Source organism: Equus caballus, chromosome 21 (assembly GCF_041296265.1).
Source record: "Equus caballus isolate H_3958 breed thoroughbred chromosome 21, TB-T2T, whole genome shotgun sequence".
In the NCBI taxonomy this organism is placed as follows: Eukaryota; Metazoa; Chordata; class Mammalia; order Perissodactyla; family Equidae; genus Equus; species Equus caballus.
In genome coordinates this window covers 13,696,649-13,768,737 of record NC_091704.1, presented here as the reverse complement: position 1 = coordinate 13,768,737, position 72,089 = coordinate 13,696,649, and the positions used below count along the sequence as shown (strand labels likewise).

At 35.8% G+C, this 72,089-nt stretch overlaps 2 pseudogenes; both read right to left on the bottom strand.

The window, feature by feature from the left end:
- Positions 43,483-44,413, bottom strand: OR2L5DP (olfactory receptor family 2 subfamily L member 5D, pseudogene; annotated as a pseudogene).
- Positions 51,554-52,156, bottom strand: OR2L66P (olfactory receptor family 2 subfamily L member 66, pseudogene; annotated as a pseudogene).

Below are 72,089 nucleotides of genomic sequence, written 5' to 3'. Positions count from 1 at the left end.
AGGCAACCATCACAAATTGGCAGCTCTCTATCAGATCAGGTTGGTAAACACTTGACTCTTATATCTAGGATAAAGAAAAGGAAAACATCAAAATAAAAATTGTGTCATCACCTTAACTACAAACTCACAACACAAGATGGAATAAGATGTGAAAAAAAAAATTAGAAGGGGAAGAGGAAAGGAACGGAATCAGTATAGTATAAGGAAATAAGAGGCTATCAGAAAATGGACTATCTCATCTTCTAGAATTTTATACGAACCTAATGGTAATCAGTAAACAAATAATTAGAACAGAGACATATATGATATAAAAGGCAAAATTGAAGAAAACCATATGGATAACTACCTAATCAAATTGGTAGCCAAATATACATGGGAGAAGAAACAAAGCACATGCAGAAGAACTGGAAAACGTGCAATAAGATGACAGTATTAAGCCTTCATCTATCAATAATCACTCTAAATGTAAATGGAATGAATTCTCCAATCACAAGACACAGAGTGGCAGGATGGATTAAAGAACAAGATTCAACAATATGCTACCTGAAGGAAACACATCTCAGCTCTAAAGACAACTATAGGCTAAGAGAAGGGATAAAAGTCCAAGCTAATGGCAAACAAAAGAAAGCAGGTGTTGCTATACTTATATCAGACAAAGTAGACTTCAAGATAAAACAGGTAAAGAGAGAAAGAGGGGCAGTATTTAATGATATAGGGACTTTCCAGCAAGAAGACATAACACTTATAGACATATATGCTTTCAACAGAGGAGCACCAAAGTACATAAAGCAGCTATTAACAAACCTAAAAGGAGATATTACCAACAATAAAATAATAGTAGGGGGCCTTAGTACCTCACTTACCTCAATGGATAGATCATCCAGACAAAAAGTCAGCAAGGAGATAGTGGAATTAAATGAAAATCTAGACCGGATGATCTTCATAGATATATAGAGAGTACTCTGTCAAAAAACAGCAGAGCATGCATTCTTCTCAAGTGTGCATGGAAGATTCTCAAGGACAGACCATATATTGGGAAACAAGGCAAACCTTAATGAATTTAAGAATATTGAAATCATTTCTAGTATCTTTTCCAACCACAATGCTGTGAAACTAGAAATCAACTACAAGAAAAATCAGGGAAAAGAACAAAAGTGTGGGAACTAATCAACATGCTACTGAACAATCGAAGAGTTATTGAAGAAATAAAAGGAGAAGTCAAAAAATATTTGGAGACAAATGAGCACAAAAACACACCATATCAACTCATATGGGATGCAGCAAAAGCAGTCGTAAGAGGGAAATTTATAACAATACAGGCCCATGTTAATAAACAATCTCAAGCTACACCTAACAGAAGTAGGAAAAGAACAAACAATGCCCAGACTCAGTAGAAGGAGGAAAATAATAAAAATCAGAGCAGAAATAAATGAAATTGAAACAAAAAAGACTATAAAAGGATAAATGAAACAAGTAGCTGGTTCTTTGAGAAGATAAGCAAAATTGACAAGCCATTAGCCAGACTCACTAAGAAAAATAGAGAAAAGACTCAAATAAATAAATTAGAAATTAAAGGGGAGAAATTACAATGGATAACACTGAAATGCAAAGGATTATAAGAGAATATTATGAAAAGCATTATGGCAGCAAACTGGACAATCTGGAAGAAATGGATAAATTCTTACACTGTTACAACCTACCAAGACTGAATGAAGAAGAAATAGAGAATCTGAATAGACCAATCTCAAGTAAAGAGATTGAAACAGTTATCAAATACCTTCCCCAAAATAAAAGTCCGGGACCAGATGGCTTCTCAGGAGAATTCTACCAAAGATTCAAAGAAGATTTATTACCCATTCTCCTCAAATTATTCCAAAAAATTTAGGAAGATGGAAATATTCCTAACACATTCTATGAGGTCAATATCACTGTGATACCAAAGCCAGATATGGACAACACAAAGAAGGAAAATTACAGGCCAATACCGCTGATGAATAAAGATGCAAAAATCCTGAAAAAATATTGGCAAACAGAATACAGCAATACATTAAAAAGATCATACACCATGATCAAGTGGGATTCATACCAGGGACACAAGGATTGTTCAACATCAGCAAATCCATCAACATTATTCACCACATTAACAAAATGAGGAACAAAAACCACATGATAATCTCCAAAGATGCAGGGAAAGCATTCGGGAAGATCCAACACCCATTCTTGATAAAAACCTCTCATAAAATGGGCATAGAAGGAAATTACCTCAACATGATAAAGGCCATATATGACAAACCCACAGTGAACATCATACTCAATGGGGAATACTGAAAGCCATCCCTTTGAGAACAGGGACAAGACAAGGATGCCCACTCTCACAACTTATTCAACATAGTACTGGAGATTTTGACCAGAGCAATTAGGCAAGAAAAACAAAAGGAGTCCAAATAGGCACTGAAGAAGTGAAACTCTCACTGTTTGCAGATGACATGATTTTATATACAGAAAACCTTAAAAAAATCCATCAGAAAACTATTACAAATAATAACAACTAAAGCAAAGATCCAGGGTACAAGGTCAACTTACAAAAATCAGTAGCATTTATATACTCAAGGAACTAACTGAACAATAACTCAAGAGTACAATTCCATGTACAATCACAACAAAAAGAGTAAAATGTCTAGGAATATATTTAACCAAGGAAGTGAAAGACCTATAAAATAAAACTATAAGACATTACTGAAAGAAATTGATAATAACTTAAGGAAATGGAAAGATAGTCCATGAACATGGATTGGAAGAATAAATGTAGTTAAAATGTGCATACTACCTAAAGCAATCTACAGATTCCATGCAATCCCAATTGGAATCCCAATGACATTCATCACAGAAATACAGCAAAGTTTCTGAAAATTCATATGGGGCAACAAAAGACCTCGAATAACCAAAGCAAGACTGAAACACAAGAACAAAGCTGGTGGCATTGCAATCCCTGACTTCAAAATATATTAAAAAGCTGTAGTAATCAAAACAGCATAGTACTGGTATGAAAACAGGCATACAGAACAATGGAACAGAATTGAAAGCCCAGAAATAAAAACACACATCTTTGGACAGCTAATCTTCAACAAAGGAGCTAAGAACATACACTGGAGTAAGGAAAGCCTCTTTAATAAATGGTGCTGGGAAAACTGGAGAGCCACATGCAAAAGAAAGAAAGTAGACCATTATTTTTCCCCCTGCACAAAAGTAGACTCAAGATGGACGAAAATGGTGGAGTGAGTAGTCTTTTTCTTTGTCTCTCCCCCTTCGAATCTACAACTAATTGGACATTCATCAGTTAACAAAGGATATCCATATAGCATCTCAGGACACCTGAGAGTCCCGTGCTGCTATACATCGGAAGGTGAGCAGACTTCCCCTCAGGAAGAGGTGGAGATAGGTGAAAACTCTCTGACCCTGAGCCCTGGACAGCCTACTACCTGAAAGTGGCTTTCCTCCAGCAGACACCCCCGTAGCATCACCACGCACCAAGGGCAGGCGTGTGCACTCACCGGTGGAGCGATGGTGGAAACAGGTGACTACAGCCCTACCTAAGCCCCCTGTGATTACACCTAAGCCCAGCGGGAAACTCCACAGTCCACACCAGCAGCAGGGAAAGCCTCTACTCGGTGTTAGCGGAGAGGCCCAGCCCAGCATTCAGAACACTGGGAGGCTCTGGGAGAGCAGGATCCCAGGCAGGGCAGCAGCCCATCAGCCACCTCTGACTCATAGACTCTGGCTGTGTCCTAGAGGGGGCAAGGGACACCCAGAGATACCATGGGAGTGGCCAGGGGCTGACTGGAACTTCAGCAGCCTGGCTGCATGGCCCAGGGGGAAAATCCATGGTCCCACAGCAGCCACAGCGAAAGCCTCTGCACAGCACTACTGGAGAGGCCCTGACTGGCAATCACAAGGCTGGAAGGACCTGGGGCAAAAGTAGCACAGCTAGGTGAGCTAGCCACAGACTGCAGAAGATGCCCATAGCTCTGCTGTGGCCTGTAGTGGACAAGTGAGCTCTTGTGGGCCCTGACAGTGACAGAGCTGTGAATATAGGTGATCTTGCTCCCGGCCACTGGGAAAACCCATAACACTGCTGCAGACCCTAAGGAGGCAGCACATCTAGGTGGGCTGCAACAGTAGGCACCAGCAGCCTGAGGCCCCCTTGCGATTGTGCTCACAGCTGACAAGGGACCCCACAGGACCACTGTGACTACGAGGAGGGGCCCAGGTCCAGTCAGCAACAGCTGACAGGGTTCCTGGTCAGTGCAGTCTAAACAGCTGTTTCCCCCACACACCAGTAGAAACAAGTGGAAGTAGTAACTAAACTATATCTCTATGCAGAGGCACAAATCCACGCCATCAAGCAGTATAGAAAAATATATTAAATCTCCAGAACAGAAGGAAAATGACAAGTATCCAGAAAACAATCCTAAAGACAATGAAATCTACAACCAAAATGACTATGAATTCAAAACAACCATTATTAAAAAACTCAATGTGTTAAAAGAGAATACAGATAGACAAGTCAACGAGTTCAGGAGCTATGTCACAAAAGAGCTTGATACTATAAAGAATAACCAATCAGAAATACTGGAGATGAAGAAAACAATGGAGGCAATTAAGAAAAATCTGGACTCTCTGAACAGTAGGGTTGATAATATGGAGGACAGAATTAGCAGTTTGCAGGGTAGGAATATAGAAACGCTGCAGACACAGGAGGAGAGAGAACTAAAACTAAAAAGAAATGAAGAAACTCTCTGAGAATTATCCAACTCAATTAGGAGATGCAACATAAGGATTGTAGTTATACTAGAGGGTGAAGGGAAGGAGAAGGGGTCAGAAAGCCTGTTTAAAGAAAAAATGGCTGAGAACTTTCTAAACCTGGGAAGAGAGATGGAGCTCCATGTGACAGAAGCCAATGGATTTCCAAACTTTATCAATGTAAGAAGAGCAACCCCAAGGCATACAGTAGTCAAGCTAGCAATAGTCAATGACAAAGAGAAAATACTAAGGGCAGCCAGGCAGAAGAAAATAACCTACAAAGGAACACCCATAAGGCTATCAGCAGGTTTCTCAGCAGATACCTTACAGGCTAGAAGAGAGTGGAATGATATATTCAAAACTCTGAAAGACAAAAGCTTGTATCCAAGAATACTCTACCCAGTGAAAATATCCTTCAAATATGATGGAGAAATGAAAACTTGCCCAGATAAGCAAAAGTTAAGGGAGTTCATTGCCACAAGACCTCCTCTTCAAGAAATGCTCATGAAGACTCTCATACCTGAAAAATCAAAAAAAGAAAGGGGTTACAAAACCCAAAGCAAAGGAGATAAGTAGAAGGACAATAACAGAAAGTAGCAGCTCTCCATCAGTACAGGTTAGCAAAAGTTAAATAAAACATTAAAGATAAAAGGAAGGGAAACACCAAGAATAAATATAATCCTGTCATTTTAACCACAAACTCACAATACAAGAAGGAAGAGGAAAGAACATCTGACAACAACAACCTAGAAGTGGAAGAGAAAAGGGTTGGAACGTTTTAATTTAGGGAAATAAGAGGATATCAGAAAAATGGACTATCTCATGTATGAGATGTTTTATACAAACCACCTGGTAACCACTAAACACATAACAAGAATAAAGACACAAACTACAAATAAGAAGAAAGCCAATACAAAAATTTACCTACCTGAATTAGTAGTCCAAAATTCAAGGGACAAGAAACAAAGGAAATGCAAGAGAACCAGAAAACTAGTGATAAAATGGCAGCAGTAGGCCCCTACATTTCAATAATCACTCTAAATGTAAATGGATTGAACTGTCCAATCAAAAGACACAGAGTGGCAGGACGGATCAAAGAACAAGACCCAACAATATGCTGCCTCCAAGAAACCGATCTCAGCCCCAAAGTCAAACACAAACTCAGAGTGAAGGGATGGAAGACAATACTCCAAGCTAATAATGACCAAAAGAAATCAGGTGCCACCATACTTATATCAGACAAACTACACTTCAAAGCAAAACAGATAAAGAAAGACAAAGAGGGGCAGTTTATAATGATAAAAGGGACTCTCCACCAAGATGACATAACACTTATCAATACATATGCACCCAACACAGCAGCACCAAAATTTGTAAAGCAACTCTTAACAAAACTAAAAGGAGACATCAACAACAATACAATAATAGTAGGGGACCTTAACACCCCATTAACACCAATGGATAGATCATCCAGACAGAAAATCAACAAGGAAATTATAGAATTAAATGAAAAATTAGACCAGATGGACTTAATAGATATGTATAGAACACTTTGTCCCAAAATAGCAGGTTACACATTCTTCTCAAGTGTGCATGGAACATTCTCAAGGATAGACCATATCTTGGGAAACAGCAAGCATCAATAAATTGAAGAGGGTTCAAATAATATCGAGTATCTTTTCTGATCATAATGCTATGAAACTCGAAATCAACTACAAGAATAAAGCTTGGAAAGGAGAAAAAATGTGGAGACTAAACAACATGCTACTGAACAAACAATGGCTTATTGAAGAAATTAAAGAAGAAATCAAATATTATCTGGAGACAAATGAAAATGAAAACATGCCATATCAACTCATTTGGGGCGCAGCAAAAGCAGTCCTAAGAGGGAAATTCATTGCAATGCAGGTGCACCTCAAAAAACAAGAAAAATCTCACATAAGCAACCTCAAGCGACACATAACAGAATTAGAAAACAAAGAACAAACAAAACCCAAAGTCAGTAGAAGGAGGGAAATAATAAAAATTAGAGCAGAAATAAACGATATTGAAACAAAAAAGTAGAAATGATCAATGAAACAAAGAGTCAGTTATTTTAAAAACTTAACAAAATTGACAAACCCTTAACCAGAGTCACTAAGAAAAAAAGAGAGAAGACTCAAATAAATAAAATTAGAAATGAGAGAGGAGAAATCACAACGGATACCAAAGAAATGCAAAGGACCGTAGGAGAATACTATGAAAAACTATATGTCAACAAATTGAACAACGTAGAAGAAATGAATAAATTCCTAGACTCTTACAAGCTCCCAAAACTGAAGCAGGAAGAAATACACAATCTGAATAGACCAATGACAAGCAAAGAAATCAAAATAGTAATCAAAACCTCCCAAAAAATAAAAGTCCAGTACTAGATGGCTTCTCTGGAGAATTCTACCAAACTTTCAAAGAAGACTTAATACCTATCCGTCTCAAATTACTCCAGAAAATTGAGGAAGATGGAGCACTCCCTAACACATTCTATGAAGCCAACATCACCCTGATCCCCAAACCTGACAAGGACAACACAAAGAAGGAAAACTACAGGCCAATATCATTGAACATAGATGCAAAAATCCTCAACAAAATTTTGGGAAACTGAATACAGCAATACATCTAAAAGATTATACACCATGATCAAGGGAAATTTATACCAGGGACACAGGGATGGTTCACCATCTGCAAGTCAAGTCAATCAATGTGATACACTACATTAACAGAATGAGAAACAAAAACCACATGATCATCTCAATAGATGCAGAGAATGCATTTGACAACATCCAACATCCATTTATGATAAAAACCCTCAATAAAATGGGTATAGAAGGAAAGTTTCTCAACATAATAAAGGCCATATATGACAAACCCACAGCCAACATCATACTCAATGGACAAAAACTGAAAGCCATCCCTCTGAAAACAGGAACAAGACAAGTGGCCCACTTTCACCATTCTAATTCAACATAGTACTGGAGGTGTTGGCCAGACCAATTTGGCAGGAAAAAGAAATAAAAGGAATCCAAATAGGCAACAAAGAAGTAAAACTCTCGCTGTTTGCAGATGACATGATCTTATATATAGAAAACCCCAAAGAATCCATAGGAAAACTATTAGAAATAATAAAGAGCTACAGCAAAGTTGCAGGGTATAAAATCAACATACATATATCAGTAGCATTTCTATACGCTAACAATGAACTAACAGAAAGAGAACTCAAGAACTCAATCCCATTCACAATTGCAACAAAAAGAATAAAATACCTTGGGATAAATTTAACCAAGGAAGTGAAAGATCTATACACAATGCAAACTACAAGACTTTCCTGAAAGAAATTGATGACGGCACAAAGAGATGGAAAGACATTCCACACACATGGATTGGAAGAATAAACATAGTTAAAATGTCCATACTACCCAAAGCAATCTACAGATTCAACACTATCCCAATCACAATCCCAATGACATTCTTTACAGAAATTGAACAGAGAATCCTAAAATTCATATGGAGAAACAAAAGACCACGAATTGCTAAAGCAATCCTGAGAAAGAAGAATAAAGCCAGAGGCATCACAATCTCTGACTTCAAAGCATACTACAAAGATACAGTAATCAAAACAGCATGGTAATAGAACAAAAACAGGGGCACAGATCAATGGAACAGAATTGAAAGCCCAGAAATAAAACCACACATCTAAGGACAGCTAATCTTCGACAAAGGAGCTGGGGGCCTACAATGGAGAAAAGAAAGTCTTTTCAACAAATGGTGCTGGGAAAACTGGACAGCCTCATGTTAAAGAATGAAAATTGACAATTCTTTTTCACCATTCACAAAAATAAACTCAAAATGGATCAAAGAACTAAAGATTAGGCCTGAAACAATAAGTCTTCTAGAAGAGAATACAGGCAGTATGCTCTTTGACGTCAGTTTGAAAAGAATCTTTTCAGACACCATAACTCCTCAGATGAGGGAAACAATAGAAAGAATACACAAATGGGACTTCATCAGACTAAAGAGCTTCTTCAAGGAAAGGGAAACAGGATTGAAACAAAAAAAACGGCCCACTAATTGGGAAAAAATATTTACAAGTTCTTTATCCGACAAAAGGTTAATCTTCCATAATATATAAAGAACTCATGCAGCTCAACAACAAAAAATCAAACAATCCGATCAAAAAATGGGCAGGGGACATGAACAGACATTTCTCCAAAGAAGATATAAGGATGGCCAATAGACACATGAAAAGATGCTCATCATCACTAATCATCAGGGAAATGCACATCAAAACTACACTAAGATATCACCTTATGCCTGTTAGAATGGAAAAATATCCAAAACCAAAAGTGACAAATGTTGGAGAGGTTATGGAGAAAAAGGAGCCCTTATACACTGTTGGTGGGAATGCAAACTGGTGCAGCCACTATGGAAAACAGTATGGAGATTTCTCAAAATATTAAAAATAGAAATACCTTATGACCCAGCCATCCCAGTACTGGGTATCTATTAACCTGAAATCAGCAATTCCAAAAGTCCCATGCACTCCTATGTTCATTGCAGCATTATTTACAAGAGCCAAGACGTGGAAGCAACGTAAGTTCCCAGCAACTGATGATTGGATAAAGAAGATATGGTATATATATATAATGGAGCACTACTCAGCCATAAAAAAGGACAAAATCGTCCCATTCACAACAACATGGATGGACCTTGAGGGTATTATGTTAAGTGAGATAAGCCAGTCAGAGAAAGACGAACTCTGTATGACTCCACTCATAGGTGGAAGTTAACATATAGACAAAGAGAACTGATTGGTGGTTACCAGGGAAAATGGGGCATAGAGGGAGGGCACAAAGGGTGAAGCGGTGCACCTACAACATGACTAGCAATTTTGTACAACTGACATTTCACAAGGTTGTAAACTATCATAATCTTAATAAAAAAAAATAGACTCAAAATGGACCAAAGACTTGAAGGTAAGACCTGAAACCATAAAACTTCTGGAAGAGAATATAAGCAGTACACTCCTTGATATCAGACTTAAAAGAATCTTTTTGAATACCATGTCTACTCATACAAAGGGGGAAAATAACCAAAATAAACAAGTGGGACTTTATCAGACTAAAGAGCTTCTGGAAGGCAAAGAAAACTAAGATCAAAATGAAAAAACAGCCCACCAACTGGGATAAAATATTTGCAAATCGTATATCTGATAAAAAGTTAATCTCCATAATATATAAAGAGCTCACATAAATGAAATACAAAAAAGGAATCAAAAAGTGGGCAGAAGAAATGAACAGACATTTGTCCAAAGAAGACATAGAGATGGCCAATAGGCACATGAAAAGATGCTCAACATCACTAATCATCAGGGAGATGCAAATCAAAACTACACTCACATACCATCTTACACCCATTAGAATGGCTATAATCACCAAGACGAAAAATAACAAATGTTTGAGAGGTTGTGGAGAAAAGGGAACTTTCATCCACTACTGGTGGGAATGCAAATTGGTGCATCCACTGTGGAAAACAGTATGGCGATTTCTCAAAAGATTAAAAGTAGAATTACCTTATGGCACAACTATCTCACTACTGGGTATTAACCCAAAGAACTGGAAATCAGCAATTCAAAGAGACTTATGCACCCCTATGTTCATTGCAGCATTATTTACAACAGCCAAGACATGGAAGCAACCCAAGTGCCCACTGGCTGATGACTGGCTAAAGAAGATGTGATATATATATATGATGGAATACTACTCAGCCATAAAATCGTCCCATTTGCAACCACATGGATGAAGCTTGAGGACATCATGTTAAGCGAAATAAACCAGAGAGAGAAATACAAACACAATACAATTTCACATATATGTAGAATATAAACAAACTTACGGACAAGGAGAATATATTAGTGCTTATCAGGGGAAGTGGGATGGAGGGTGGGCACAAGGGGTGAAGGGGCATACTTATATGATGTATGACAAACAATAATGTCCAATGGAAATCTCACTATGCTGTAAGATATTATGACCACAATAAAAAAAAAATCATTATTGTCTTTGGAAACATTGATTCACTTCAGTAAAACTAATTTACATTTTCTTCCAAATATGGACAATCTACCCTTCCAAGCGTGTATTGATACAATTGAATAATATATTCTCATACCTTCTTAAAAATGACAAATGTATTTTGGAAGCATGTTTAACTCTCTAAAATCATTGGATATCAAGCCATACATGGGTTCCACCACACCCAAACCAATTAGAACCACTTATGCTTTGCTGGGCCCCTGACAACCTGCAAAAATATTTCTTTTTCATGCTGTACATCTACTCATTAGAGCATGGAGGATTGGTGTCTGTCTCTAAAGGGGTTTATGGATAGGAGTGAAGAGTTTATTGGCTTTTTAAAACATTTTTATTGAATTAGCTTCCTGCTTCTGCTAGAAAACTTCCTGTGCCACAAATAGTATGACTCCTTGCATTGCTCTAAACAAAAAATCTCCCACTTCTAAATTTTTTCATAATCGCTAAAGCAGTGGTGAATGATCATTATCATCATCACCCACTATAGAGCTTCATTATGTTCAAGAATCTATTTACCTTTATGGTCAAAGAATGACTCAAGAAAAAGCTTTAATTCTTGTCCAATTTTGTGAACCAAGGTCATCAGTTTTTTCTACAGAAATATGCAAGTGCTTTCAACCTCTCCTGCTTACCTGGAGAGAACCCCAATGAAACACTTTTTAAAACAGTTGTCTGAAATAACAGAGTAACCATGAATGCTGTCTTCAAATACAAGAACTAATATCAAGAAGAAGTAACAACAGATTATTATAATTGTTCTCACTTCTGTTAGCTTTGGTCATGGCATCAACTAGCTATTGATGCATAATAAGCCATCCTAAAAGCAAATGAAGAGATTACGTGGTAGTGCTTTGTGCTCTGCTGGTCTTCTCATGAGTCTATAGTCAACTGTGAGTCTCTACATTGGGTTTCTAAGGCTCTTCCTTGATATGTGGTGATGGTGCTCTTCTCACTTGAACCAATATATGATCAGTTTACTATTTATGTATCAGTTTTTATCATCTATTTTACAAAAAATGAGTATCAGGCATAAATTGTTTTGATTTACTATTACTATTTTAATATAAGACACTCTTCTTTCTTCCAAGGTGGAAGAGATATCTCCTACCACTGCTCATTGTGAATCAGCTGTCTGTGTTCTTGATTCCATTTTGATCCATGCACTCTAGACTATTTACTTATAACTAACTTATTGAAGACAATCACATACTTCAAAAAAGGATACATTATACTTTAATGGCATTTTACGCAATTGTTAAAAATTTAATGTCTTTTGGCCTCATTTTCCTTGTTTATGAAGATAATGTGGGATAATACACGTAACTTTAGACGTATTTTGGAAGATATAAATGAAATGTGTGTACATATTTTGTTGAGTCTGAAAATATGTTCAAAGATAAAGTTGTATGTGTACATGTGTGTATGTATTTGTATACATTTTGTTTCAAAAAATATACTCACACACATATATGTACACAAACAGATTCATTTATAATCATATTTTATGTTGAAAGAAAATGAGACAAAGAGAAGATAGAAATAAAAAGAATGAATGCTTCAATTAACACGAAATTAAATGGATGTGGAAATGTAGACATAAAGATTTAAGGAAAATGCTATACATAAATTTAAATGATGAATTACTTTTCATATCTTAATGCCTCAAAGTCGTTAAAATCTTAATTACACTTTCTTTTAAGCAATGACAAAATTTCTACCAGATAGAGAGGCTGAATATATCCAAATTGATTTTAAATTTCTGCTTCAGCTTTAGGTAAGAGTACACAAAATACCTTTGCACAGGAGAAACTAAATGAATGCATTAAGAAGCTTAATCTCAGTTTCCTGAACAAAATTATTTGGCAAATGTTTGTATTTAATTCCTAATGCTAATATAAAATTTCCACACTTGTGATTTAAAACAAACATATTTATGCTCCTACAGTTCTGGAGGTCAGAAGCCTGAAATGGGTCTTGTTGGGCTAAAACCAAAATGCTGTCAGGGATAGATTCCTTCTGGATGCTTCTGTCTAATCCAGACAGAATCCTCAGTGTCAAATTCGTTGAAAATTTTAAATCATGGTTGGGACAAGGGTCTGGGAGGTTAGACCTCTGGAATCCAGCAGAGTTCGTGAGGAAGGACTAATAAAAACTGGCTTCTCTTGATTTTAACCTGATCTATTAGGAGCACAGAATCTCCAGGAAAACTTTTCCTTCCGTCCAGAATAGTGTCCCTCAGGGAAATTGTGTGCTTAGAGATTGTAGTAACAAGAGGGAAATGTGCCTAATGAGCAGACATAGGGAGCTGTAAATGTCTCCTCTGCTCAGTCCCTCGGCCTGTGCAAGCTCAGGCTGGATAGGGCATCGTTGCTGCTTCTGGAGTCCTAACTTTGGCTGAAATTAATGCTAGACTCCTCCCCGCTGTCTGGCATGGAGCTTCAGTCTCCATCATCAACCATCCAGGAGGAATTTGGACTTCCACTCGGTGACGTTCTTCTTAGAGCGTCCAACCAGGTGAGTCCGAGAGCCCAGCAGGTACTGCTAGAAAGGGTCAGAGAGAATCAAAGACAAGCATATACACCTGCGGTCACCTGAGAGCCACCAGCCTGAACCAAAGCCAAGAGACTGCACAGCTGTTTTCTTGCCTGATTAACTAATTAACCAATGCATTTATCACGCTGAAAAGAGAGGTGAACACTGAACTCAGCAACATGTGAGTGACTGTTGACAATTAAGTGATAGCAGCCCAATTAGAGAAGGGAATGGGAGGCATAAAATGCTTCCAGTAAAATGGAACATGTCCAAAGGGTTTTGCAGTTAGAGGGAGTAGAAAGATAGAGTATCACGCAAGGAAGGATGTCCAGTGAAGTGAGGGCATTTCCTTCTTTTAAATAGGAGGTTTTCAAGTGTGTCTTCATGTTGATGAGAAAGATCCAGACCAATGTGTTACTTGCAAATATCACCTTTCAACAACAGTTCATAAGACATTCACTTCATAGTATATTCTTTAATTCTGGGTATTCACATTAAAAAAAAAACACTTTGACTTGATAAATAAAAAGGGGTAGGCTAAATAGCTTTACCTTGCAATTATTTCATACCTGTGAGCTGAATATATTTGTGGGTTAATTATTCAGCTGTTTTCTATATTGTAAATTGTCTGTACAAGTTCTTTAGACATTTGTATAATGAGGTGAGAGTGGTTTTATTCTTGTTTTTGACTGCATTCTTCTAAACAGGGAACCAGAGATTTTTTCACTAATTTTGCTCTTTGTCATTGAATTCTTTTATGTATAGATGAATATGTTGGAAATTGTGAGTGTTTAATAATAGTGTGGGGTCAAATTTATAACTCAGTCATATTGTGTTCTCTCTATTGCTTTTTCAGATTTTATTTTTTTATTGAAAGTATTTAGCTGTCACTTTTTTATTCTTCATTTGTGAATCATTGCTATATACAAACATGAAAGTGAATGTTCTTTTGTATACTTAATGCTAATGTCATCATTTATACATATTACCAACTAGTGTTTACATCTCTTTTATTCCTTATTGTTCCCTTTGGCCTTTTTTCCGTTGTATCTAATTCTGAAAGTTGCATTATCTTTGACCGTCATCTCAAAGACATTCTTTTTTACATTTGAGTAAATGTTAACTTCAACTTCGGTAACTATATTTGAATCCACATATCTTTATATGAGAAGAAATATAATTTAGATACTGTTCTTCTCAAATTTTAAAAGCCATTCTATTATATTATTTTATTTCCAAGTCTTTGGAAATTTAATCTGGAATTATTTAACCTGTGTTGGTACTAGTAAATTATTATTATGTCTTTACATAAGTTATAGTTTCTTATTCAATTTTGCTTCATACGGCTGTTTTGAAACCACTATACTAAGCCGAATTTTATTCCTCTTGACAGTATTTATTCCATAAGTTCTTAGTTCCTTTTAAAATTATCTTTCTATGCTATGCACACACACATATTCATACTCTTTTATACACAATCATGAATAGTATCTTGTGCCCATAATAAATGATTTCTATGTGTTAGTGAAGTCTTGTTTTCTGTGTCCCCTCTTCCTTCTTACTCAGCAACACCTCATGGACCTATCTCCAATAATTAGTGCAAAGTGCATTAATTATTTCAATGGCTGCAAAATGCTTTATGTTATAGCTGTGTTATTCACACTTACATGTTCTTTCTCAATATATTGCTATTATAACAATTATACAAAAATATTTTAAGATTGTTAAATTAAAACTCTGCTTCTCCACCAAAGGCAATATGGCTCCCCGCAAAATCAGGAACACCCAGAGGAACGTTGAGGGACGTGCAGAGACGTTTTGGGCTCTCCCATGGGGAACTGTCATAGTGGCTGAGGATACTCTCGGCATCCAACAGGGCACTGGACAGACCCCACTGCCAGGACTGATCCAGTCCAGAAGGTACACAGTGCAGAGAAGGAGAAATCCCGAGTTAAAAATATCTATATTTTCATACTTATAGCTGTCTTCAGGTTGTCTCCCCAACGTGTAACACTTCACATTTCTGCCAGCAAAATTAGAGAATCCTCTTTTGCTACCTGTTTAGAAATTCCAACTCCAATCAAAGTGAGCGAACTTTAGTTATCTCACAGGTTGAGGAATGAGAAAGAGATTTCTTTTGAAGCTAATCCTCAATTTGAGCAAATATTCATATACTTGATCCCCATGGTCGTTATAATATACCTATTATTATTACATCTCCATGTATTATGCATCCATTATTCTACAGTTGGCAGCATTTCAAGTATTTTTTAACAGATTATTGTTTATTGACTTTTGGTTGGATTTACTGTCCATAAATAGTTTTAAATTTTATATAGTTAAACATCTCTATCTTCTTCCTTCAGATTTTATTGCCTTAATTATGGTGGATTTGCCTACCTGTAGTTTTTGTTTGTAGTTTATTTTACATGTTCATCTGTTTTTTACCTACATGTTCACCTAAAGTGTGCTATTTCCCTTTACATTGAGGTCTTTAATCCCTCTGATATTTGAAGATGTGTGAGACAGAGTATTACTTCATTTTGTCCAGATGGACACTGAAGTATGCCAGCTTTTATGAAATAATACACTTTTACTATCTAAATTGAAATACACCTTGCCATATATTAAATATCCATAAGTACTCAGAAATAATTTATGATTCATTCAATAAATAATAGCAGAGCATCTGCTACATACCAGAGTATTCCAGGTACCTTTATGTTATGTCAATGTCTTTGCTAAATTAATTATTGATCCATGCTGATATTGTCCAATTACTGTTATTTTATGTCATATTTAAATTTTTTTGATGTCCCCTTCTATTTTGTCTAATAGAGTTGTATGAAACAACTCTATTTAACTGGCTTCATTATCTCTGCAAATCCATTTATTTCACAACTCTTCACTTTCATAAATTTGTTTCTATATAAGTGCCCATATATTCATATACTATTTTGAAAAACTACAATGAGAAATGCAAGTGAAGGCCCTGCTCCTTTGGAATTTACATTAGAATGGTGAAGTCACAGTACAATGACATAAATTTGTGTATGACATAGGGTCCTCAGCCATAAATCTTATGAAGAAAGTTATTCAAAGTCAGAGGATGCATTGCCATGGTGTGTACAGAATTTCATAGAGTATGGTTTGAAGGGGCCTTAGCATGTTGTACAAAGACCAGAATCAGGACTAGAGTATGCCCATTGTATTTGTCAAAAAAGAGATTAAAACATAAAGTTGAGGAAAAATAAAGAAAAGATGCACATAAGAAAAGTGAAAGTGACTTGCCTCAACTCCCAAGAGATCATATAAATTCCAGTTGGTCAAATAAATATAGAAAAGGCACAGAAAAGCAGGTCTTTTACTGCTCCATATATAAGATGTTCAACTTTTGCTGTTATTTGCATATTTTCATTTGTGAAGTGTTGATTTATTCCCTTATCACTTGTTTCTTTTGGAGTACTCCATCTGTAAGGTGATTGACACCGTACAGATATCACTACTTTTGTCTTCTGGCCAAGAATATTTTTACTCTTTTGTTATTTTTCTGGGCATCAGGGAGATATAAGGAGAGTTTGCTTACTGCCACAACACCAAGGATGCTTTTTCTTCTTCATGAATTCTCAGGGACCATCTGAACTACTAGATCTTTTTTTCCCACCCATGCCCATTCCACCTCTGTCTATTGAATAGGCCGTTTATATTTCTTTAACTGCAGGGCAGAAAATGACCTTATCTAACTGGATTCTCAATGTCATTTCTCCATGGGACACTCACTAATTGGAATTTCAGATACCATTTCTATGGTAATGACAACTGATAATTGATATGGCGAGCTTGAGTTATATGTACTTCTAGCTTATTATTGGGGCTGCAGGTGAAAAAGTCATGGTAAGAACACAGCCCAGGAAACAATAGTCTGAGGTGTGTGTGTGTGCTTTGTGGAGTGTGAGCAATCCTCAGAACAGGGGTACATAGTCTCACATATTCCAAGTTGACACTTATAATACAGAGGCCAGAACTCAACAGATGGTATTAAGGAGGGGATCTATTTCAATTTACAGGATGACTTTGCAACCAGATTTATGAAGCACATGAGCATATACAGCATGGATGAGTGACTCCCTTTGTCTTGACGTTTAACCAGCAGAGAGGCCACCTGTTTCTTAAAATTGTCTGACACCATCTCTGGTCACACTCACTTTCTTATTCTCCTTCTCACACTTGCTTCCCTTTTTGGATGAGTAATGAAAATGGTAAAATCCTTGGGGCCTTTGCAGTAGTTGTTTCTTCTGCCAGGTGTGCTCTCAGCTCTTGTCTTCTTTTCCTTGAGGTCTCTGGTCAAAAGTAGCCTTATTTACTGGTGTTTATCGAACACCAATTAAAAAATAAAACTCCCATTAACTCTTTGCTTTATACTGGCTTTTCTTTTCTTCATAGTACTTGTAAATATCTGGCATATTATATACTATTTTTATTTGCTTATATTCTTTCACCATCGTTGATTGCAGTGGCTTTTATCTTTCAGCACTCTATACTCATGGCCTAGAAAGTGCTTGGAACATGTTCAAAACTTAGTACATATGTCTCAAATGCATGAAAAGTATACTCAGTAAGACAATATAATGCATGAACTCCTGGGGAAAATGCTGAGAATGGGTCAAAAATGCCTAATCAGAGATGAACAGGGAATCACTTAAAGATGGCAGATCCATGCATAAAATATGGAAATTGATTTCTTTGAAAGTAACATATATAAATTGTAGCATTCCAGCTATGTGAGTAATGCCATTTGTGTGAAATTAGTGATGGTGCCTCATAAATCTGTAATTAGCTGAGAATCTCTGTGCTGTGTTTCTAAGACTCACGAATCTCTGCATTGCTGTAGTGTTCTTCTTAAACCAAGTTATGATTAGTCCATTCATTTTTATATCTAGGTTAATCTAGTTTATAAAAAACATAATTATCAAATTAATTCTACAGCACTATATAACACTTTTCTTTCAATGTAACCAGTGTAGCCAAATGTAACACTTTTCTTTCTTCCCAGTTAGAAGATGTATCAAACGCACTTCTTCAGAGTGACTCAGCTCCCTGTGCTCTAGATCCTACCCTTAGTCACATGTCATTAGATATTTTCCTTTTACCTAATTTATGAGAGTGTAATGACTTAAACTAAACTGCATATATCTAAAAAGTTCAGACAATAGAGGGAGTAGAGAGACTGTCCAGGGTGACACCAACAAGACTCAATATAACATTTCTAGCACCAGTCCACTCCCAGAAACATCAAATTAAACAGCTATCCATCCACCAAAATGGCTTCGCAGGAGCCAAGGATTCCAGATAGTGACTACAGCACCTTGGTGGAGCAAAATAATAAAAAAAGACACATTGAAGAGAGTAAAAAGGACAATCGCACATTACCCCTGTCATGCCTGCCCCAAACCTGTGCATCCTAGTGTGGAGAGACTCAATCTAAGTGGGGACAGTAGACTGAGGTTAGCACCAGACTTAACCTCAGACTCCAGTGCCAGGCTGACACCTCTGAGCCTGGACTCAAGACCACATCCTGCACATCCAGTTCCTGGTCTGCTCCAGCACCAAGACAGAACTCAGGCCCCAGGCAGTCTCCACCAATCCAGGCTCCCAGCACACTCGAGCGCCAGACTGAACTCTGATGTCCAACTTTCTGGCTCCAACTGGCACCAGGCTGACATATGTGTCTCCAGCCTCTAACCAGCTCCCATGAACTGAAGATTCTGCCCCCAAGGTTCAGGCCATCCCCATGGACTGAATTGTCAAGTCCATCCCCAGCTTCCCTGGCACTTGGTTGGCTACTCTGGACTCAGGATCCAGGACTGACCACACAGATCAAGGTCCCATGCCCATCAGTGCAGACTCAAGAGCCAGAACTGCCCTAGAGACTCCAGGCTGTCAGGTGCCAGACTGGACCCCAGGAACCCAAGCATCAGGCCTGCCACTTCCTGATAAAGGCACCAAACCTGCCTACCAGAGCTCTCCAGAAACACCCTCGCCTGCACATAGCACCAGACAGCCCATGCAGCATCTTTGACAGGCTGAATGATGAAGGGCTTTGCCTGCCAAACCTAATCTGCCACAACTGGAAGAGATAACCTCACATGTGCAGACAGAAGTTCAAGGAGACAAGTATCATGAATATTCAAGAAATATGAAATCAAAATAAAATACGTCTAATGACTGACCCAAGAGAAATAGAGATCTATAAACAAACTAACATTACACTTCAAAGAATTAGAAAAATATAACAAAGTCCAAATTTTGCAGAAATAAGGAGACAAAGATCAGAGCAGAAATAAACAAAATAGAGAGCAGAAAAATAATACAAAATATCAACAAAACAAAGAGCTGGCTTTTGAAAAAGATAAAGTTGACTTTAGCTAGACTAACTAAGAAAAAAAGACATAACTCAAATACATAAAATTGGAAACGAAAGACACTACAATGGATACAACAGAAAAGCAAAGGATCAAAGAAACTACTATAAACAATTATACAAAATAAATTAGATAACCTAGAAAAATGGATAAAATTCATGAAAAAGGCAACTTACTAAGATTGAATCATAGAGATTAAAAACAACTGAGCAAACAAATGAAGAGTAAGGAGGTTGAATGAGTAACCTACAACTTCCAAACAAAGAAAACCTAAAGACCAGATGATTTCACTGGTGAATTTTACCAAAATTTTAAAAAATAATTAACACAAATCCTCTCAAACTCTGGCAAATAATTTAACAGAAGGGATCACTCCAAAATTTATTTTATGAGGCCAGCGTTACCCTGATTCCAAACCCAGATAAGGACACTGCAAGAAAAGGAAACTACATGCCAATTGTCCTGATTAATATATTTGCAAAAGTTAGCAACAGAATACTAGCAAACCAAAATTAACAGCACAATGAAAGGATCACACGTTATGTTCAGAGGAATTTATTTCTAGAATACAAAGACTTTTCCCTGTAAGCAAAGAGATCAATGTGATACATCACATTGATAGAATTAAAGGTAAAAACATATATACAATAATCTCAATAGATGCAGAAAATGCTTTTGAGAAGTTGAACATCCCTACATGATACAAACTCCCCCAAAATTTGATATACAAGGATGATACCTCAAAATAATAAAGAACATAGATGACGAGTCACAGGTAACTCAACAGTGAAAGCTTCAAAGCTTCTAATATCAGTAATGAAACAAGTATGCCACTCTTACCCCTCCCATTCAACATACTGTAAGTCCTAGCTGGACAAGTTAGATTTTAAAAAATGAAATAAAAGGCATGCAAAATGGAAAGGAAGAAGTAAAATTGTTTCTGCTTGAAGAGGAAATCATCTTATATATAGACGCCTAAAGATTCTACCAAAAACTGTTAGAAATAATAAATAAATTCACTTAAGTGTCAGGATAAAAAGTCAAAGTTCAAAAATCAGTTGAATTTCTATACACCAACAGTGAAATATATTTCTGAAAAAGATAAAGAAAAAATTCACATACAGTAGTATCAAAAGCAATAAAATACTTAAGCACAAATTTAACCAAGGAAGTGAAAGAGCTATACACAGAAAACTATAAGATGTTGATGAAAGGCATTGAAGCATACACAAGTAATAGAAAGATATGAAAACTGTTCCATGTTCGTCAATTTAAGATTTAATATTAGAATGCCTAGCTACTGAAAATCATCCATATTCTATGAAATCTATATAAAAATTCAAATGCCGTTTTTCACAGAAATATATATAACAATTCTAAAATTTGTATGCAGCCACAAAAGATCCTGGATGTCCTCGATAATCCTGAGAAAGAAGAACAAAGCTGTCTCAATTTTGAATTTTCTTACAAAGCTGATTAAAACAGTACAGTGCTGGCATAAAAAGAGCAACATGGACAAATAGAACAGAGTCATGAGCCCAGAAATAAACCCATGTGTATATGGGCAACTACATTTAACAGGAGAGCCAGAATACTCAATGGGGAAAGGATTGTCTCTTCAACGAATGGGGCTGAGAAAACTGGATAATCAAGTGCAAAAGAGCGAGATGGGACCCCTATCTTACACCTCTCCCAAACACTAACTCCAAGTAGATTTAAAACCTTAACATAACATCTGAAACCATAAAAGTTTTAGACCAAAATATAGGGAAAAAACCTCCTTGACATCGGTTCTAGCCATGGTGTTTTGGATATGACCCTGAAAGCACAAGCAACAGAAGTTAGTATAAACAAGTGGGACAAAATCAAACTAAAAATCTTTTCCACAGCAAAAGAAACAATCGACAAGATGAAAAGGTAAAGTACAGACTCGGGGAAAGTATTTTCAAACCCTGTATCTGATAAGGGGTTAATAACCAAAATATATAAGAAACTTAAACAGCTTAATAGTAAAATACAAATAATCCAAGGAGAAAATGGACAGAGGAGCTGAATGGACATTTTCAAATTACTTTTTCTATCTTAATGTCTCACAAACTTCAAAGGCAGAGCCACGGTTACATTTCTACAATATGAAATTCTCTGAATCAGATAATGAGGATCAATATCTCCAAATTGGCTTTAGATTTCTACTTCTCCTTAAAGAGGAATGCTAACATCAAATGATTTACCCAAAGGAGGCTGAATAAATTGAGAGGCTTAAATTCAGTTTCCTTAAACAAAATTTCATTGGATAAATGAGTGTATTAGATTTCTATTGCTGCTGTAACAAATTACCAAGTTAGTCAATTTAACAACAGCACCAGAATATCATTTTACAATCCTGGATGTCAGAGCCTGAAAGGAGTCTTATTGGGGTAAAATAACGAGGTTGCACATGCTGATTCCCTCTGCAGGCTGCAGGTGAGACTCAGATGACGCTCCTGTTCCAGTGCTAGAGCCACCTGCATGCCTCGGCTCAGGGCGCTTCCCTCAGCTTTAAAACGAGCAGCTTGACCATCTCAAATCTGTCTCTCCTTCAATTCTTCTGTCTCTCTCTTCCATATTTAAAGAACCATGTGACTAAGTTAGTCCTATCTGGATAAGAAACCCTAACATTTTCAAGGTCAGTTTATTAGCAACTTTATTTCACTTGCTACCTTAAACCCTCCTTACTTTAAAATAACATATTCAAAGGTCAAAAGGTCTTGGAAAGGACTTCTTTCTCCATTGCATATTCTTGGCTCCTTTGTTGAAAATTAGCTGTCCACAGATGTGTGGGTTAATTTCTGGGCTCTCAATTCTGTTCCACTGATCTGTGTGTCTGTTTTTGTGCCACTACCATGCTGGTTTGGTTACTTCAGCTTTGTAGCATATTTTTAAATCAGGGAGTATGATACCTCCAGCTTTGTTCTTTTTTCTTAGGATTTCTTTGGCTGTTCAGGATCTTTTGATGTTCCATAAAAATTTTAAGATTCTTTGTTTTATTTCCATGGGAAACATTGTTGGGTTTCTTATAGGGGTTGCATTGAATCTGTAGATTGCTTTAAGTAATATGGACATTTTAACTATGCTAATTCTTCCAATCCATGAGCATGGAACATATTTCCCTTTCTTTATGTCTTCTTCCATTTCACTCAACAATATCTTATAGTTTTCAATGTACAGGGCTTTCAGTTCATTGATTAACTTTTTTCCTAGATATTTTATTTTTGAATTGTAACTGTAAATGGGATTGTATTCATTTTTCCTCCTTACCCTGTCTCCTCCTTTGTGACCTTGGCACGTATCTGTGCAGCCCTGAGAGGCATGGCGAGGCCCCTCCTCTTGGGAAGTGTAATAGATACACTTCCCCAAACACACACATTCTGACAGTGAGACAGGCTTTGCTCAGGTAGAGGGTGCAGCTGCCACGGTGCTTTGTGGTGTGCAGAAAGCAGATGCCTCAATTTCCTGGCTCTGTTCTTCAACTTCTGTTCCAGTCACATGATGTCAAGTCCACCCACTGCTCTCCAAATTCAACACCTGGGAGTCAAGCCTCTCTCCTTGACCCTGAGATTACTGACCATGTGGGTGAACTTAACACTTACATGAACAGATCAACTGCTCTATTTCCCATGTAATGGGATTATATTCTTGATTTGCCTTCCTGCTATTTTCTTGTTAGTGTGTAGAAACACAACTTATTTTTGTATGTTGATTTTGTATCCTGAAACTTTATTCCTTAATTACTTCTAACAGTTTTTTTATGGATTCTTTAGAGTTTTCTACATATATAATAACGTCATCTGCAAATAGCAATAGATCTACTTCTTTTCCAATTTGGATCCTTTTGTTTTTTTTCTTGCTTAATTGCTCTGGCTAGAACTTTCAATGTTCTGTGGATAAGAATGGCAAGAGTGGGCATCCTTGTCTTGCTCCTGTTCTTAGGGAGATAGCTTTCAGTTTTTTCAGTTTTAAATACGATATTAGCTGTGAGTTTGTCATATATGATCTAGATTATTTTGAGATGCATTCCTTTGATACATATTTTCTTAAGAATTTTTTATCATAAATGGATGTTGTATCTTGCTAAAAGCTTTCTCTGCATCTATTGAGAGGATCGTGCCACTTTTTCTTCGCTTTGTTAATGTGGTATATCACACTGATTGACTTGCAAATGTATAGTGTCACTCATCCCTAGAATAAATCTCCCTTAACGGTGATGTAGGACCTCAAAGGATCTTGGGGTTAGAATGTAGGTGTCTTTTGGAGACTCTTATACTGCTTTCAGCAAAGTAATTTTCAGAAGAATATTATTTATTGTAATTCAAAGTTTCTTGTATAAAGAAACAAATACAGATTGTATCACAAACTCAGGAGTATGTGAATACATCTTTCTTTAAAAATTACTTGCAGAAATATTATTTTCAGGTGAAAGTCCTAAAACTACTTGCACCTTACTCTAATACAGCAATTTTCCTCAAAGACTGGTCCACAGATTAGGATCTGCAGCATCAACATCACCTAGAAGCTTGTTAGAAATCCAGAGTCTCTGGGACCACAGGAGACCTGTTAATCCAAATCTGCATTTGAACTAGAATCCCAGGTGAAGTTTGAGAAGTGCCGGTCTTGAATAGATTTTCTTACCTTCTCACCATCGGCATTTGGGACTGGATAAGTATTTATGTTTGTGTTGTCTTGTGCATTTTAGGTGATTAGCAGCATTCATTTAGATATTGCCAAGTGTCTCAGGGGAAAAATCATCTTTGATTTAAGCATCTCATGACAGCAGTAAAAGAGATATTCTTGTCATATGTGATGTATGCTCTTTGTTCCAAGAAGGTATATAAATTTCCTATACACCCCACACGTTTGGTGCTTTTCCTTTCTTAAGGAAGGAAGGCCCTGGCTACAGTCCTCAATTCTAGCTCATAGTAAACTCACCCAACTTTTGATTAATAAGTTGATTATGGATTATTTACATCAACACCTGGAAGCACTTTACACTTCCCATTTTATATTCAAACTGGGTTTTCATTAATATCATCTAACTGTCAACATGGCCACTTACATTGCACAGTGCTATGTTCACTTTTGTGTTAGCATCTTCAATAAATACATTAGTTGATGGACCAGCCAGCAAACATCCATGGAGCTCTCTGGTGTCTGGACTAATCTGGATTATCTCTCAGGTGACTTCAGGTAAACGTCCTTGGCTCCCATTTTCTTGAGCCCCTCATTCAGTGTCTGTTAGTTTATTAGACTCACCTGGATGGGAGCTCTGAGGGGGAGGTCTCCATGTGGAAGTCCAAATTCCTTCCTGGATTTGTGATAATTAATGAAGACTGAAGCTCTGATCCCAGACAAGACTAAATTCAGATTAAATTCAGACAAGACTGATTCAGCAAATGGTCCTAAAGACTTTGCATTTATAAAAAGCTCCCAGGTGGTGTTCATGCTGCAGACTCTGGTCTGTGGCTCCTACTTTGAGTAGCAAGGTGTGGCTCTGTGTTAGAGAGATGTATAGGTAGTTTTAGGTCTTCTCCACCAAAAATTGTTTTTGTATGTAACTTTGAAAGGCAAGTGTTTCACTCATTGTAGGCACTGTCATAACTTCTGTGTTTTGTTCTTTCCTATAAGGCCACTTAAGTCTCATCTACTAGTATGCATCTGAAAAAGACTTCATAGTAGGCAGAATAAGAGCCTTCAAAGAATGTCCACATCCGAATCCCAAGAAGATATGAAGATGGTAGTTTACAGAGGAAAGGGGCATTGAGCTACAGGTGAAATAAGATTACTAATCATTGGTCTTAAGGTTAGCCTGGATTATCCAGGTTGATGTAATATAATGACAATCCTCCTTTAAATGTGGAAAGAGAGGAAGTAAACTGGAGTCAGAGAGACCATTGAAAATACTATGCTGCTGGCTTTGAAGACAGAGGGAGGGGATGAGCCAAAGGATGCAGGTGGCCTCTAGAAAGTGATTTAAGAATGAAATGCTTTCTCCCCTGGAAAGTCCAGATAGACTGCAGCCCTGCAGATATGCTGATTTTCTCTTAACGAGACCCACTTTGACTGCAAATCCCTAGAAATTTAAGATAAAATTTGTGGTTTTTAAAGCCTAAAATGGTAAGTTGTTACAGTAATAATAGAAATCCAATTCAGAAAATTACCTAGTAACATTTTGTTTGTGATAACTGAGTTTAAACCTCTCAATAAATTCTTCTGGTTTCCCTAGGGTAAACATATTTTGCATTGAAATACCACCTTAATAGAAGAATAAAATTAGTGTCACTTTGGAGAGTTTTGGTTCCATCAACCAATACAGTGAATTCCTCATTCATAAGTGTAAATGTGGTTCTGAATTTGAAGCGTTAAGATAGGAAAAATAACATGAAAATTTAGGTCACCCATTCTACATTAAATCTGTTTGTCTAAATTTCTACATTCCTTTAATTTCATGCTAATTCAAGCGCTCATTCTTTTCATTTCTTTACCTTCCAACTTTCTCTAAACATTCTTTCTAGGTAATAGATGGGATAATAAATGATTCTATGTGCATGCACATATATGTGAAAGAATGTGATTCTTTGAAACAAAAAATGTATACAAATACACACACATACACATATACGAACCCGTTTTTTTATGTGGTAATAAATGATTTAATATTTTTCCTCATCATACATCAGGTCAACTCTGACTCTAACACAATATTATGTCAATCTACTTATTCATATTCATGCTTGTCTTTCCAAGTAACTTATAATTGGAGACTTTTATTTTGTTATGAATTTTTGCTAGTGGCTATGGTAGGCATGATGGACAGTGAGGTGAATAAAAAAAGAGGGTCCTAATGAGCAGAAAAAATACACGATCAGTTTAACAAGCAGTATGTTAAATCTGAACTATCAGGAAGGGCAGTTAAGGTAGTGATATACAAAGGAATGATGCTCACAAAAGTGAAAAACAGTTGTCACAGATTTTCCACTGTTTAAAATTATAGAAGTACCTGTGGTGCCAGGAGTAGTTTTTTCCACAGGAGTAGTAAAACTCATGACTATTCTTTTAGTTAAACAAAAGAAAAAATACTCACTATGACATATTTTATTTGAGAAGAAATTATCTTTAAGAGATTCATGTAGTCCCTTGCAATAACTAGAAATTTCCAAATATTTCACACCCAAGGTTAGGAATAACACTGAAAGAATAGGAAAATGACAAAAGGAAAAACTCTGGGATATCAGAGAGATCACAAGCCTTAATAAAGTAGTTAAATAAATTGTACAGGGAAATTGAAGTCAAATAAATAAAATTCCAGGAAACAATAAAAGTGGTATGTCCTACTTCCAAAATCAGATAGGAATTACAATTTTAGGCTTTGACCTTTGAACCCTGCAGTCACTGGCACTTCTTAAACACTAGGACAATTGGTCCTCATATACCTGCTATCCTAAAGAATGTTTTCTGAGCCCTCTTTATGTCTTTGTCATTTCATAGAATGAAAGAACACTCTACTGAACCCAGCTTGCAAGTAGCTGTTTAGGAACAATTTCATGTAAGTCTTTTCAAACATTTCAGTGGAAGCTGCACAAAATGTCCATCACTTTCACAAAATTAAATAACACTGTGTTGAACCCGTATTACAAGTAGCTGTTTAGGAACACCTTCATGTAACTGTTTTCCCACATTTCATTATAAGCAGCACAGAATGGCTATCACTTTCATGCTATGATAGAAGACTATGCTGAACATATTTTCCATGTAGCTGTTTAAAGACAACTTCATGTAACTCTTTTCCAACATTTCAATACATGCTGTAGAGAAAGGCTAATATAGCCATACAATGAAAGAACACTGTACTGAATTCAGCTTACATTAAGCTGTTTAGGAACACTTTTATAGAAGTGTTTTCAAACATATCACTACAGACATGCCAAAATATAATTTATTCACCTAAAGAGGTTTTTGCTGAACCCAGAAAACAAAAAGGTGTTTAAGAACTTCTTCCAAATCTTGGCTATTGTGAATAATGATGTGTCTATCAAAGGGCGAATGGATAAAGAAAATTTGGTGTATATACACAATTGGATACTACTTAGCCATAGGAAATGATGACCTCTGGCCATTTGTGATGACTTAGATGGACCTTGAGGGCATTAGGCTAAGTGAAATAAGTCAGAGGGAGGAAGTCAAATACTATATGATCTTACTCATAAAGTAGAAGATAAAAACAACTACAAACAAACACATAGCAACAGAGATTGGATTAGTGGTTACCAGAGGATAAGGCGGAGGGAGGAGGGTGAAAGAGGTGATTAGGCACATGTGTGTGGTGAAGGATTGTAATTAGTCTTTGGGTGGTGAACATAATGCAATCTACACAGAAATAAAAATATGTAACGATATACACCTGAATGATATACAGTGTTATAATCCAATGTTACTGCAATAGAAAAAAAACCAAACAACACTCTTGAAAGATATAAGATTTAGACTGAAAAAAAAGAACTTCATATAAGTCCTTTTGAACATTTCTGTATATGCTGTACATAACAGTATCAATTTCCCACCATGAAATGGACACTCAGATTCAAGAGGACCAATATCTCCCAAATAAGTTGAAACAAAAAATGCTACACTGAAATAGATTATACTTAAATTATCAATAGTCAAAGACAAGCAGGGTAATTTGAAAGCAGCAATGGAAAAGCAATGTGTCACAGTCAACAGATCTTCCATAAGACTATCAGTTTCTCAGGAGAAATTTTGCAGGTCAGAGAAGAGTATGATGATATATTCAAAATATTGAAAAAAAGAAATGTCAATAAAGAATAATATGTTCATGAATCTGACTTTGACTATATACTTATTTTTAGTGGTGAGTTTGACACATTCACATAGTTTTATATTGTTAATTAGGGCCTTTTCATTTTACTTTGAAGAATGCTCTTTAGCATTTCTTGTAAGGCAGGTCTACCAATAATGAACTCCCTCAGCTTTACTGCATTTAGGAATGCCTTTATGGCTCCTTTATCTCTGAAAGACAGCTTTGATAAGTATAATATTGGCTCAGAGTGAAGGGATGGAAGATTATACCTCAGGCAAATGGCAAGCAAAAGAAAGGGGGGTAGACATACTTATATCAGACAAAGTGGACTTCAAGATAAAAAGAAAAAGGGAGACAAACATGGCCATTATACAATGATAAAAGGTACAGTCCATCAAGAAGACATAATACTTATTAATACATATTAATGCATATGCACCAAACGCAGGAGCAACAAATTACGTGAAGGAAATATTAACAGACTTAAAGGGAGAAATAAACAGCAATGCACCATATGCCCCTCTTACACCAATGGATACATCATCTAGACAGAAAGCCAACAAATCAACAGTGGTTTTGAATGAAACACTAGATCAGATGGACTTAATAGACATATATAGAACATTCCATCCAAAAAGAGTAAAATACACATTCTTCTCAAGTGCACATGAAGTACTCTCAAAGATAGACCATATGCTGGGAAACAAAGCAAGACTCAATAAATTAAAGAAGATTCAAATCATATAACGTACTTTTTCTGATAACAATGCTATGAAACTAGCAAACAACTAGAAGAAAAATGCTGGGAAAGTCACAAATATGTGGAGAGTAAGCAACATGCTACTGAACAACCATAGGATAAAAATACTATGCTCTTTTCAATAGAGAGAGAAAAAAGCATTAGAAAAAGAATTAGCATTTTTCCATGATAAAAACTCTCAACAAATTGGGCAAAGAAATAATGTACCTGAATATAATAAAGGCCATGTATGTCATGCTCACAGCTAACATTATACTCAGTATTGGAAATTTGAGATCTTTTTCTCCAAAATCAGGAACAAGTAAAGGATATCCACTTTCATCACTCCTATTCAACATATTATTGGAAGTCCTAGTCAAGATAATTAGGTAAGAAAAATAAAAGTCATCTAAATCAGAAATGAAAATTAAAGTTTTCTATGTTTGCTGATGACATAATATTGTATATAAAAATCCTAAAAACTCAACCAAAGAACTCTTAGAATTAATAAATCAATTTGGTAAAATTTCAGGATACAAAATCAATTGATGTATAAAAAATCAGTTTTATTTCTGTATGCTAATCCTAAACTATCTGAAAACTATATAAAATAAATGAGCCAAATTACAATACCATCAAGAAGTATAAAATATTTAGGAATAAATTTGACCAATGAGATGAAAGATCTATACACTGAGACTATAAGACATTGATGAAAGAAATTGAGGAGACACAAAATAATGGAAAGATGTGCTATATTTATGGATCAGAAGTGTTAAAATTTCTAAAATGTCAATACTATCCACAGCCATCTATATAGTCAATGCTGTTAAAATTCCAGTGGCATTTTTCACAGAAATAGAAGAAACCTTCTAAAATTCATAAGAATCACAAAAGGCCATGAATATCCAAAGCCATCTTGAGAAAGAAGAACATAGCTGGAGATATTACACTTCCTCATTTCAAACTATAGTACAAATGTATGGTAATCAAAACTGGGTATTTCTGACATAAAAATAACCACAGAGATCAATGGAACAGAATTGAGAGCCCAGAAATAAATCCATGCATATATGGTCAACAAATATTTGACAAGGGAGCCAAGAGTACTTAATGAGGAGAGGATAGTCTTTTCAATAAATGGTATTTGGAGTACTAGTTTTCCACACACAATTGAATCCCTGTCTTACACCACTCAAAAATTAACTGGAAATGGATTAAAAACTTCAATGTAAGACCTGAAACTATAAAAGTCCTAGAAGACAATTTAGGGAAAATAAACTTTGACATTTGTCTTGGCAATAATTTGTTAGATATTACACCAAAAGCATAAGCAACAAAAACAAAAAATCAACACGTGGGATGGCATCAAAGTAAAATCCTTCTGTATAGAAAAATAAGCAGGCGACAAAATGAAAGGCAACCTCCTGAAAGGGAGAAAATATTTTCAAACCATATATCTGTTGAAGAGTTAATATCCAGAATGTATATGGAACTCCTACAATTCAATGGAAAATATAAAAATATCCCAATTTAAAAATGGACAAAGGATCTGAATAGATATTTTTTACAAAGAAGTCATACAAATTACCAACAAATACATGAGAAAGTACTTAACATCAACATCTCACATCTGTTAGCATGGTTTATCATCAAAAAGACAGAAGATAAGTGTCACCAAAGGTGTGGAGAAAAGGGAAGTTTATGCATTATTTGTGGCAATGTAAATTATTACAGCCATTATTGAAAATGGTATAAATGTTCCTCAAATAATTAAAAATAAAACTGTCATGTGATCCAGCAAGGCAACATATGGGTATATATACAGATAAAATGAAATCAGGATCTCAAAGAGATATGTGCACACCCATGGTCATTGCAACATTATTCACAATAACAAACACCTGGAAACAAAGTTTCTGTCCATGGATCAATAGATAAAACTATGGTGTATGTATATATATGCAAAGCAATATATATATATGAAAAAATATATATGCAAAGCAATATATATATATGCAAAAAATATATATGCAAAGCAATATTACTAACCCACAATAAATAAGGAAATCTGATATTTTTGACAACTTTGACTTTGTGGGTATTATGCTAAATGAAAAATCAGACAAAGTAAGAAAAATACTATATGATATCATATGTGGAATCTCAAAAAGTAAAACTCATAGAAACAGAGAATAGATTACTGATTGCCAGGGACTGAGGGATGGGGAAATAAGGAGATAAGGATCAAAGCATAGAAACTTTCAGTTATAAGATGATTATATTTTGGGGATCTAATGCACAGTATGATGACTATACATCACAATATGACATTGTGTACTTGAAAGTTGTTAAGAGAATAAATCTTAAGTGTTCTCTCCACACACACAGCACATAAGGTAACTATGAGAGGTGATGAATGTTTTAACTAACCTTACTGTGGTAATCATTTCACAATATATAAGTATATAAAATCATCACATCGTATACCTTAAACTTAGACAATGGGATATGTCAATTATATCTCAACAAATCTGGGCAAAAGTTAAATAAAATTTCTGCAGGAATGCAATTTACCAAAAATAGTCAAGAGAACATGAAGATAAAAAGAAACAAAATAGTGAGCACTTACACTGCTTAACATCAGAACTTGTTACAGAAATTAACTTAATGTGGTATTTGTGCAAAGAAAAAAAAAGACTAGAGAATAAAATAGGCAGTCCGTTAGTTGTCCCATACAGACACTTGATTTGTAACAAACCTGCCACTGAAATTTTTTTCAACAAATGGTTCTGGGTCAATTTGGAATGATTTTACAAAATATATGCCAAAATTAATTTGAAAGGAATTATAGAGCTAACATGGCAGAATATCTTCATAAATTTGTAGAGGTAAGTATTTCTTAAACAAGACCAAAAGTAAAACCATGAAATAAAACATTGATAAATTCATCTTCACAAAGGTCAAATTTTTCTGTTTACTAATAAAAGAGAAAATGCAAGCTCAACATGGGAAGCCATTTGCAGTAAACATATTGGACAAATGATTGGTATTCAAAATATATAAAGAATTTCTAACAAATCAATGAGAAAAGAGAGAGAGCTCTTTTCCTCCACTCTAAAAAATAATGGCAAACACTTCAGTACACATGGTATCCAAAGTCTGATAACCATATTAAAATGCAGTTCAGATCACTTATCTTCTGTGAAAGAGAAACTAAAACTACAATGGAGATGATGTCAGCATCATGGTGGAGTGAGTTCTTGCCTTAGACTCTCTACCCTAAGATACAATGAAAAGGACATTCATAAACCAACAGAAGACATTCACACAACCCAATAGACATCTGAGACATCCATATGTCTGAAGGTGGAGGTGCTGGACGCCCTGGGAGGGAGTTGAAGGAGGTAAACAGATCTCCTCTCCCTCCAGAATTGGAGCAAGCTAGAGCGTGGGACCTCACACAGTGGCTGGCCTGTGACTCTGAGTGCGGTGAAAGGCAGCCCACCTTGGGAATGCATTCACTCTCAGAGTTGCTTCCCAGTCTGTGGGAACAAACACTCCACACTGAGGAGGCTAAGCAATCATGGGGGCATCTTCACCAAGCCAAGCAGCCCAGCAGGGCAAACAGCAAATGCAGAGCAAGAGTGCTTGTGATCACACGTATTAAAGAGTGGCCCTCTGCTCCCACTTAGTGTACCCACTTGGCCAGTTGCCAGAATAGGCAACATCTGCCAGAACACTTGTATGCCTATGTGAATAAAGCAGCACAGTCCACCAGACAATGCAGACAGGACCAGTCAGCACAGCTTCTAATGCACAGGCATAACTGACAGGGATCATGGAAGGCTGAGAATACATATCTCCTGCCAACTCCAAGTCATGACAGGTGGAATCTGTGACCAAATACTACCACTATGAGATGGCACAAGTCCACCCTCTCAAAACCATGAAGAGGTATATTAAGACTCCAGACCAGAAGAAAAATGACAAGTACCCAGAAATCAGTCAGGAAGTCACAGAAATTTACAATCTAAATGACAGAGAATTCAAAATAGCTATCATAGAAAAACTCAGCTACAAGAAAACTCAGAAAGGCAGTTCAATGAAATCAGGAATAAAATTAATGGACAGAAGTAATTCTTGACAAAAGAGATTGAAACTGAAAAAATACACAATGAACGAGATAAAGAAAAATCTGGAATTCTTAAATAACAGAGCTGACATTGTGGAGGATAGAATTAGTAATTTAGAGCATCATCATATAGAAATGCTTCAGATGGAGGAAGGGAAGGAACAAATACTGAAAAGAAAGGAAGAAATTCTCCAAAAAATATCTCACTCAATTAGGAAATGCAACATAAGGATTATAGATATTCAAGAGGGAGAAGTGTAGGAGAAAGGAGTAGAGAGCTTGTTCAAACAAAAGTAGCTGAGTGGGTCAGCCCAATGCCACAGCAATTAAGTCCACACATTCCACTTTGGCAGCCCGGGGTTTGCTGATTTGGATCCCGGGTGCAGACCTACGCACCACTGGGAAAGTCATGCTGTGGCAGGCATCCCACATATAAAGTAGAGGAAGATGGGCATGGATGTTAGCTCAGGGCCAGTCTTCCTCAGCAAAAAGAGGAGGATTCGTGGTAGATGTTAGCTCAGGGCTAATCTTCTTCAAAAAAAGTAAATAAAAAGTAAAAACTTTTAAAAAAACAATAATAGCTGAGAACATCCCAAATCTTGGGAGGGAGCTGGAATTACAAGTGAGTGAAGCTGATACAACTCCTTATTGCATAAATGTTAAAAGAACTTCTCCAAGGCATATATTAGGAAAGCTGGCAAAAGTCAGTGAGAAATAAAAAATATTAGGGGCAGCAAGGCATAAGAAAATCACCTGCAAAATAACCCCCATGTGGCTTTCAGCAGATTTCTCAGCAGAAACTTTACACGCTAGGAGAGAGTGGAATGATATATTAAAAATTCTGAAAGACAAAAACTTTCAGCCAAGAATCCTCTACATTGCAAAAATATCCCTCAGATATAATGGAGAAATAAAACATTTCCAAGATAAGCAAAAGCTGAGGGAGTTCATCACCACAAGACCAGCCCCCACCACAAGAAATGAGCAAGAAGGACCACATGCCTGAAAAAATAAAGGATTTACACAGCCTTGAGCAAGGAGATAAATACACAGACAAAACCAGAAAATAGCAGTTCTCAACCAGAACAGGTTAGCAAACATTTAATTATAACATTAAAGATAAAGGGAAAGAAAAGATAAAAAATATCTGTAATCCCTTCATTTTGATCACAAACTCATGACACAAAATGGAATAAGTAATGACAGTAATAATTTACACAGGGAAGAAGCTAGGGATGGAATGTGCTTAGACTATGGAAATGGGAGGCTATCAGAAAATGGACTATCTCATTATTACATCTTTAATAAAAACCTCATACTAACCACTAAACAGAAAGTCAGAACAGACACACAAATCATAAGTAAAGAGAAAACTGAGAAAACCATCATAAAGAACCACCAAACAGAATTGGCAGTGAGAAATACATGGGAGGAGAAGCAAGGGAAACAGAACAACCAGAAAAGAAGTGAAAAATGGAGGCATTCAGCCCTCGTGTATCAATAATCACTCTAAATGTAGATGGATTGAATTGTCCACTCAAAAGACATTGAGTGGCTGGATGGATTTAAAAACTAGAACCAACAATATGCTACCTCCAGGAAACACATCTCAGTTCTAAAGACAAACGCAGGTTCAGAGTGAAGGGATGGAAGATGATACTCCAAGCTAATGGTAAACAAAGAACATCAGATGTTGCCATATTTATATCAGACAAAGTGGACTTTAAGGGAAAAAAGGCAATGAGAGACAAAGAGGGGCAGTATAAAATGATAAAAGGGACACTCCACCAAGAGTACATAACACTTACACTTGCACCTAAGACAGGAGGACCAAAGTTCATAAAGCAATTGTTAACAGACCTAAAAGGAGATATTAACAGCAAGACAATAATAGCAGAGGACCTCAGCAACTCACTTAACATCAATAGATAGATTGTCCAGACAGAGAGTCAACAAGGATATAGTGGCATTCAGTGAAAAACTAGATCAGATGGACTTAATAGATATATAGAGAGCACTCCATCCGAAAACAGCAGAATTCACATTCTTCTCAAGTGCACAGGGAACATTCTCAAAGACAGACCACATTTTGGGAAACAAGGCAAGGCTCAATAAATTTAAGAAGATTGAAATCAAATCAAGCATCTTTTCTAGTCATAATGCTATGAAAGTAGAAATCAACAAGATAAAAGATGTGAAAGTGACAAATATGTGGAGACTAAACAGTACAATACTGAACAACCAATGGATCAATGAAGAAATTAAAGGAGAAATAAAAAATATCTGGAGACAAATGAAAATCAGAACACACCATATCAACTCATATGGAATGTAGCAGAAGTGGGAAATTCATAGCAATATAGGCCAATCTTAACAAACAAGAAAAATTTGAAAAAAGCAATCTTACACTACACCTAAAAGAACTAGAATAAAGATTAAACAAAGTCAACAGTCAGAAGAATGAGGGAAATAATAAAAATTAGACAAAAATAAATGAAATAGAAACAACAACAACAAAAAACAGTAGAAAGGATTAGTGAAACTAAAAGGTGGTTCATTAAGAAGAGAAACGGAATTGACAAACTCTTAGCCAGACTTACAAAAAAAAAAAAAAGAAGACAAAAGGCATAAACAAATAAAATTAGAAGTGAAAGAGGAGAAATTACAAAAGATACCACAGAAATACAAAGGATTATAAGAGAATAGTATGAAAAACTATATGCCAGCAAATTGGACAATGTAGAAGAAATGGATAAATTCTTAGTCTCATAGAACCTTCCAAAACTGAATAAAGAAGAAATAGAGAATCTGAATAAACCACTTCCAAGTAAAGAGATTGAAATAATAATAAAAAGCTTTCCAAAAAATAAAAGTCCAGGACCAAATGGCTTCTCTGGAGAATTTGACCAGACATTCAAAGAAGATTTATTGCCTAACCTTCTCAAACAATTCCATAAAATTGAAGAAACTGGAATACTTCCTAACACATTTTATGATGCCAACATTACCCTGATGCCAAAGCCAGACAAGGACAACACAAAGAAGGAAAATTACAGACCAATATAGCTGATAAATATAGATGCATAAATCCTCAACATAATATTGGTAAATCTAATACAGCAGTACATTAAAATGATCATACACCATGATCAAGTGGGATTTATACCAGGCATACAGGATACAGGGATAGCTCAACATCTGCAAATCCATCAATGTGATACCCCACATTAACAAAATAAGGAATACAAACCACATGATCATCTCAATAGATGCAGAGAAAAAAATTGACAAGATCCCACACCATTTATGAAAAACTCTCAAAAAAATGTGTATAGAAGGAACATATCTCAACATAATGAAGACCATTTGTGACAAACCTACAGCAAACATCATACTCAATTAGAAAACACTGAAAGCCATCCCTCTGAGAACAGGAACAAGACAACTGTGCCCACTCTCACCACTCTTATTCAGTATAGTGCTAGACGTTTTGACAAAAGCAATTAGGCAAGAAATAGAAGTAAACAATGGCCAATTGACAAGGAAGAAGTGAAATTCTCGTTTTCAGATGGCATGATTTTATATACAGAAAACAGTAAAGAATCCATTGGAAAACTATTATAAATAATCAACAACTACAGCAAAGTTGCAGGCTACAAAATCAACTTGCAAAATTCAATTGTCTTTCTATATTCTAATAATGAATTTACAGAAAGACAACTCAAGAATACAATCCCATTTACAATCGCAAAAAAAGAATAAAATATCTAGCAATAAATTTAACCAAGGAAGTGAAATACCTATACAATGAAAACTATAAGACATTATTGAAAAAAATTGATGATGACACAAATAAATGTAATGGTATTCCATGCACATGGATTGGAAGAATAAACAAAGTTAAAATATCCATACTACTTAAAGGATTGTACAGATTCAATACAATCCCAATGACATTCTTCATGGAAAGAGAACAAAGAATCCTAAAATTCACAAGGGGCGACAAAGGACTCTGAATAGCTGAAGCAATCCTGAGAAAAAAGGAGAAATCTAGATGCATATAATCTCTGACTTCAAAATATAAAAAGCTATAGTAATCAAACAGCATGGTACTGGTACAAAAGCAGACACACAGATCAATGGAAAAGAATTGAAAGATTCAATGAAATCCCTCTCAAAGTTCCAACAACATTTTTCGCAGAAATAGAACAAATAATCCTAAAACTTATATGGAACAAGGAAAGATCTCGAATAGACAAAGGGTTTCTGAGAACAAAGGACAAAGCTGGAGGTACCACACTCCCTGATTTTAAAACATACTACAAAGCTATAGTAACCAAAAGAGCATGGTAGTGTCACAAAAACCCACACAGAGACCAAGGGAACAGAATTGAGAGCCCAGAAATAAACCCACATATCTATGGACAGCTAATTTTCAACAAGGAAGCCAAGAACAGACAATGGGGAAAGGAGAGTCTCTTCAATAAATGGTTTTGGGAAAACTGGACAGCCACATGCAAAAGAATGAAAGTAGACTATTGTCCTACACCATGCACAAAAATCAACTCAAACTGGATTCCTTAAAGCCACGCATAGGGGCTTGAGGTCTCTTAATCTGATACAATTCAGTGGGGAGATAGCACCCTTTATCTTCACTTTTTCGTAGGTGTTATCTTCATGTAATTCATTTTGAGACACTTAGTTGGTATTGTTTATTGTACGCATGCACCAAGCGTAATTCTTCTGTGTTTCTGAAGATTTTGTAAGCCACGGAATCTCTTTTAATATAGCTATATAGTTTAATATGGTTAGTTTAATATAGTTATATAGTTTTAATATAGTTTAATATAGTTCTTTTTTGTTCCAGTTGGGATACATTTTTTTTCTTTTTCTTTCCATATGGAACCCTGGCTGATAGAGTCAGACTGCAAATGCCAGTTTAGACATATAGAAAACATGATGGAAATTAAGGGCAATTATTACAAGGATTGAGGAGGAAAAGTGTATTTCAAAATACATAGGAGACAAAATTAAGAGGTTTTCATGACAGTTTGTCTTTGTGGAAATGAGACAAAAGGATTGAGGATAAGGCCCACATGTCAAATTGGCCCCCAATTTGTGTGAGGCATACAAAAAAAGGTATAAGTACTCAGTAAGTATTTAATGACTAATAAGTCATTGGTCCAAGCAGAAACTTTCTTTTCTTCTCCAGATTATAAATGCGACTAAATGAGTAGTGGGGGTTGAGCTAATTTTTATAAGAAATAATTTATTACTTTATTTCATATTGTCACACAATTGACCTGCACTTTGTTGTGAGAAAGATACTCATCCCTCGAAACAAGAAGGGGAAAGGAAATATTCATTTCCCTTTCTGTAAATCAAACTTAGATAATTTGCTATATAAGAAAACACTAAAGGAAACACTTTGTGCATCATAAAAGCATCCAAATAGAGATGATGTGCTTTAAAAATGTCATCTTCTTACCATGAAACAATTAAAGAATGAATGAGAAGTGCAAGATAATAATTACTGGTTAATAGCTGGATGATAATAAAAATGGCTAAAAGGAGATGTAATGAAAAGGGAGCAGGGATCCTGTGAGAGGCCAAAAACTAGGGTAGTTCTAAGCCTCAGAGGCATCATTGCCCAAATTTCAAAATTATCTGAATTATCAAAATTATCTCATAAACAATGGATAAGATTGTAGAATATTTGAAGAATTTGTCTTCTTTCCATACTGCTCCTCCTAATGTTAAGAGCTTTTTGGAGAAAGAAATGTCTATGGGTGCAGACACAATATCAGTGGAAATTAGCTTCCTGCTTTCCTGAGCCATAAGACTACTGGAAAGATTTCAGGAAGGTCATTTATGATAGCTTGCAGTGCTCAGTATTTGCTGATGGTCTCTTTATCCCCATTTTCAGAGTTGTTGGCATGAAAAATTGAATTATTCTTGCTTTTGTAGGAATGCCATTAAAAGGGACCTCAATGATGCCATTCATTAAAGCAGAGTAAAATTTGCCATCCCCAAATATGCCTCTTTGCCATAAAAGTTATTTTATGGTGGTTATTTTTAAGAATCAACAGACATAGGAAAATTTCTGAAAACTGGAGTAGAAGTTACCTTTTTGTAAGAGACATTTAAATTTGTCAGGGAAATTTTCATCTGTAAGGGTATTTCCTTCCCTGTACCAGGAAGTGGAGAATGAGCAAATCTCTAGAAACTCTTATCAATGGGGAGGGCAGCAACTTAAGCCTGTATTACTACATACTCTGGTTTACTGTGCCTTTCCTGGTAACCTCCAATGACTGCTCCTCCCTTCCCTCACAATTTTGTCTTTAGCTGAAGTTGGTGTTTAAGGTGAAAATTGGGCCATTTCAGGGAGCTGGTTTTCCTGGGTCTCTCCCATGTAGGTAGGAGGTATACATGTTGTGAAACTTGGGTGGCTTTTTTTCCCTGTTAATCTGTCTTTTATTAAAGGAGGCGCCATTAGCCAAAAATCTAGAAGGGTAGAGGAAAAATTATTTCCCTCTCCTACACTATTTACTGAACACTATAAGGCAAAAGCCTGCATCTTACTTTTCAGCAAACTACGTCCAAAGATATGGCATGGTTTCCCCTAGGGCATGGGGTGCCAGGGCCAAAAATAGATACAGATATCTTTATTATGCCCATTATTCACTACCTGAAATGGATAAGTCTGAAATGGGCATCTCTGTTCAATTCCACACTCCCTCAGATGATTTCTAATGATAACAGCTAACAAACACAGCAGACATTGTCATCATGTTTCTGGTTTGGATGACACCATCTCCTTCCTACTCATTTATTTTACTCTTCTCAGGGCTGACCTCATGGGCATGTGGGCTGTGTGCTTGCATGGAGTCACACACTCAGAATGACTCCTTGCTTGGTTTAATACTTTGTTGTTGAAATTTTAAAATTCTTAATAATTTTATTTCTGAGTAGGCAGGTGAGCAGAGGAGTTAGGCTAGATGGCAGCATTAGCATGCAGTTTGGGTCCAGCAACAGCACCTGCACATGTGGGCTCAGGCAACACGCACATGGAGCAGTTGGCCTGGACTCCCCAGGTGCACACACATATCGTTATTCAAACACACAGGACCACAAGGGACTGGCTGGACTAGTATCTGGAGCTAAATTGCTGGCAGTAATGTCAACAGCAGCTGCAGATGGAGCAACAATAGTGGAAGTGGCCACTGCCCACTAAAAAGCAGAATCTCTGCCTGGCAGCGGCAATGGCCCATGATGTGGGTACAGGCTGACTTATCCATCAGTCCCAGAGCCCATGCCTGTGTCATCTAAAAAATTATTGACTATCTCACCTAAGTACCATGACAGGAAATGCTAGGAGCTTAGAAAGCAAACTTTGCCAGTAAATTATTTTAAATAAAAGTGTACACATGGTCACTTCAATAAAGCATATCAGGGAATTATTAGAAATCATCAGAGTCCAGAATCTAGTTTTCAAAACTACTGCAGCACTGCAAAGCAAATATCCTCAGGCTTAGAAATAGAAATAAAATTTAAAGATAATTTGAAGATTTGAAATTTAATATGAAAGATTATTGATGGAATAGAACACTTTTCATACGAAGTTTCAGAAATCAATTATTAACAAAAAGGATAAAAATAGCAATTTAACTTGCAATTGAAAATAAATGTTAAAATGAATAAATAAGTATTTGAAACATGAAGCCAACTGCTTTCTTATACAAAGTCCACAAATTACCAGAAATTTGAGAGGAATTGTTAAAATGCCATTTATTAAATTTATATTTAAAATTAAAGTCAGATTTACATGAAATTGATTTATATGAATTGATAGGTTGAAATTTATTCATAAGAGAAATCTTTTTGAGAAAAAATTTCTCCTTGAGACTCATTAGCTCTACCTGTACTATAATTTATATTTTGATATAAGATATCAGAAATTCAGTCCAAATTTTCACCACCCACCAACACTCCTAATAACTTAAGCATATTCTTCTTAAAATTAAAACTCACAAAAAATTAGTTGCAACTTAGCATTTGCCACCAGTGACTGGCAATATTTTCAATTATGTTGATAATAAATGAAGTTCCTAAATATATAAATTTTGGTGAAAATAAATTTAGAGAAAAGTGAGCCAGAAGACCTTATGACCAATATAAACATTACATAATAAAGTATTACTATTTATTATATATGAAATTATGAGACAATATTGTTTGTAAGTTATATTTCATTTTATAGCTAATAAACGAGTTTTGAAGGGAAACATTTTATATTTTAGCACCAATAATAGTAGTCTTTCCTGCTTTTGGAACAAGAGGCCTCATATTTTCATTTTGCTCTGTGCCCTTGAAATTCTGTGGAAGATGACCCTCCCCCTCCCTGCCACACTTGAGAGGGTAAAGAGTATTTCTGCACTTATCACTGGTGGGCAGTGACAGCACTTCACTCGGGAAGTTTACTTGAGCCGATGGATTTTTATTGGATGTAATGGTAGGATCTATTTATCTTAGTGACTGAGCCATAATATCAATGACTAAAATTGGTCCATAGATGTTGGCTTCTCTCAACATATTTCAGTAGAACTATGAGATGCAGTAGTGGAGAATACAATCTCATCTGAGAAATATCATCTGATGCTAAGAGTAGCAGTGGCTACTGTTAAAAATGAGAGAACAGATCCAGAATAGAGTCCCTTGTGCTAAGCCCAAATCGCAAAATGGAGACTTAAGACCTAACTCAATTACAATTTCAAACTTCTTCAGGGGTAGAGTCTCAAACCAGTCAATCCGGAATTATCTGGTCAGCACCAGTGAAGTAACCCACCTACTGGACGCCTGCCATCCTCCAGGGGAAAGTGGCCTTGCCTGAAACAGTCAACTCTTCTCAAGAATAACTTTCTCGTCCCACTTCCGTCTGCCTGTAAGAGTGTTTTCATTTTGTAAAGCTCTTCACAACTCATTTCTGTTTGTTAGACAGGATGCTGCCTGATTCATTCAATAAAACCGATATAACCCTTAAATTTTATTCAGTTGAATTTGCTCTTTACATTCCTTAGGATGTACTTAGCATGTGCAGACTGTCAGGGATGGGTGTGGGAATGTCCTTGACTAATTAATTCCCACTAATTTGACTAACCCTTTGACCCACTCATTTTATAATTAGCTTCACAATTTCCCTGACCTCTGTTAGCACCTCCAAGTTTTTATTCTTGACCCTGAGGTATACCTGAAATTAAATGACTTCCTTAGCATTCATCACCCTAACAGAGACATAAACCTGTCATATTCCATTCAGAGTGGTATAAGGAATTCTGAATCCCTGATGAAGTCTTGAAGTCTCAGCTAAATACCTGTAATGATAAGTTTCTCTAAATTAAAAGAAAGAGTAACTGGTACAGGTAAATTATGGGTCTACTATGAGAATAACAAGAAGTCTTCTGAATTTCAATTAAATCCTGACATTCAGGAAACATTAGCTTTTCTTTTAGATACATTTGAAAATACTAGAACTGCCATGCTGAATGACAACTTCAGTTAGTTTCTATTTTCCTTTCTACATAACAATGATTATCATCAACATCATATCAGTAAAAAATAAATGAATTTGAAAGTTAAATTGAAATTGATGGGAAAAACACCATGAAGAAAAAAGGATGAAGCTTAGAGTTTCATATATCTCTACATATATTCATATGTATGTATATTTACAAGATAATTTTGTCTAGACCTAAGTGATTTTATTCTTCTCTAGGTTAATTTTAGTTCTTGCACTCTAAGCATAAAATAATATTTTAATTACTGTACACTTATGAATGAACTTATATCCAAGTCCTGGGTACACATGCAAAAAGCTCTGTCTACATTCTCTGAATCATTCTTCTTAGAGCCCCCATCACCTCCTTGTTTCTCAGGCTGTAGATGATGGGGTTGAGCATTGGGGTCAGGATGGTGTAGAAGACAGCCAGAACCTTGTCCTCTGTTGGAGATCTGAGGGATCTTGGACGTAGATAAGTGTAAGCAAATGGAGCATAATAGAAAGTCACCACAGTGAGCTGAGTGGTGCAGGTGGAATAGGCCTTCTTCTTCCCTTCTGCTGAGTGCATGCGGTAGACAGCAAGGAGAACCTGGCCATATGAGCATGCAGTGCCAATGAAAGGCAACACAAGGAAGAGGGCAGTACTCACAAACACTGTGTACTCATAGACCCAGGTATCCATGCAGGCCAGAGTCAACATGGCTGGGACATCTCAGAAAAAATGGTTGATGGCCCTGGATTGACAGTAGGAGATTTGGAGGGCATATGCAGTGTGGGCACAGGAGTTGATAGAGCCCATTATCCAAGATCCTGTTATCATCAGCACACACACTCTTTTGCTCATATGAATGGGATAGTGGAGAGGAAAGCAAATAGCCACATAACGATCATAAGCCATAGATGTCAAGAGCAGTGCTTCTGCACCTCCTAAAGTCAAGAAAAAGAATCTCTGAACCCCACATCCAATGAAGGAGATAGATTTGTTTCCAAAGAGAAAATTAGAAACCATTTTTGGGACAATGGTGGAGATGTAATTCAAGTCAATGATGGAGAGCTGACTAAGTAAAAAATACTTGGGTGTGTGGAGATGAGTGTTCAGGAAGATGAGAAGGATCATGGACAGGTTGCCAAACAGAGCCGTTAGGAAAATGAGAACAATAAGAATGAAGAAGAACAGGCCAATGTTTGATGGTGGAAACATCCCCAATAAAATAAAATCAGTTAATGTTTGATTAGAATTTTCCATGGGGCATTAATATGATTTTTCCTACAGTTCGACACAAAAGTAAGTGGTTAAGTATGAAATTATAAGTTCTTTTTAACTTATTATTTTAGTTATACTGTGTATTATTTAAAATTTTACAGCTCTTAAATGAAGAACTGAACTTATCTATTTTGGGAGAAATAAACCTTATTTTCCGATCCAGAGATTAAAATGTGAATATGCAAACATTTGTGTCCAAAGCATTTTCTAAGAAACCATTTGAATTATTTAACAAACAAGATTTCTATTTTGACTTCATTAGGATAAGTATGTTTTACTGCCCTTCACAAACTTAAATATCATTAAAATCAGATGTTATATTCAAAATGCATGCATAGAAAATTTATGTAAACTTATATATTGTAGAGTTCTAGTATCAATAAATGTTTATCACTCTTCAGAGATTTTTTTCATAGTTTTACCTAAAACTTACCTCTACAATTGGTGTAGCCTATCAGCTCATGTTGCGGAGCTTTATTTCTTTCTTAAGTCTTCTGTACACAATAATGTCAAATCAAGATTTCCAATCAGGAAATCAGGAAATCAGGTATTATCATTTGGTTCATCTGTTCTGAAATATTGCATGAATCCTCATTGTCAAGTTCCACTTACACAAAGTCATCCTCTTCTAGCTTCTGAATGCTGCAGTTAAAGAAGACTCTTTACTTGCATATCTATATACATGCTCATTTTAGCTTTCGTAACTCTGCTCAAGCTCTTCCAAATAGCATGTTTCCTGTCTCTGCTTCTCTAGCATGTATATAACTTTATACATTGCTTTATGGCACTGTCCTATTCATTTTTTCCTTTTTTTTTTGTATTAAAGCAACAAAAGATCCCAAATAGCCAAAGGATTCCTGATAAAAAAAAGAACAAAGCTTGAGGTAGCACACTCCCCGATTTCAAAATATACTACAAAGCCATAGTAACCAAAACAGCATGGTACTGGCACAAAAACAGACACACAGATCAATGGAACAGAATTGAGAGCCCAGAAGTAAACTCACACATTTATGGACAGCTGATATTCGACAAGGGAGGCAAGAACATATAGTGGAGAAAGGAAAGTCTCTTCAATAAATGGTGTTGGGAAAACTGGGCAGCCATATGCAAAAGAATGAAAGTAGATCATTATCTTACACCAAGCACAAAAATCAACTCAAATGGATTAAAGACTTGAATGTAAGACCTGAAACCATGAAACTTCTGAAAGAAAACATAGACAATATACTCTTTGACATCAGTCTTAGCAGCATATTTAAAGTACCATGTCTGACTGGGCAAGGGAAACAAGAAAAAATGAGCAAATGGGACTACATCAAACTACAAACTTCTGCACAGCAAAGGAAACCATCAACAAAATGAAAAGACAACTTGACAATTGGGAGAAGATATTTGCAAACCATATATAAGATAAGGGGTTAATATCCAAAATATACAAAGAACTCATATGTCTCAAAGAAAAAAAATCCCCAACAACCCAATTAAAAAATGAGCAAAAGCTCTGAACAGACATTTCTCTGAAGAAGGTATATGGATGACCAACAAGCATATGAAAAAATGCTCAACATCATTAGCTATCAGGGAAATGCAAATCAAATCTACAATGAGGTATCACCTCACTCCAGTCAGAATGGTTATAAGTAACAAGACAGGAAACATCAATTGTTGGAGAGGATGTGGAGAGAAGGGAACCCTTGTTCACTGCTGGTGGGAGTGCAAACTGGTGCAGCCACTATGGAAAGCGTATGGAGTATCTTCAGAAAATTAGGGATAGATCTACCATATGATTCAGCTATCCCACTGCTGAGTATTTATCTAAAGAACTTGAAAACACAAATGCATAAAGATACTTGCACCCTTATGTTCATTGCAGCATTATACACAATAGCCAAGACTTGTAAGCAACATAGATGCCCACCAAGGGACAAATGGATAAAGAAGATGTGGTATATATACACAGTGGAATACTACTCAGCCATAAGAAATGTTGAAATCCGACCATTTGTGACCGCATGGATCGACCTTGAGGGGGTAAGGCTAAATGAAATAAGTCAGAGGAAGGCAGTCAAATACCATATGATCTCACTCATAAGAAGAAGGTAAAAACAATGACAAACAAACACATAGCAACAGAGCTTAGATTGGTGGTTACCATAGGGGAAGTGGGAGATGGGGAGGGCAAAAGGGGTGAATAGGCTCACATGTGTGGTGATGGACTATAATTAGTTTTTGGGTGGTGAACATGATGTAATCTACACAGAATTTGAAATATATTATGATGTACATCTGAAAGCTATATAATGTTATAATCCAATGTTACTGCAATAAAATGAATTAATTTAAAAATTAAAAATAAATAAGTAAAATTATATTTAGTTCTAGATAAGTGTGTGAATTTAGGAACATATATTTATCACATCTCCCTCTTAAAACCTAATTATTATGATGATAAAGAAATAGATATGTTACAAATTAAAAGACAGGTGAACAAAAGACACAATGAGAAATGAAATATTTCAGGACTCTTTGAAAGAAGGAATTGGGATAGAGAAATGGTCAGTTACTTAAACGGAAAATAGGACATGGCACCCTGAGAATCTTCACGGAGGTAGGAGGAGATTCTCCTCCAGAGACGTCGTAAGTGAACAAGCTCCACACAAGATGTGATGTCTTAGTCTTAAATATTATTTTAGAGACCAATGTTACCAGACTTTTAAGGAAGTTTCCAACATGAAAGAGGAAGATGCACAAACTTGCACACATACACACACAAACACATATGCATTCACACACACTCTGCGCAAATATAAAGGGAGTTATACGTGGTTGGAAAAATGCAGAAAGAGAATACATTTTTAAAAATTAGAATTCATATCTTCAAAGAAGTATGAAATATTATGCCACATTACATTATTAGATTTATTTAAAACGTGTCAGATAATAAGAAAGAGATTTCCAAATTTAAAAAAATATAATTGATAAAATCAGTAGTGAAAGTTTGAAAGACAAAGTGAAAAAATCCACCAGAATTAAAAGAAAACAACAGCAAGAACAACATAAAGAGATTGCCATTTTGAAAGATTTGGAGAATTAGAGAATTAATGTAGGGAAATCAGTGTATGCTTGTTGTCATTCCTAGAAATGCATATAGCAAAATAATAATGGAGTTAACATCATCAAGGAAACATTTTTCAGAATTGATGTATATGACCCACCATATTCAGACACCATAAACAGAACACAGAAATGTAAATGAGAAATATTTTATTGAAAGAGATTTTCTTGAAAATTCTAAATGTATTCTTGAAAACATTTTCTGAAAATAGTGAATATTGCCAATAAATTTATGGCCTGAAAAGTGCCTTGACAGAGTAAATAGTCATAATAATGACAAGAACTATATATAGAAATAGTAACTAAATTATCATTTGAATTTACTATAATTTATATCTTTGTACTTTAGTAATATATACTGGAAGATGAAACAGTGCCGTCAACCTTGCCACCCAAGACCCAAATAGTAATGTAACTGTGCTGAAAGGATAGGAAAAGGGAAAAAGATGTGGAAGTGGTGGTATATGGGGGGAAGGTTTCCATTCTAAACTGACCACAAACAAAAATCTGTTAGAACTAACAAGTTCAGCAATGTTGCAAGATACAAAATCAGTTGTATTTCCATATACTAATAATGTACGATCCTAAGAAGAGTATAAGGAAACAATTACATTTACAATATCATCAAAGAGAATAAAATACTTAGAAATAAATTTAACAAGAAAGGCAAAACGTATGTGCACTGAAAATCACACAACGTTGCTGAAAGAAATTGAGGAAGAGACAAATAAATAGAAATGAACCCTGTGTTCATGAATTGGAAAACTTAATATTATTAAGATGTCAATACTACCATAAGCAACTTCAGGTTCAATGAAATGCCTATCATAATCCCAATGAGATTATTTGAAGAAATGAAAAAAATACATCCTAAAATTCATTTTAAATCTCAAGGTACTCTGAATAGCCAAAACAATAAAATAAAAGAATTGGAGAACTCATTTTTTTCTGATTCAAAACTTACTAAAAAGCTATTATAATAAAAACAATGTAGTATTGGCAAAAAGGCAAACATAAACCAATAAAGCAGAAATACCAGAAAAAAACCGCCATGCGTGTGGTCAAATCATTTTTGACAAGGATCTCAAAACCATTCAATGAGGATGCCTTTTCAAAAAATAGTGGTGAAAAAACTGGATCTCTACATGCAAATAATGAAATTGTACCATTACTTTACACTATACACAAAAATTGAATGGATGAAAGAGATATAGAGCTAAAACTATAAAATCTTAGAAGAAAACATAGAGGAAACATTTCATGAAATTGGATTTAGCTGTGCTGTATTGAATATGACACCAAAGCATGTACAACAACAATAAAAATATAGATAAGCTGGACTTCATCAAAATCGAAAACTCCTGTGCATGGATGAACTTCATCATCAAAGTAAATCAGCAACCCACAGAATGGAAAAATATTTGCAAAATGTATATCAGATAAGGGATTGCTGCAGGGCATATGTAAATAACTCCTACAAATAAACAACAGAAAAAAGTAATTTAAAAATTAAAATTTAAAAAGAATGGATTCATGTACAGTAAAAGTGCAAGTAGGAAGCAGCATCACAATACCATTCTGACATGTAACCACTCTTCTTTCATGGGAAAAAATATAATAAAACAGCAGAAAATAAGAAAGTCTTTCCATTACAATCCTTATTGAGGATCTGGACTCTTAAATGTTAGGTTTATTCTTCAAGTTTCACTTGAGCACATGCCAAGCACATTTCAATGTATTAGGCCCTATCTCTTCCAGTGACCCTCATCTCATTTCCCATCTAGACATCACATTTATGAATCAGCTTCAAAACCACTTTCTGTTGTCTCCTTCATACTCTACAATTCCCCCTGAACAGCATCGAAAACGTGCAGCTACTCTCTCAACCTCGAACTGCATTTCAGATCTTTTACTTTTTAGCTAAATCTTACTTAGATACATCGCTCGTTTTCTAAACTGATCGCTTTAAATCCTGAATGATTTCGGTACAAGTGGTAACCAACACTGCCAAAGTGGCTAACATTGAAATCAATACTTTTGTGATCACATCTTGTCCTTGAATGAAAACATCTCTACATCTGAACAATATAATTCATGTTACCCATGCTCTTCTCAAGCATTTTTGACTTGGCTTCAGTCTTCCCTGTTTCCAGAGAGTACATCACAGGCTGTGGATACAATGCACCCTTTCTTCTCTAATGAATATTGTTTATCCTTCAAGTTCATTTTTTCTATAAATGTCTTTGTCTAATTATGGCCAAATAAATTCTTCCCACATTTGAAGTACTATTTAAATTCATAAACATTTTTATTATACATTTTATCATAGGGTATCATGATTACTTTCAATTGTATCTCAGCATATGATGTAGTGGAGTAGTTTCAGAACAGTAGTTCATAGACAATATCATGATCTACCTTTTTTGTGAATGTTACCATATTTTATCATTTCCTGATCAATTATTCACAAATAGATCAGTTCTCACAACTGTATAATATCACATTTTGGGTTTAAAAAGAACTCATGTCTGAAAAAATGTGAACAAGTGTTCAAGCAGCCCATCCATTTTTTATTTTTAAGGATAAAATATGTATATATCTTTTTCAAACCCACTATAGTCAAATGAAAATTTTTTGGAGTTACCTGGTTAATTAGATCTCTGAATGTATCCATTACTTATTATAAATAGAAGTACTTAATTCTGAATAAATTTTTCTTAAGCACTTGCTGAAGAGTTCTTAAGTGGCTAATAAAAATAAAAATAAAATTAGGATTAATACCTTTAATTATCTCCACACTTTCACAAACTCACTACCTTGGTTAGGTGACAGTGCTCGAACTGTCACCATATGAACAGTCATTTTCTGTAAATTTCCTTGAATATTTTCTAAACAAACATACATGTTAAACTTCTATCTCTTTACTTGAAATTTTAGGTACCTCCAATGAAACTCAGAAGCAAGACTGATTCTAGGACTTCTTAACTTGGAGATTTACTCTAATGCTCATTTGTGGGCATTTTTTGGTATTCATTTGGGAATGTTCTCTGAGACTTGGAAAATGTAGGTCAAATCACTAATAACCTAGGATGGCCATAAGCCAAGGTGGGGGAAGGAGTTCTAATAATTTCTTTGGATGTTTTCACAGTTGTGTTAAGGGTCAATCAGTCTGGAAAGAAACAAATACATTTCTTCAGATTCTTCCAAAATTACTACATTTCTAAAGTTTTATGGATCATATATTTTATATATTGTTCAGTAAGTGCACAGTAATGATATATGCATATATTATTTTCAAATTTTGATTATATTGGCCTAGAAATTTATTAAATTGAATGGAATATGGTTAGTTTAATAAAAGCGTATACACAGAAATTTTTAAGGTATCACACCCATGGGAGTCAGCCTTAATTTATTTTAGTTATTACATATTTTCAAATTATTTCCATTCTGTTGGAAAAATCCGTTAAACTATAAAACAATTTTCACTTATTAAACTAAACAAGGAAAATAATGATAATACTTTTGTACACTTATATTTGCAAAATATTTAACAATGCAATATTATTTCAGATAGTAGCCTAATTTTTCTTGTATTTCTTATGGTTTCCATTAACCAAATTAATTACATCTTTTACTTGGGAAGAGGTAATATTGATCTTGTTAAAATAGCTTAAAAGCATTTTTAAAATGCTTGAAGTTTTAATTATAATGTGTCTCTGTGAAGACTTCTTCATGTTCATTCTATTTTGAGTTTTTTGGGCTTCATGGATCTGGATGTTCTTTTCTCTTCCCAGATTTGGAAAATGTTTTGTCATTATTTCTTTAAATAAGCCTCCTGCCCCTTTCTCTTTATCTGCTCCTTCTGGGATTCCCACAATGCATATATTGGTGTACTTGTGGAATCCTGTAAGCTCTGTAGTTCTTTTCAGTCTTTTTAAATTTTTTTTCTGCTGACTGGGTAATTTCAAATCATCTGTCCTTGAGCTTACTGATTCTGTCCCTCTGCTGATTACATGTGATAGAGAGCCAGGCAAACTCAGACGTAGGAGCACACAGTACCAACAAAAGGCAACCCAAGGAATAGGGTGTGACTCACAGTCACTGTACACTCATGAACCCAGATTTCCATTCAGTTGATAGTCAACATGGCTGGGACATCACAGAAGAAATGATTGATGACCCTAGATCAGCCATAAGAGAAATGGAGGGCATGTGAAATGTGGGCACAAGAGTTGATAGAGCCCATTGCTCAGGATCCTATTAACATCAGCACACACTCTTTTGCTCATATGAATAACATAGTGGAGAGGAAAGCAAATAGTCACATACCGATCAAAGAACATAGATGCAAATAGTAAGCCTTATGCTCTTGCAAAAGTCAAGAAGCTCTGAACATAACACCAATGAAGGAGATAGACTTATTTCCAAACAGAAGATTGGAAGCTATTTTGGGGACAATGGTGGAGATGTAGTTCAGGTCCATGAGGGAGAGCTGACTAAGTAGGAAATACGTGGGTGTGTGGAGATGGGTGTCCAGGAGGACAAGGAGGATCACAGACAGATTGTCAAATAGAGCCATTAGGAAAGTGACAATGGTGAGAACGAAGAACAGGAAAATTATTGTTGGTGGGATAACCTCAATAATTAATAATTTTCCATGGGGTTGTCATTAATTTTTTCCTAAAGACAGACACAACATTAAGCTAGTATAGAGTAATAAGCTATTTTTAATTTATAATTTTAGTCACACTGTGATTTATTCATGAATCATTGTAGCTCTTAAACGAAGAACACAATTACCTATTTTGAAAAAAAAAATTTCCAGTTTTTTCCTCACAGATAAAGTCTTGAGGAGACATCTTTGGCCAAAATGTTTTATAGATGTCTATAAATTTTTAAGACAAAGTGTATTCTTCAAAGATTTTATTTTTTCCTTTTTCTCCCCAAAGCCACCCAGTATATAGTTGCATATTCTTCGTTGTGGGTCCTTCTAGTTCTGGCATGTGGGACGTTGCTTCAGCATGGTTTGATGAGCAGTGCCATGTCCGTGCCCAGGATTCGAACCAACAAAACACTGGGCCGCCTGCAGCGGAGTGCGTGAACTTAACCACTTGGCCATGGGGCCAGCACCAAAATGTATTCTTTAATGATTTTATTAGGATATAGACATGTTTCCCAACATAATTCAAGCATTACTAAAGTCAGACCTTATAATTTAAATGTATGAAAAAAAGGTTAATGTAAAAGCATAAAATATAGACTGATATTTGAATACATTTTTATGACCCTTAGAGAATGATTTTTTTCTATTGAAGCCATAATACCACTCAAACTGCAGTAGCCTATCAGTTCATGTTGCAGACCTAAATTTAATTTTTGAATTATCCTCAAGAAGCTTGCCAAATCAAGCCGCTTAGACATCATTTCATTATTTGCTTCTTCCTTTCAGAAATCTACAATGAATCCTTATTACCAAACACCATTCATACAAAGTAATTTTCTTTTGCCTCCTCACCCAACTTCCAAGTGCTCAAGTTAAAATAGACCCTTTTCCTAAGAATCTATACTCAAATTTCATTCTGGCCTTCATGACTCTGCTCAAGGTCTCCCAAAAGACATGTATTCTGTCCATCTGCTTCACAATGCTTATATAGCATTATACATTTCTTTATGGAATCTTTTCTTATTCATTTTTTCCCTGTTGTTATAATTTAAAGAAAGTGGGATGAGAGCAAAGGAGAGGAATCAGGGATGAAAGAGGTCAGGACCTTTTGGAAGAAAGCAGTTTGAGAAAAGTTCAATCACTTAAATGGACAAGGGGAAATGGCATCCTGAGAATCTTCTTAGTGTGAATGAGTGGGGGAATTCTCTTACAGAGGAAACACCATAGGTGAGCAACCTCAGCATGCTGTGCCGAAAAAGGCACTGTAGTCCTTCAGTCTTATAATACTACTCTGATACCAAAGATCATCACATGGATTGGAAGAGTAAACATAGTTAAAATGTCCATGCTATCCAAAGCAATCTACAAATTCAATGAAATCCCAATCAGAATCCCAGTGACATTCTTCATGGAAATAGAATAATGAATCCTAAAATTCATATGGGGCAACCAAAGACCCCAAATTGCTAAAGCAATTCTGAGAAAAAATAACAAAGCTGGAGTCATCACAATCCCTGAGCTCAAAAGAGACTGCAAAACCATAGTTATCAAAACAGCATGGTAAAAAACAGGCACACAGATCAACAGAACAGAACCAAAAGCCCAGAAATAAAACCGCACATCTATGGACAGCTAATCTTTGACAAAAGTGCCAAGAACATACAATGGAGAATAGGCAGTCTCTTCAATAAATGGTGTTGGGAAAACTGGACAGCCACATGCAAAAGAATGAAAGCAGACCATTATCTCATGCCATACACAAAAGTAAACTCAAAATGTATCAAAGACTTGAAGATAAGTCCTGACACCATAAAACTCCTGGAAGATAATATAGGTAGTAGATCCTCTGACATCGAACTAAAAAGGATCTCTTCAAATATCGTGTCTTCTCAGACAAAGAAAACAAAAGAAAAAATAAACAGGTGGGAGTTCATCAGACTAAAGAGCTTCTGCAAGGCCAATGAAACTAGGATCAAAATATCCACTAATTGGGGAAAAACATTTGCAAATCATATATCTGATAAGAGGTCAATCTCCATAATATGTAAGGAACTCATACAACTGAACAATAAAAAAAACAGTCCAATCATAAAATGGGCAGAGGTATGAACAGACAGTTTTCAAAGAAGATATACAGATGGCCAATAAATAAAGGAAAAGATGTTCAACTTCACTAATCATCAGAGATACCACTTTACACATGTTAAATGGCTAAAATCACTAAGACTAAAAATAACAAATGTTGGAGAGGATGTGGAGAAAAGGGAACCCTCATACACTGCTGGTGGGAATGCAAACTGGTGCAACCACTATGGAAAACAGTATGGAGAATCCTCAAAAAACTAAAAATAGAACTACCACCACCCAGCTATCCCACTGATGGGTATCTACCTAAACAACTTGAAATGACAATCCAAAGTAACATATGCACCCATATGTTCATTGCAGCACTATTCACAATAGCCAAGACATGGAAACAATCCAACGGCCCTTTGGCTGACAACTGGATAAAGAAGATGTGGTGTATATATACACAATGGAATACTACTCAGCTGTAAAAAAGACAAATCATCCCATTTTCAACAACATGGAAGGACCTGGAGGGAATTATGCTAAGCCAAATAATCCAGACAGAGAAAGACAAACAGCATATTATTTCACTCATATGTAGAATATGAACAAACATATGGACAAAGAAAAGAGTTCAGTGGTTACCAGGGGAAGGTCAGTGGTGGGTGGGCACAGGGGGTGAAGGGGAACACTTATGTGGTGATTGTCAAGAAATGATGTACAACTGAAATTTCACATTGATATAAATTATTATGAATTCAATAAAAAATTGATTGGGAAAAGTGCAAGAAATATTTACAAAACAATTTCACAATCAGAGAAGTATGAGAAGTTGTTAAATCCACAGTACAAATACCATGAGTAATATATGAGGAAACATCAGATAACAATAAAGGATTTCCCAAAATTAAAGATACAATAATTAATATAATAGATTCAATGAAAGCTTCAAAAGATAAATTGGAGAAGATGGATCAGAAAGAAAACAACAACCAAACCAAAGTCTGAGATAGAAACAATGGAATTAGAGAATCGATATAAGATGATGCAATATACACTTATGGGCATTCTAAAAATGCATATGACATAATAATTATGGAGTGAATATTATCAAATAAAAACATTTTCTCAGAAGTGTTATATATGAGCTATTCTGTAATTTTTATGCCATATGCATTTTTAGTATTCAAATAGCATGGAAAGAACACAGAAAAATAAGTGAGAAATAATTTATGAAAGTATATTTTCTTGAAAACCATAAACATCTTGAAAACAATATCTTAACAATTCTCAACATCAGCTGTAAAAACAAGATCCTAAAACCTTCTTCAGAGAAATTATAGTAATATAATGAGAAGAACTGTATGCATTAATCGTCAATAAAATAGTATCAATTTTCACAACAGTATTATATTTTTTGTACACAACCAATACATTTTAGAAGATGGAAGAATGCCATCAACACATGTCCCCAGATAAAGTGAGATGCAACTATGTTGAGATCACGAGTGGAGGGGCAGTGGCGAGGGTGGCAATGCAAGGAGGGGGCATCTCCACGTCAACAGTGTCCTGAGTCACAAAACAGCCTGGTATTTGGGATTTAGGAATCAGGCATCAGAAGATAAGCATAGGGTTTACAATGTGAGAGAAATATAGGGAAAATTGTAAAGTAATTTGAAGTATTTGCCTTGGAGGTCAGAAGGAGTGGGTTATGGAGACCGTCCTTTTACCCTGTGGGTTTTGATACAATTTTCACGCATTATTTGAGTAGAATATTAAATTGACATTAACAAAACTTCACTCTTAATAATTTCCATGTACTCTAGGGATTATGCTTATTTTCTGCTTATGTGAATCCCCAAATAATTTGTAAGAAAACCATGGCCAGTTCCTGGGCCTATGTAGAGTAACAGATTTGCAATTATCATGCAGCCACTGACAATTTGCAGAGGAAAAATTGGGACAGAAAATTTCTTTTTATAAATTAGCGTTTAGATTCAACATGAGGCCAGCAATTAAGACTAATATTGTAAAATATATTTTATACTAGTAGTTTCAATACTGACAAGATTGAAAATATAATATTTAATATTAGCAATGAAATTAGCATAGTGAGTAATTTTATATAGGGCCAATAATGATAAAGATTCCATGAAGTAGCTAATATTATCCCAGCAAAAATCAACAAATGGGACTCCATCAAACTTAAAAGGTGCACAACAAAATCAACAGCCAACAAAATAAAAAGGCAACCTACAGAAAGGGACAGAATTTTTGCTAACTGTATATCAGAGAAGAGGTTAATATCCAAAATATATAAAGAAATCATATGACCAATAAAAAAGCAAACAATTTAATTTAAAATGATTAGGCGAGGATCTGAATATACATTTTTCCAAAGAAGAAATCCAAATTGCCAGCAGGTACATGAAAAGCTGCTCAACATCACTATCCATCAGGGAAATGCAAACCCAAACCACAAATCACCTCAGACCTGTTAGAATGGCTATCATCAAGAAGACTAGCGATAACAAATTTTAGTGGGTATGTGGATGAAAGAGAACCCTTGTCCACAATTGGTGGGACTTTAATCATTTAATCATTATGGAAAATAATATGGAGATTCCTCAAAAAAAAGTAAAAATAGATCTACCATGTGATCCAGAAATTCCACTTCTGGGTATATACCCAAAGTAAATGAAAACAGGATATTGAAGAGATATATGCACTCTCATGATTATTGCAGCATTATTCACAATAACCAAGATATATAAACAACCTAAGTGTCTATGAATGAATGATTGGATAAAGTAGACGAGGTATACATAGGCAATGGAATATCATTTACCTGTGAGAAAGGATATCTTGCCATTTGCAACAACATGGATGGACCTTGATGACATTATGATGAGATAAGTGACACAGAGAAAGAGAAATACTGTCTGATATTACTTATTTGGGGAATCTAAAAAAGCCAAGCTTTTAAAAACAAAGAGTAAATGGTGGTTACCAGGGATCTCGGGCAGGAGGATGGGACAGATGTGGTTTAGGGGTACACATTTGAATGAGTAGTAACTAAGTCCTAGAGATCTAACGCACAGGATAGCAAATAAATAAAATGATAATGTATTATACTCATAAAACTTACCAAGAGACTAGAACTTCATTATTTCTACCACTAAAAAGAAATGATTATCTAATATGACAGAGGTGCTAATTATCACTAGAATGGTGTTTATATTACAATAGATAAAGTACCAAACTAGCATCTTTACATCTTAAGTTTGCACAGTTATATGTCAAACATGTTTCGATTACAAACAAACAGAAAGATATTGTCTATTTTGTAGTTTCCTTGTTTTTTTTTATTCCTCTCTTTGTGTCTTCTTTTATGACTTAGCGGTTTTCTGTAGTGGAAATGCTTTGGTTACCTTTCCATTTTGTGTATCTCAGATAGGTTTTTGCTTTGTGGTTACCATTAGGATTACCTAAAACATCATATAGATATAACAGGCTATTTTTAACCTAGCAAAATCATCCTTCAGAAATGGAGGAAATATAAAGACTTTCCCAGACAAATGGAAGCTGAGTGAGTTCATCACCACTAGGATTGCATTACAAGAAATGCTGAAAGGGGGCCCAGCCTGGTGGCACAGTTTTTAACTTGGTATGTTCTGCTTTGGTGGCCTGAGATTCACCGGTTTGCACCCCGGGTGTGGACATGGCACCGCTTGGCAAGCCATGCTGTGGTAGGCGTCCCACATATAAATTAGAGGAAGATGGGCATGGATATTAGCTCAGGGCCAGTCTTCCTCAGCAAAAAGAGGAGGATTGGCAGCAGATGTTAGCTCAGGGCTAATCTTCCTCAAAAAAAGAGAAAGAAATGCTGAAAGGAGTTCTTCTATTCTTGATTGGCTTTTTTTTCTTTCAACTTGTAGAATGTATCTTCCCTGGCCTGCAAGGTTTCTACTGAAAAATCTTTTGATAGTTTTATGGAGATTCATTTTATGTGAAGAATTATTTTCTTGTGTTGCTTTTAAAATTCTGACTGTGTCTTTGACTGGACAGCTTTATTATAATGTTTTGGAGAATATGGTTCTAGGTTGACATTTTGGGGAAACGTGTGAGCTTCATGAACTTGGATACAGAAATCTTTACCTACATTTGGAACATTCTCACTCTTTGTTTCTTTAAATAAGATTTTTACCCTTTCTCTCTCTCCTCTCCTTCTGGACTCCAGTGAATGGAGTCTTTATCTTAATCTGATCCCACAGTTCACATACACATTCTTCACTCTTTTCATTCTTTTTTTTTCCTCTATTGGGAGAATTTCACTTGACGTCTTATAGTTACCTAGGTTGCATCCGGTTCCACTAATGCACACACAATATTATGTCATCATAGATGTTCTCCCACATGTCCCCTGATAAAGTCTATGGATAAAGCTTTGTAACTATGTAGGTTACACAATATACACATGCATCACTTCTGAAAGTATTTCCTGACTTGATTATTCTATATTTTAAAGTTTTTTAAAAATTTTTTCCAATTTGGAGATTTCAATTTATAGATACAATTTCCAAAGGATGATTATATTTTGTTTTTATTTTTTTTTCCATTTCTAGTCTTTCCCCATGTCTAGATTTTTACTTGTTGGGAACTATATCAGGCATAAAAAGTATAAAACATTACATAATAGACAACTGTGATCTATTATGTACCCCAATGCATCACTTCCTTCTTTATATTCTGAAGATTAACACCAACTGGAATTGGGTACTTTAAAGCCAATTATTTTTTTAAATATATGCACCACATAATCATACACTCATTAACAATATATGGCATTGATTGCATATTTCTATAATTTATATGAATGGTACCTTGTTGAATGGACCAGTTACAAGATTTATCTTGATAACATTAGAGCTAAGCTGTACCAAACATTTTTATCTCTCACTTAATAACTTATTTTTATGACTCAGTAAGTGTTTGCCACTGCTAAGTATAGTGCAAATGAAACCCCATCTGGCCAGGTTGGGACATGCACAACCTAGAGATGGGATTGACTTGTGTGGTAGGGGAGTTGGTAGATGAATATTTTGTTCTTCTGTGTCACACAGAGAGAGAGACAGTCTCAAGGCATATTCTGTAGATTTATTCAAAGGTCTCACAGACTGATTGAACCCAAGTGGTCTAAAATGGTAACCAACTTGATAATACACAGCTGGATTGATTTATCTTATTTCCCTATTTCACTTTTACTAGCTCTTCTACTCTTGTTTCCTGGAATTTTCTTCCAAAATAAACTGCCTTAACAAACCTGCTTCTTATCTATATTGTCAAAAATCAAACTATAACAACGTCATAGCATTTTTTTCTATTTATTTTATAAAAATCAATATTATATTTGTGAGATTCAAATATATTAATATATTCATTCCATTTTCCTAATTAACCATACTTTATTTATTCATGGCATGTTGATAGGCATTCATAGGTTTTATTCTTCTTTTATTTTCACTAACTGTAGTCTAGAATATTATCATGTATGACTATTGATACACACATACAAGAATCCATTTAACCCATAAAGTTAGAAGAATTATTAGGTCAATTGGTATGACCACGTTTATATTTCATTCCACTCTTCTCCAAACTGTTTATACCACTTTGCTCTCTACTTGTCAGTGTGGGAATCCCCAATGCTTCACCTCCTTGCCTATACAATGTTTTTAAAAAAATAATTGTTTTAACTTTAAAAAATGTTAATATTGTGATATGAGATTTTATTTATCTGGGCCACTGTGGCACCATGCAGAGAGGTCTCCTCTGACCCTCTGATTCCTCCAGTGTGAAAAGAGAACCCAAGGGGCAACCAGAAAACTCCAGCATTGTGTGTTGCTTTGCACAAGCCCCTTCTCTGACCTCGTGTCATAGGACTTGCAAAGGAATCTCTGGCTGTCAACCACTGGGCATCAGACTGTGATGGGGAAGGGGAAGGGCTTGCAAAACTAGCACACAGATCTTGCCTGCTTGAGTTTATAACTGCAGTGCCAAAGTAGTAATTCTAATCAGTGACTTTTATCACTTGAAGACCCAAGTTGTGGGCACACTCTGACCAGAGAACTTGGCAGAGTACATATCTGCCAGATTTGAATCTTCAAAGAAGGTGTTATTTTGGCCCTAGCGTCTGATTTGGCCACGTCCAGTCAAAGAGCTGAATCACAGCCCCGCTTGCTATAGAGAGTGTCTTCTGGCCCCTTCTGACCAGAAAAGCAATAGACAACTCATGGAAGTTGTGTTGTCCCAGGAGCATTTGAGCTAAGAGGTTAGTGGGCAGAGCTGATTGCCCACAGAGCAAAGCCAATGCCAAGTGTGGAGCATTCCCATGCTACACACAGGCAGGGGGATTAATTCATAGGCTGAGGGTAGCTCCCAGGCCTTCCAACTAGAAAGCCTGTTTGGGAAATTGATAGACTCCTGGAGCAGCCCCACCTTCTCCCTCCCAGACAAGAGAGTTGAGACATAGCCCCATCCACCGGGGGTTTCTGGTCCTATTTGTTCAGAAGAGCTGAAGACAATTCCTGGAAGCATGCAGCCCAGTGGCACTAAAGCTGAGAGGTGGGCAGTGCTGACAGTCTGCAGAGCAAACCCAGTTGCCCTATTCAGTCAGCCAGTCAGAACTTGGGGCATGAGTTGGCATGAATTAGGACAACAAACAATTTTACTGGCTTTAGAGCTGCTTCTCCCACTGTACCCAGGCAGGGAATCTAATTCATAACACTTGGAATTGGTGAATACAACCTTGAGCCTTTCCAACCAGGGAGCATAACCAGAGCACATAAGAAGTTGAATAGCTCTTTCACCAGCCCTACATACAATGGCATTTAAATAGATAACACAACCCATGTTTTCCACCATCTGCAGAGCAAAACTGGTGACCATACCTGGCCAGGGAATTCAGTGCACACTCTGGACTGATTTGAATCCTGAAATAACAAACTGTAAGGCCCTGGGTCCCATCCTGCTTCCCTGCCAGGACAGAGAAGCTAATTCATAGCCCCATTTACTACTGGATATGATTCCCAGTCCTAACCTTCTAGGAAGCCTGACTAGAGAATCCAGGCACCCACAGAGCCCATCCTCCAGCCTCACTTTGGTAAGGAACTAAGCCAGCAGGACTATTCAACTGTTCTCAGGAAGGGCACAATCCCCGTCTGCATCCTCAGAGCTCAAGCAGTTGCCTTTCCCCAGAACACACCATAATAGCAGCCCCACCTGTTCAAGGACATTGCTAGCAGACACATCCAGTAGCCCAAACTGAGTTGACAGATTAAGAACTGTCTCTTCCAAAGCTAACCTGTGAAGTCTACAAGAGGAGCCTGATTATTCAAATGTGCAGATACTGACGTAAGGAATCAGGGATCATGGAAAATCAGGTAGATATGACACCACCAAAGGAAACAAATAAAGCTCCCATAACTGAACCTAAAGAAAGGGAAATCTTTGAACAGTCAAAGAATTCAGAATAATCTTCTTAAGGAGGTATAGTGAACTACAACACAACACAGATAGACTGCTAAAGAAAACAAGGAAATCAATGCATAAACAGAATAAGAAGTTTGACAAAGAAATAGCAACCATCAAAAAAGAACAAATCCAAACAAACAAACTGAAATCTCAGTGTTTAAAAACACAATAACTAAACTGAAAAATTCAATAGAGAGTTTCTAAAGTGGACTCAACTATGCAGAAGAAAGGATCAGTGAAGTGGAGGGTGAGAGACAGTCAGAGGAGCAAAAAGAATAAAAAGAGTGAAGAAATTCTGGGGGAATTATGGGAAATAAAGAAAAGAACCAGTATGTGCATTATGAAAACTGCAGGAGGAGAAGAGAAAGAGAAAGGGATGGAATGTAAATTTAAAGCAATAATGGCTGAAAACTTCCTGAACCTGGGGAGACAAATAGACATCCAGATCCATGAGACCCAAAGCACCCTAAATAGGGTGAATTTAAATAGGGCTACACAGGTACAGATTATAATTAAATTGCTCAAAGTCTAAGATAAAGGAAAATTTTAAGAGCTACAATAGAAAAGATACAAGTTACATATAAGGGAATCCCCATAACACAATAGGCACATTTCTCAACAAAAACTTTTTAAGCCAAGAGAGAATAGGATGACATATTCAAAATATTGAAAGAAAATAATTGTTACTAAGAATTCTATACCCAGGGAGGCTGTCCTTCAGAAACAAAGGAGGGATAAAAGCTTTCCCAAACAAACAAAACAAAGGAAGATCATTACCACCACACCTGTCTTCCCAGAAATGCATTGATTGGAAGTAAAAGAACACTAATTAAGATCACAAAAACATAAAAGGGTAGTATAAATCTCACTGGTAATGGTAAATACATACTTATCATTAGACTCTGTAATATGGCAATAGTGTTGTATAATTCACTTAAACTCTAGTTAAAAGTAAAAAAAAGAAACATAGTAAGGATAACCATAACTACAATAATCTCTTATTAGTCACACACTATAAAAAATGTATAATATGTAACAGCAATAACCTAAAATGTGAGAGGAAGAAAAGTAAAAGTGTAAAGTTTATGAACTCCATTAAAGTTAAGTTGTTATCAGGTAAAAATAGGCTATTATAAGTTTAAGATATTTTGTGTAAACCTCATGGTAACCACAAAGGAAAATCCTGTAGTAATTACACACAAAAAAACTACTAAAGAAGTCAAATCATACTGATACCAAAATGCATCAAAACATTAAAAAAGCAGGATAAGAAACAGGAAACAGAAGATCTACAAAACAACCAGAAAACAATTGACAAAATGGCAATAGTAAGTCCTTAGCTATCAATAATCACTTTAAATGTAAGTGAATTAAATTCTCTAATCAAAAGGCATGGAATGCCTGAATGAATAAAAAAACAAGATTCAATGAGATCATGGCCACAAGAGACTTGCTTTAGCCTTAAACACAAAAATAGCCTGAGAGAGAAGGAGTAGAAAAGACATTGTAAGCAAATGGTAACCAAAAAAAAAAAGAAAAAAAAAGGCAAAGGTGGCTATATTTATATCACACAAAATAAACTTTAAACTAAAAATGTTAAAAAGAGACAAGGAAAATCATTATATAGTGATAAAGGGGTCAATCCTTCAAGAAGGTATAACAATTGTAAATACTTTTCACCTAACATTGGAGCACCTAAATATGTAGAACAAAAACTAACAGAACTAAAAGGAAAAATAAACAATAATAGAATAAGAATGAGGACTTTAATACTCCACTCTCAACAATGAATAAATCATCCAGACAGAGAATCAATAAGGAAACAGCAGATTTGAACAACAATATAGACTTAATGGACCTAATAGACATATGCAGAATAATCTATTCAACAAGAGTAAAATACACATGAAGCATTTTATAGGGTAGACCATACATTATGCCACAAAACAAGCCTCAGCAAGTTCAGGAAGATTTAAATTTACCAAGTATATTCTCTGAGCACAATGACATGAAACTAGAAATCAATAATAAGAGAAAAACTTGGAAATTTCCAAACACGTGGAAATTGTACAACACTCTCCTGAACAACCAATGATTAAAAGAAGGAGTTAATGGGAAAATTTTAAAAAATTTCTTGAGAGCAACAAAAGCAGAAATCCAACTTACCAGAACTTGTGAGACATGGAAAGGGCAGTTCTGAGAGGAAAGTTCACAACAATGAATGCCTATGGATGCAATCCCTATCAAGATTCCAATGGCATTTTTTACAGAAATAGAAAAAGCATTCCTAAAATTTATGTCAAATGATAAAAGATCCCAAATAGCCCAAGAAATCCTGAGAAAAAGATCATCAAAACAGTATGGAACTGGCATAAAAACAGACAAATAAACAAATAGAACAGAATTAAGAGCCAAGAAACAAACTCAGATGTATGTGGCCCACTAATATTTGACAAAGGAGGCAAGAATACTGAATGGAGAAAAGACGTATCCTCAATGAATGGTGCTGGGACAATTGGATATTCACATGTAAAAGAATGAAACTGGATCCCTTTCTTAGACCACTCAGAAAATATAACTTAAGATGGATTATAGACTTAAACGTAAGATTGAAACCATAAAACTCCTAGAAGAAAACATAGGAATAAGCTTCCTTGACATGGGTCTTGTTAATGATTTTTTGGATATGACACCTAAAGCACAAGAAAGAAAATTAAATATCCATAAGTAGGACCAAATCAAACTACAAAGCTTCTACACAGCGAAAGAAACCATTAACAGAGTAAAAAGACACTGTACAGAATGGTAAAAAGTATGCAAACCATATAACTGATGATGTTAATATCCAAAATGTATAAAGAACTCATACAAGTCAATAGCAAATAACAAATAGCCCAGTTGAAAAAAAAATAGGCCAAGAATCTGAATAGACATTTCTCAAAAGAAGATATACAAAGGCCAACAAGTGGATGGAAAGATCTGCAAGATAAATAGTCATTAGGGAAATGAAAACTAAAACTGCAATGAGATATCACCCTATGCCTGTTAAAATGGTAATCATCAAGAAGAAAAGAGATAATAAATGCTGTTGTGGATGTGGAGAAAAGGGAATTCTTGCATGCTATTGATGAGAATGCAAACTGGTGCAGCCATTATGGAAAACAGTATAGAGAATCGTCAAAAAATTAATAATAGAACTACCATATGATGCAGCATTCCACTTCTGGGAATATATCCAAAGGAAATGAAAACACTAACTGGAAAAGACACCTGCTTGCCCATTTTCAAGGTAGCGTTATTTGCAATAGCCAAGACATGGAAACAACCTGAGTGTCCCTCAATAGATGACTGGATAAAGAAGTTATGGTGCGTATATATACATATGATATTATTCAACCGTAACAAAAATGGGGAAATCCTACCATTTGTGACAATATGAATGGACCTTAAAGGCATTATGCTTATGTCAGACAAAGATAAATACTGTATGACCTCACTAACACGTGGAATCTAAAAAAAACCAAGCAAAAATTCTCACAGAATAAGAGGTCAGACTTGTGGTTACTAGAGGTGGAGAGTGGGGAAAAGAGAAGCTAGAGGAGGGTAGTCAAAAGGTACAAACTTCCAGTCATATGAGAATTAAGTACCAGGGATGTGACAACATGATTTCTTTAGCTAATGTTGCTGTGTGATAAGAAAGCTGTTAAGAGAATAAAGCCTAAGACTTCTCATCACAAAGAGAATTTGTTTTCCCTTCTTAAATTTCTTTCATTGTTGTTCTATCTATGAGAAGATGGATGCTAGGTGAACCTGTTGTGGTAAGCATTTTACAATATGTGTAAAGCAGAACATCATGCTGTACACCTTAAACTTATACAGTGATGCATGTCAATTATTTATCAATAAAACTGGAAAAAGTTACACTTACGAATTTCAAAGCTATTCTAAAACTACATCTATAAACTACTTTGTGAAACTCTAACAAATTTGAAACAACAAAATGAAGTGGCTAATATTCTACAGAAATGTAATTTATCCAAACTGATTTTAATATAGAAAGATTATTCAAAAGTCCACTTTCCACAGAATAAACACATCAAGTTTTGACAGAGTCCCCTGGCCAAAAATCACCTCGATCATATTTGTTTTACAGGAGATTTTTTACTCACCCTCAGATCAGATGGTACCAATGCTACTTCAAGTATTCTTAAGCATATTCAATCATTTTCCTGAAGTATGATATTTATTTTAATAAATTGACAGAGTGCATAAAAATGCACATGGATATTCTTTATGGAAATTAATGCTAAAACATTGAATAATGTATGAGTGAAGATAATCCACCTGCATATTAAAAAATCTATCATGAGTCTGCAGCTCTCAGTCCCTTTTGTGCTCAGCTCCATTCCCATCCCTTCCTTGCATTACTCTATGTCACAAGGTCTGGTGCTAATGATATGGGGTCGGTGTGCTGAGGAGTCGAAAGAAAGATTTCTTGAACTCTCAAGATCTGGCAGTAGTGCTCTTTTATTTAGAGAATAGTGTGGAATAGCATGGGGACAGGACCCATGGGCAGTCAGGCTGCTGCATGGGGACAGGGCTCACAGGCAGGAGGAGGTGCTGCTGCAGCCACTTCTGCTGCAAACATAGGTGGAGAGTAAGGCTAAATTTAAGGCATAGGTATGTGAGCCATCTCTTTACAAGACAAAGGAAAGAACATGGAAAAAAGTTAAAATAGTATCAGTGCAGGTGGGGTCTGGCTATTGGGTGATCCCATGACTTTTAGATAAGAATCAAATCGGATTAAGTGAAGGTCAGAAGCCACCACCCTAAATCAGTTACATGAGATTGCCAGACAGTAACCAACTTAAGTTCTTGCCTTCCCCATTAAGAGTTTCTAGAGACAAGGTCATCTCCCTTCTTTCACAAATGCAAATATCTCTCAAAGGGCAAGCAAATTCCAGTCCTCTGAGCCTGCTTCTCATCTGCATTTTAAAAATTAACCAGCCTAAAATAATCCTCATCACTAACAGGTGTCTTCAGGCTCAACTGTGCTGGGATCAGCAAACAGGAGCAACTATTGAGAAACTGGCAGAAATCAACTCCAGGTTAGCTATCAGATCTTCTGCCATGTTGCCATTTTTAATTGAATTACTTCCATTGTAAATAATTGAAATAACTAGTGCATCTCCTGGTATAAGGACAGATAGTAGGAAGAATATTCTCAAAGACAATATTATGAGATTGCATTAGTTATTAGGAAAGGTGGAATATTATTAATAAGTAACAGAAAAAATTATCCCTAAATTTAACTATCATTTTTATTCATTTAGGCTAAACTGCCTATGATACTTAAGGATTTTGGGAAGTCAATATCAGCTTCTACACTACTGTACAGTAGTGACAGAGTTTATAATGACTGTGAGGTAGATGTGTACTTATGATAACTGGAGAGTTTATTAAAAGAAGTTTAGACAAGACGTAGGTAGCATCTAGAAAGCTTTTATGGTTGTGTTAAAATATATATTTTTTTGTTCTTGTGGCTGCATGACTACATAGTTGAAGATCAGGTTTAGGGAACTGGTGGAGAAAGAGAAAGACCTTGAACCTGGGATAGGAACATGCAAGTGCCTTAGGATACAGCCAAGAATCCTCAGTCTAACATAACTTGAAGCACCTTTGCCAGGGTAAGCCAGCCTTACTCTTCCAATTAAGGAGACCACCAAGTCTTTCTGAAAGTTTCTATAACGGTGTGACAGGAGGCAGGCACCTTGAAGTGGATACCGATCCTCTTCAAGACTCAATGCCACCATCTAATACTGCCCCAAAGTTTCTAAGAAATGTAAAATCCCAGCCTCGCCAAGGTGGAGATTTCCAGTGTCTACCCAAGAGGGGAAAGTGCACACCCTAAAGGAATTACAGAATTTGTTGGGTTGTACTGATAGGCACCTGGGCACACTTGTAGGGCTGGATTTTCAGTTTAGTTCAAGAAGAAAGAAATGCAAAATTGGATCCAGCTTAATTTGTACAATTGCCTGAGATTCTTGCTGTGATATTCTAGCTCGTTATAGCGTCATCTGATGTTCAAAAGTTTTAAATTTTGATGATGCCCAATTTATCTTTTTGTTGCTGTTGCTGATGCTTAGATTCCACTGTACATCGAAGGTCACTTACCCCTGGTTTTCCTCTAAGATTTTTATAATTTTAGCTCTTATAATGAAGTATCTTATATACTTTGAGTTGTTTATTGATATGAGATATGAGTTATTGATATGATATGATATGATATGAGATGGGGTACAACTTCATTGTTTAGCATGTGTAAATACAATGATCTCAGTATCGTTTGCTGAAAAGACTGTTTTTTCTCCCATTGAATGTCCTTGGCACATTTGTCAAAAATCAATTCTCTGACGATGCATTTCTGAATTCTCAATTCTATTCCAATGCTCTGTACCTGTCTTTATGCTAATACCACACTGTTTTTATTGATGTAGTTTTAGAGTAGCTTTGAAATTTGTAAGTGTGAATCCCCCCACTTTGTCCTCTTTTTCAAATAAGTAAATAAAAATAAAACAGAAGAAAAAGAAAAGAAAAAATATTCTCCTGGTATTTACAGATTGGCTTTGTCTTGGGACAGCTGTTCAATTTTTAGCGAATCCACTTTCAATTCTGCCTTAGCCTTCACTCCATGTTTGTGCTGAGCCTTAAGATGAGCCAAAGGTAAATGTTTAGAGACTTAAATTTTTTTCTGAACATATATTCTGCCCTGGGCATGTGTAAACTTATCCAGATTCTCTGTAATACTGAAACACATGGGAGTTTTCCAAAACACTTCTTCCCCCAAATAATTCCCTCTTCAGCTTTTCCTCCTAGGCTTTCTGCATGTTCATTGTTTCACCTGATTTTATAATCTTTTGCCCCAGGCAGGAGTGGCTTGTTCATTTCCCTTTCAATGTTTTTAAGGGACACCCTTCACTCAGCCACTGTTACACCCTGAGAGATTTAGAATTAGACAAAACAAAGCCTAGTGCTCTGAATCCAAACTTTGTGGAATCTCCAGAAGGATAAATTGGCATCCACAATTCCTTGGTATCAAGGTTCATTCTTCTTCCCCCAGATCCAGTCCCCACACCAGGAATGCAGGTTGCTGTTTTTATGACCACCACTGGGAAGGGAAGTAGGTCAAGCCTAAGGTAAAATTCCAGAAAGCTATTTTGCTATTCATAAATAACACTTTTCTTGGTTTAATGTTCACCAATTGGTTAAATTTTTAACTATTTTCCAATTTCCTGACAAGGTTGATTCTGACAGATTTTCTTTTGATGTTTCTATAGAGAGTTGGGCCATTGGAGCTCCCTACTCTACCATTTCTGTTATCACCCTAATTTTTAATTAATCACGTTTGTAATTACTGACTTCTCTGTACTTGTTATAGGTCTATTCATATTTTGTACTTCTCCTAGAGTTGGTTTTTGCATCTTTTGTTTCTAGAAAATTGTCCACTTCATCAGAGTTATCTAATTTGTTGGCTTATGGTTGTTCATAGTGCTCTCTTATAATCCTTTTTATTTCTATAATGTCAGTTGTAATGTCCCAATTTCATTTCTGATTTTAGTAAATTGAGTCATCTCTACTTTTTCCTTAGTCAGTCTAAAGGTTTACAATTCTGTTGGTCAATTTAAAGAACCAACTTTTGGTCTTATTGATTTTCTCTATTTTTTTTTCTATTTTTTATTTCATTTGTCTTTTTTATTTCCCTTCTTCTACTAGCTTTGAGTCCAGTTCCTTCTTTTTTTCTAGTTTCTTATAGTAGAAAATCAGGTTATTGAATTCAGCCCTTTTTTCTTTTTCTCTTTTAAGGAAGCATCTTCAGCTATAACTTTTCCTCTAAGAACTGCTGTTGTTGCATCTCATAATTTTTGGTAGGGTGTTTATTGTTGTTTGTTTTTATTTGTCTCCAAGTATATTCTAATTATCCTTGCTATTTCTTCTATGGAAGATTGGTCATTTAAAAATGTGTTGTTTAATCTCCACCTATTTGTACATTTAGGTGTATTTTTGTACAGAATCCTTTTTATGGTGGTTCTATGTTTCCCACAAATTTGCCTCATGGGAATTATTTTTTCTTCAGTTATGGACGAGATAGTTGGATTAAACACATCAGTGACAGGCGGAATCTTCATATTGACTTCCAGGCAAGTGGACTGAGAGATATTATGATTGAAACTACTCCTTTATATGAATTACCTTCTGCTGTGAACAATCAGAAATCCTGCTGAATAAAATAAGAGGATTGATTTTTCACTCAGCCATTTCCAGAGTTCAGCTGATCTGGACTGGGCTAAACTGGGTTGTGTCCAGGCCTTAGGTTGGGTTCAAGTTTGCTCCATGTGCTTTCTTTCCCTGTGACTAATTAGCTTCCTAGGACGTATTCTTCAAAAGGCATTGGCAGAAGCTCAAGAGGCAAGTGTAACTACTTTCGGACATTTCAAAGCTCTGCATGCCTTATGGCTACTGACATATCATCGGCCAAGGGAAGACACATAGCCACACCCATGTTCAAGGGGAAATACAGTCTGACTACCAGGAATCAAGAGTGAGGGCTTTATAGGAAATGGTCCATGACTATATTGCAGTTCTGCTACCTCATCATGTCATTCTTCTCTACAGCTCTTTGTTCTATCCTCTGGGAAGATTTCCTTTACATTGTCTGCCTAGGCCAATTTAGAAAGATTTATGTTGGCTGAGCAGCTTTCTCATTTTGCTTACTGCTTGTAGAAATCAGGGAACCCAGTGTTTGTTGTTGTTATTCTCTTAATTTCAGCCTCAGCTTACTTTAGTCTAGGTTCTAAGCATTTTTACTGAGATAGCTCTCTCAGTAACAACATTTAATTTAACTCAATATCGTATGCCAAACTCAAAATTTTTTGAGACATATAGCTTTATCTTGACTCGATTATATACTTTGGGTATACTGTACATCTGTCTGACCCTGAATTTTATCTTTCCCCTCTTCTTTCCCACTGAAAGAGCTCCATAGATGGTGCATTAATCCTTTATTAATTAAGGAGTTTTTAATAGAGGATGTTCCAGGCACAAACTTGATTTGGTCTTTAACTTTGGAACATATCTTAATGGTAGTGCTTGGTTTTGATTTTTTTTCCTTAGCCCACAGACTTATGACCAAACTTTGACTTGGTAAAAAAAAAGTAATAATAATAATGTCATGTGTTGCTTTGAGCATGGATGTCAGTAATATTAAATAATACATGGAAACATCTTAGAGTTTGGCCAATTCAGGTAATTGCTCAAGATCTCACTTTCCCAACAGTGAATTTCACAAACTGTGAATCATTCCTGGTCTGGCTAGCCTGCCAAAATGCATGCCTCCTCAGGTCTCCTTATTCTGAAGGAAATGAAACACCAACCTGTCAAATTGGAAGGAAGGGAGAGAGTGATGCTGAATGTCTTTCTTCACAGGATCCATGAACTGGACCACTGAGCTATTTAAAGCACAAAGGTGGGCATTTAACATTAAAATTATCTATAGACCTTAAAATATTTTAAGAGGCTTATCAAATATAAAAAACTGTAATTTATTCTGACAAATATCTGATATAGGTGATTCATCTGGATCATTAAAATAAAAAAAAAATGTCCTAATATGCTGGCTTGGCCAAAGATGGTTAAGTGCTTGAAAGTTGTTTTGACATTTAAAGCTTAGGTTTTCCTGTTGGTGGCAGGTCCTAGGAAGGGAAGAGAGAGCAGTGCTAGTTCCTTTCTGAGCCCAGGCTTCGAAGCCAGGGTGACTCAGGCGTTGGGAAGAGTTCTGGTGTTTCCAGGGACAAAGAATGTCTTCAATCCCCTACAAAATATTTCTAACAGTGCAAATAATAATGCAAGGGCTTTCTTAATGCTAGTGATAAAGTCGTTATTTTCTTTCAACATTAATAAAGATATGCATAATCATTTTATGTAGAGGCATCAGACAAGTGATTCGTCCTCTCTGAGCTAAGAGCACAGTCTCCCAGGCCTCTTTTACCAGGGCTTTAATTAGCAGAAGAGTTTTCTATAATACTGGTCTTCAGGACACAGACAAGATGAGCCACAGTGAGAAAGAGGTGGAGAAACGAGGGGGGCATGTCAAGCATATTTAACCTCCCACCAATTTAAGAGCAAAAGTGGAACAATTCATAACCACACCTTTGTGTCTAGAATTTTATTTTAACCTTGATTTTGCTTTCATCCATTCAATAACACATTCAAACCTTCCATG